Below are 72,089 nucleotides of genomic sequence, written 5' to 3'. Positions count from 1 at the left end.
TAAGGGAAATTGTGCTTGGTGCAGAGAGCTGTATCTGAAAATACTGTGTATATCTATTTTTGTTCTAACTGAACATTCCCCACTGGTGTCAGTGGTGAGGATGGAGTCTCCTTGATTACTGATCCAGAGGAGGGACATCATATATTGATGAGCAGTGGTGTGGTGTGGAATTTAATTGAACTTCTGCAGCCTGTAAGCAGTTGTCATTAAATGGGTGTGTACTCTCAGTAACCACAAGGTAAACATACAGAATTTCATTTTTCACAACAGTTTTATTTATTTTTGTTAGCTTAGTTTAGGCAGGGAAAGCAAGCAAATATGCCAACAAAGGATTATGGCAAGCTGACAGTGAACCAGTTGCAAACCCAAAGGACTGGTGCATACCAATCTGACTAAAGAGGGAATGATTTCAGCCTTAATCGCAGCTGCAGCATGGACCAGCCACCAGGAAGACAACCAGGTGACTGGTATTTTTACCTGGCAACGGGGATGTGCAACCCTCAGCAACAGGACAATTCACCTTTTCCTCAGAGGATTTAAAAACCTGTCTGGAGTTAGAGACTTGAACTAAAGGTCAAAAGTTTGGAATTCAAATTGGCAGAGAGACTGCGGCATTTGGAGGCCAAAGAAAATTTTAAACTACAGTGTTTGGAGGCCAAAGAAAATGAAAGAAGAAAAGGAGAAGCAGTGTCAACACGAGAGGGACATGCAACAGGAAAATGGAGGTAATGGGAAAGGAAATAACCAAATCCCAAAAGCAATAAAGGTCAGTACATTTCTTTCACATTAGAAAGATTGTGATAGTTTTTATAGTTTTATTCATATATTTGAAAGCGTATGTAGACAATATGATGTTGACCAAGGGCTCTGGGTACGGTTACTGACCCCCTTAACTCCATATTAAAGCTGTAACTGCCTTTTCTAAATTGCTTGATGTTGAATTATGACAAGGTTAAACAATGTTTATTGGAATGTTTTAAGTTAACACCTGAAGTTTACAGAAAAAAATTTCATGAGCATAGATGCAGGGCAGATGAAAGTGTATGAAATTAAATTGCTGAGCTAAGCACTTATTTTCATAGGTGGGTGAGTGGGTGTCAGGTCACCACTTTGGAAAAGCTGGCAGACCTTTTGATGAGGGAACAAGCTCTTAGCACTTTGCCAGAGGACATGAGAATCTGGTTGGCAGACCAGGAGTGTAACTCTGGAGATGAGCTGGGGAGAAAAGGGCATCTCTATTTAGCAAGCAAGCACCATTGCACAAGAATGGGATGCCCAGTGCTGCACAAGGATACAAGGGAACCTATGGTGGGCAGCCTAACCCACCCCAACAGAGTCCACTAGTAACAGGGGAAGCCAGTAGTTCAGGTACATGGCCAGGCTCAAGGTTTAAATGTTTTAAATATAACCAAAGAGGCCATGTAGCATTCAAATGTCCACTGAAGCAAGGTGGGGGGGGGGGGACAAAAGATGGCGGAGAGAGCAAGTTGGAATAACAGTATCCCATTGGTACACTGTCTGGAAAAAACAGGAGTACCAAACTATCACCGGAGTTTGTATCCTATATTAGTGGGTGGAAAACAGGCCACTGCTAATAGCAACACAGCCTCTAACATAACCATTGTGAATCCTGCAGTGGTTAACGAGGAGAAGTACTTGATTGGGCAGAGCTTTAGGAGAGATCCCATTCTAAATACCTTTGGTCAAGGTACATCTTGACTAGGAGTGTGGGAGAGGAAGAAAGCAAGTAGGTGTATTTGAAGATATCCCTGCAGATGTCTTAATAGGGAATGATTTTGATAATGTAGTACCTTGTATGCATGTAGTTACACACAGTCAGGCTTGGAGACAAGCATGTGGGGCTGGTAGCCTGGGGGAGACTCAGACAGACCCCAGACCTACAACCAGGGCTGGTGAGGTGGCTATTTCAGGGAGGGAGCTACCCTGTTAGCAGTGAGCCTGAAGGTGAGCCACAGCTGCTGGTAGGTACTGGTGTTCCCTGGGACAGGGTGATTACAATGGCAGTGGTAGTACCCAGGCTGACAGTGGGGCACTGCTGTTAGAGGATATCAGACTCCCTGTGGAAGGGGAGCTGGGAAGGGTCACAAAAGTAGAGTTGAGACAGGCACAGCTCTCAGACACTGTGCTAAGAGGCTTGAGAGAGGTAGCTAAGGAGGCACCTGATTCTTAAGGAAAAGGGGAGTCTGTATACTGGAACAAAGGGTTACTGTAGAGAGTGGACCCCTGAGGGAGGGCTAGAGGGTGAGGTAATACAGTAGTTGGTAGTGCCCAGAGTCTACTGTCTGGTACTTCTAGCCATAGCCCATGACATTCCTTTTGCAGGTCATGTGGGCATAAAGCATACCAAGAGGCATATTATGCAATACTTTTATTAGCCTGGAATTATAAGGGATGTAACAGGGCACTGCAGGATCTGTGAGCAGTGCCAGAAAGTAGGCAATACAGGAGACAAGGTCAAAGCTCCTTTGATGCTTTTGCTTGTGACTGAGGAGTCATTTCAAAGGGTACCTATGGATATTGTGGGACCTCTGAATACCCCAAGTTCCACAGGGAAGAAAATATATCCTAGTGGTAGTAGAATATGCTACTAGATACCCTGAGGTAGTGGCTCTGTCCTCCATCTAGGCGGAGAAGGTGGCAAATGCTTCATTAGAAATTTTTAGCAGGACAGGTTTCACAAGAGAAATACTGACTGAAGGAGGTGCCAATTTCATGTCAAACCTGCTGGCTTGTCTGTGGGAGTGCTGAGGAGTGAAGCACTTAAAGACCACCCCCTACCATCCCCAGAGAAATGGTCTTGTGAAGAGGTTAAACTCTACACTAAAGACCATGCTAAGGGCATTTGCAGACCAGTTTAAGAGACAGTGGGACAAATATTTTCCCCATCTGCTGTTTGCATACCGAGATGTACCCCAAGAATCCACAGGTTTTTCACCCTTTGGGTTACTGTATGGGCACAAGGTGAGGGGTCCTTGGATTTGATTCATGATGAGTGGGAGAGAATATGAATCCCACAAGGAGTCTGTTGTAGAATATGTCCTAAACCTCAGAACAAGGCACAGGCTTGACTCAGGAGAAACTGGCAGGAGCCCAACAGCAGTTCAAGGTCTGGTAGGACAGGAATGCTGGAGCCCGAGAGTATGCTGTAGGATAGCAGGTTTTGGTCCTCATTCCGTCAGACATAAACTGCAGGCAGCTTGTGAAGGATCCTTCATAACAGTGAGGAAGGTCAGTAGTGTTAACTACATGGTAGAACTGCTAGGCAGGATAGAAGGGCACAAACTATCATGTTAACATGATGGAGCCTTACCATTATAGGGAGGTCCTTGTGCTAAGTATTTGCAGTGGGTGGCAAGAGGAGTCTGAGGGAGGATTTGGTGGCTGATGATCTCAGTGAGGCTTACACTGACACCTCAGTGGAAGGGGTAGCAATGTCCCAGCGGCCATCCCCTACCCAGGTTTGAGAAATCTGTGCATTGTCACACAAGTCTAGGGACATGTTCACTGGAAAACCTGGATACACCCACCTAGTGCAGTACTGTAGTGAGGTCAGAAATGCCAATGCAGATGGGATCTCAAGACAGGGTATGGGTTAATGTATTCTCAGACAGGCTCATTTCTCTCAAACGTTTTTCCAGGGTCAGTTGAGAAACTAGCTGGAGTCTTCAAAGAGGGGGAGAGATGTGATAATGTGAGGTAGTGCCAGCTATAGCGGAGAGAGTAGGTCAGTGCATGTGTAACATATGCCGGCATAGCTAGCTAGAGTTTTGTAAAGAATTTTATGTCATTTGTATACCAAACTGATTTGTACAGATGTTTGTGTTAAAAATGCATCAACGGTGGATCCTGCTGGACAGAAAATAAATATATATGTATGTCGGGCTGTATTGTGATACCTGCTGAAATGTATATGTTAGCAGAGGATGCTGGAAGGGAAGGGGCTAAACTCAGCCCAGCTTACCTTAAAAAAAATAATTTGAAATTAAATAACTTGGTTTAGGCCATAAAGATATTATCTCACCGGCCTGACTGCAGTCAGAAACTAAATGTCTGGTCTGGAATCATGCTCTTATTGTCCTTAGTGGTAAACTAATTGCAACCCTGGGGAGAGAGAGAATTGCTGGTTAGTCTCTACAAATAAATGAAAGTATTAGAATTGTTTTACAGTCATCAGTTGCCTTAGTAAAGCTCTGGGTGTATATAGTGACATCTGTGCTAGATTATGGTTCAGCTTTTAGTCAAGGTGGCAGAGTGGAAACCATAGAATCAGGTGACCAGATGTGATGTCATTCTATAGCCGGCACTGAAATTATTTTAGATATTAGTGAAAGATGTGATAGTGACACTTGGCACTCTGTTATTGGAACTGACAACAAAGATACTCATCTACATCATCTTGCCTTGCTTTAGTAAGTAACCAGGAAATTGTAATTCTTCAGTCAGTTAGGAAAAAAGTGAGATTAACTAAAAGTAATGAACATCTTTATAGGTTGCCTTTCTTTCAAAATAATGTTCTAAGGTATTTTAGATTTATTGATGACCTAATTTTCATTTGTCATGGGGATTGGGAGACATCAGATAATTTCATTGATGAATTAAATAATAACAGATTTGGTATAAAATTTAGTGACATACAAAAGGGAAATCAGGTTAATTTCTTGGATATTTCGCTTAGGGGCAATAATGGCTTTCCCATATATACTAGTATTCATAGAAAATTTGATGAAATAAGCTGGAAAATGTGGGGAGATAGTTGCCATCCCCCCCATACGTTGTCAGCCATCCCCTATGGGGAATTTTTGAGAATAAAAAGACTCAATTCTGATATTAATATGGCTTTTAGGGAGGCCTATAAAGTGGCTGAGATATTTAAAAATAGAGGGTATAACCCAGATGATGTAGAAAATAGCTTGCATAGAGCCTTTAAACAGAGTAAGGGCACTACTAGACAAAATAACTATCAAAGGAGCAATAAATATGGGACTGAACAGGAGAGAATGTTTTTTGTTACAAAGTACACTAACTTCTCTATGATTGGTAATAAAATCATTATGGAATATTGGAATTTTATTAAAAAGATATAACATCACTGAAAAATATAAAATTAATGACATCATATAGAAAGGGAAAAATATACAGGACTTTCTGATACACAGCATTTATAAAAAGCCTTGTACTAATGAATTAAATGTTGTGAAGAATTTGGGAACATTCCCTTGTGGAAAATGTGCTATATGTAAACATGTTGTAAATGAAGTGAATAAAATAAATGGCAAAATTTTTGTTACAAAAGGCAAATATACATGTATGAGCAAAGGTGTTGTGTATGTCATATTCTGTGATTGTAACAAATATTATATTGGAGAAACAAAAGAATGCTAGCAGATAGGATAAAAGAACATATTAGAGATGTTAAAATAATAAAATTACTAGTCCTATTGCTGAACATTTTAACTCAGTGCACCATGGAAATATTGAGAATATAAAAGTGTCTGTTCTGGAACATGTTCCATTATATTATAATGATGTTGATAGGCAAAAAATATGTTAAGACAAAAGGAATGCATTTTGATTATGAAATTTGGGACTTTGCATCCACATGGAATGAACAGAGAATGTAACTGGCAATGTCTTGTTTAAGACTATGACTTTAAATATATTTAAGCTATGTGATTTGATAGTTTAATTATGTAATTGATTGATTACTTGGTTTTTGTATATATTGCAAGTGTTTTATGAGTTTTACTGTTTTACTCTGTAAAGGCTGTTGGCCGAGGCTAGAGAAGGAACTGTTCAACTAAATAAATTTTATTGGAAGGTAGAGCTGGGACTCACTGATAGTCTTTGTTGTTTATATATATACATCTTGTTTGCTGTTGTTTGAATATGACAAGTGAGTCCATGTGCTCCTTTCCTAGAATATTTAGAGAGACTGGTATGGAGATGTTTAATCGAATGGAGAAAATAGCAACCGCTCCAGTAATTTGCCTAATGACACTGGTACATCAATGATAAAGAATGCAGTACCAGAAGCTACAGGAGACTCAGGCTTTGGTATTATAAAGAAATGGGAAAATTCCAGGAAGAGAACTACTACCAATCATTTTGCTATGGTAGGCAAAAGAACATTATTTCAGATAATCCAGATGTACAGGACTTGTGTTCTAAACTTGAAAGATTGATTTTTAAAGAAACATCTACTTTCTATAATATTGGCAGTCTTGAAAGATATATTGAACTGGATATAACACCTAGAGGGTTAAGGTCTATTAAGAATCCATCAACACCATTTGACCTTACTAATGAAGTAGAAGTTAAATTTCATGAACGATGGATAGCAGCTGCACATCGGTGCAGTTTAGAATGGGTGTCAATTTTAATTGAAAGAGACAATATGAAAAAGACAAACTTGTAGTTGAAACTAAACAAGTTTGTGAACAACTGGTAAATATTACATCAAATTCTACATTAGAGAATTTCCTCTCAGGCATTAACACCAAATTAAATAGTTATGAAAAGATCTGGTAGAAAGAAAAAAATCTAAATTAACTAGAGACATTAGAGACTATGACCACAAGAGGGCGTTTGTATTCCCTAGCTTTCAAAGAAACAGGAGAAAGAGTGTCTCTTTTCAAAAAGGAAATCCTGCTTCAGAAAAATATGCCAGTAAGAACTTCCTGTCTGGTGAAAGTGGAGGGTCTTCATGGGAAGAAGATGACAGAGAAACTTTTCCTAGACTGCCAGTTGCAGCAAACCCAGAAGCATTTCATAAAACCTACTCAGAATCGAATGGACATTATACCAATACCAGGAAAAGGGGCTGGAACAATCCAGAACGCCAGAGAGACTCGGGCGATGGACAACATAAGAAAGGTAGATGGACATAACTTACATAGTAATTATGTTGTTAACTTGTCCAGTTATAAACTAGACAAGATAGAAATGTCTGTTTTAGAGAAGGGTTTAAAATTTGTACCCACATGCTTACCTAAAAGTATGAGGTTAAAACTGAATTGTTCCAACTATGCCGAAAAATGCATTTAAAGGAACACTTCTTTAGATTAAATAAAGCAACTGAGTTAGATACTAACTGTGATGTTTTACTTTCATTAGATAGTGAAACAGAAAGTGAAGAAAGTTTTTATTCATGTGCATCGGTAGTGAAGATGAAAACAATGCTTATGACTTATTAAATACACATATGCTTAAAGATAATAACTATTTTTTACCTCCATGTAAAAATTCTAATATAGTACGTTTTGAATCTCTACTGAATACAATGTTAGAAAAGGAAATAGAGGGCTTTATGAATAAAAAGCATACTTATAATCTAACAAAATTGGAATGGGAAAAGTTGCAACAACTGAGTAAAACTGTAATATAGTCTTTAAACAAGCAGACAAAGGGGAAAATTAGTTATATTAAATTCTCATGATTATTATAGTATGTGTATGCAACATCTAGATAACAACAATGTATATTGTAAAACTAACATTAATCAGCTATGTCAAGCAGAAAAGGATTTTGAAAAATTATTACAGAAAGGTGTGAGATTACACTATCTAAGTCAAATGGATATAAATAGAAAAATAAATGTAAAGAACAGAAAAATTGCAAAATTCTTTTGCTTACCTAAAATTCATAAAGATCTGAACCGACCACCTGGTCGGCCTATTGTGTCAGCTTTTGGATATTTTACTTATAATCTTTGCATCATGTTACATGAAATATTGATAAAGAAAGTTCTGTTGTTACCTTCTTATATACAAGATTCATATGATTTTCTAAGGAAAATAAAAGATATATATTGGGGTGAAAATATGTATTTTATTACGGTGGATGTAGAGAGTCTCTACACTAATATTTCCCATATTTTGGGCTTGGAAGCTATAAAATTCTTTTTGAATGATAGTCCTAAAACATATTATGTCCTGGAACTGGTGGAATTCTGCTTGAAAAATAATTTTTTGAATTTAATGGCACTGTTTATAGACAAGTTACAGGTACTGCTATGGGGGCAGCGTTTGCACCAGCCTATGCTAACCTGTTTATGGGGCTATTTGAAAATGAACATCTTTATAGGTTGCCTTTCTTTCAAAATAATGTTCTAAGGTATTTTAGATTTATTGATGACCTAATTTTCATTTGTCATGGGGATTGGGAGACATCAGATAATTTCATTGATGAATTAAATAATAACAGATTTGGTATAAAATTTAGTGACATACAAAAGGAAATCAGGTTAATTTCTTGGATATTTCGCTTAGGGGCAATAATGGCTTTCCCATATATACTAGTATTCATAGAAAATTTGATGAAATAAGCTGGAAAATGTGGGGAGATAGTTGCCATCCCCCATACGTTGTCAGCCATCCCTATGGGGAATTTTTGAGAATAAAAAGACTCAATTCTGATATTAATATGGCTTTTAGGGAGGCCTATAAAGTGGCTGAGATATTTAAAATAGAGGGTATAACCCAGATGATGTAGAAAATAGCTTGCATAGAGCCTTTAAACAGAGTAAGGGCACTACTAGACAAAATAACTATCAAAGGAGCAATAAATATGGGACTGAACAGGAGAGAATGTTTTTGTTACAAAGTACACTAACTTCTCTATGATTGGTAATAAAATCATTATGGAATATTGGAATTTTATTAAAAAGATATAACATCACTGAAAAATATAAAATTAATGACATCATATAGAAAGGGGAAAAATATACAGGACTTTCTGATACACAGCATTTATAAAAAGCCTTGTACTAATGAATTAAATGTTGTGAAGAATTTGGGAACATTCCCTTGTGGAAAATGTGCTATATGTAAACATGTTGTAAATGAAGTGAATAAAATAAATGGCAAAATTTTTGTTACAAAAGGCAAATATACATGTATGAGCAAAGGTGTTGTGTATGTCATATTCTGTGATTGTAACAAATATTATATTGGAGAAACAAAAGAATGCTAGCAGATAGGATAAAAAGAACATATTAGAGATGTTAAAAATAATAAAATTACTAGTCCTATTGCTGAACATTTTAACTCAGTGCACCATGGAAATATTGAGAATATAAAAGTGTCTGTTCTGGAACATGTTCCATTATATTATAATGATGTTGATAGGCAAAAAATATGTTAAGACAAAAGGAATGCATTTTGATTATGAAATTTGGGACTTTGCATCCACATGGAATGAACAGAGAATGTAACTGGCAATGTCTTGTTTAAGACTATGACTTTAAATATATTTAAGCTATGTGATTTGATAGTTTAATTATGTAATTGATTGATTACTTGGTTTTTTTGTATATATTGCAAGTGTTTTATGAGTTTTACTGTTTTACTCTGTAAAGGCTGTTGGCCGAGGCGCTAGAGAAGGAACTGTTCAACGAAATAAATTTTATTGGAAGGTAGAGCTGGGACTCACTGATAGTCTTTGTTGTTTATATATATACATCTTGTTTGCTGTTGTTTGAATATAACTAAAAGTATTGTTTTTCTGTACCTGTCTGAGTCTTTCCATCTGTGTTTTTATATTTCCTGTGAACTGAAACTCTGGTGTTAATTGTAAATAAATATTCAGTATTTTCATGTTTTCTATTCAATATTCATTATTAAATATATCTATACAGTTCACTGCTGTTGGAAACAGTTTAACTTTTGAAAGAATTGCACTTATTTGGTGACACTGTGGGCTTCATGCTCCTGAAAGTCTTGATGCTTGGCTTGCAAACATTACCATTTGAATAGAATTAATTTTACTAAGAGTAATTGGGTGCCCTGGTAACAGCCTTAAAGTAGCTGGTCGGTGGCAGTAAATCTACCTTACAGTATGGGGAGAGGGGGTATAGCTGGTAAATCTGTGCCAGCCTTTCGCATGTGTGTGTGTCAGCTACTTGGAAAAGAGAGACAGAGCACTGGTTTCTGCAGAGAGAAAGGTGAATTCTTATTTAGGGCATGGAGGAGGAACTCCAGCCCCAGGACTGTGTGCTCTTAAGGGAAATTGTGCTTGATGCAGAGGGCTGCATCTGAAAATACTGTGTGTATCCATTTTTGTTCTATATGAACATTCCCTACCAGTGCCAGTGGTGATGACTGAGACTCCTTAATTACTGGTCCAGGGGAGGGACGTCACATTTAGATGCAGAGATTTTGTTCAGGGTTTACTCACATGAAAGTGCACCATTCAAGAGTGTTTAGTTTGATCAGCACATTGCAGGACACTGCTTTCTTTGTATACAGTTTTATTTTATGGTTGTGGTACAAGTTGGGTGGGGAGACTTACAAAACAGTAACTATGCACACTATGTCAGGAGGTGGAGATCTGCATGCATGTGTTTCTAAGCAATGTTATGGGTGGTGGTTACCTAAAAACTATGACATGTTATCGTGCTTGAAGACTCAGAAAAAGGTGAGTATAGAGAGGATACTTCTTAGCATATTATACAGGTTCATAGATGTTTACTAGGCTAACAACCACAAGGGCCTTTCTCAGCCAAGCCATACATCCCAAATCTGTGACAAGTTCTGGTAACCTTGATAAGTGTAAACAGGGACTTAGGTGGTAAAACATTTACAAGCAAGGGCCTGAGAGATGAACAATTTAAAGGCTGCCTGTGTCCATTAGAGACATAGATGCCAAACCAGGGATGACTTTTCTGTTCCCCTTCCAACTGTCCAAGTTACACTTGAATTGGATTAGGGAGTAACTATGCTTTGCATGGATTGGTGGGGGGGGCTGTTCCAGAGAAGGGGTAGTCTCTGGAATACATACCTGGCTCTCCAGCAGGTCCTATTTATATCACAGGTAAGGTTTAAGTCTTTAGAATGGGTAATTATAGTGCTGCTTGTTTTGCAGACATGCAGGAGGTCCATCAGAGTGGTGTCTGACAATGATTTGTATGCCAGGTATAAATTTCCCCTCAATAGCCTGTAGGAGACAAAATACAGGGATTGGGCTTTGAGGTGGTCTGCACAGGATATGTTACTTGTGCACTATATTCTTTTAGTGAGGAACCTCTGTGGATGTTCCATTTGTTGGATATGCCTGGTTATGTACATACCAAAGGGGGCACTGCACTCAATGATAGATCTGATGAATGTCGAATACAGTGCAACAATGACTTCCTTGGACCCAGATGTCATAACTTTGTTTATATGTTACACAGCATAGAATGATTTTCACACTACTGTAGACACATGATGGTCAAAGGCCAGATTACTGTGCATGTATGTCCCCAAATCTATGACTACTGTATCAACTCTTAGGGATGGGATGTGTTGTCAGTATGAGTGGCCAAGGGTGAATGACTTCCTGAAGGTTAATATGCATTTCTTGGCATTTAGTGACTCAATGAAAGCTCCTAATTTGCAATCATCTGCCAGAGGCCACTGACATTGGCTTTGACTTCAGAGAAGTAAATGGCAAAAAGGAGAGGTTCCAGGACCAATCCCCGAGGGACTCCATGTGTGACTGGCCTCTTTGTAGAGGTAAGCTCTTCAATTCTAACTTTCTGGGTCCTGTTGGTGAGCCAGCCAGCTAGTTACCCATTGGGAGACATAGGGGTTCACACCTAACCTCTAAGTTAGTCAACAATACCCGAGAGGGTTAATGTGTCAAATGCCTTGGCTAGGTCAAGGTAGGCAGTGTGAATCATTTTGCCCTCATCCATTGATTTTGTGACATTCTCAGAGAAGTTCACCAGGATGAGTAGAAGTGATCTGCCCTTGATGAAATCAAACAGGGTTGGGTCCAATACCTGAAGGTTTCCTATATCATTATTTATCATTTCCATGATGATTATTTCAATGGCTTTGCATACCAGACTTTTGAGATTTGTGGGTCTGTAGAGGACTCTCCTTTATGCAGAGGGATGACTGTTGCTGTTCTCCATTCATGAGGCATGAAGCCTGTTTTTAGGCCACAGTTAAATACCAATTCCTGAGAAAGTGATAGGCCATGTTTCATGCTATTTAGAAGGCATCCTGGGATATTGTCTGGGCCCACTGATGCAGTGGCCTCAGAGAAAGCATTAAGGACCTGCTCCCTAGTGATATCAAGGGGAGTTATATTTGATATTTCCTAAAGGAAGGTTGAATGAGGGAGAGAGGGGTAAAAGTTGGAGCTGAATTTCTTGGCCAGTAGGTTTGCTACATCTTCTAGGTCAGTATAGGTGAATCCATTTACAATAAGCTCTGCACACAATTGTGCATTTCCTTCGAGGTTGCAGACATAGTTAAAGAATGGCCTGTGGTTGTCCTTGGCCTGGGAGGCCAAATTTACCTCAAATGTGGCTTTGGTAGACGTTATTTGTCCTTGAGTTGTTTGTTTAGTCTGATAAGACTGCTTTTTTCCTGCTGGGTGCTGCACCCTTTAAATTTTGCCATGATGTTGTTTCTTCTGTTATACAGCCTACTGATGTTGTGATTCCACCAGAGTGTCTTGTTGAAGTTAGTTCTGTACTTCTTCCTTGTGGGAACAGTTACCTCTATGTAGCTATAATGTGCCTGTATTGGGTTTCTATGCAGCTCTGTGTAGGCAGCAGTGTTCTTAGGGTTTATGGGTGCTTGAAAATTTTGCCAGGCTATCAATAGTATGAAGTTACCCTTAGAGTAGTTCCTGAATATTTCAGGGTTAGCTGGGGTTCCAGGTTTTATTTTTACACTTCAAAGGAGACCATTTTGTGGTCTGACCTTACCAGAGAAAACATTACACTAGGGGGTGTGCAGCACTCTTCCATATTTGTGAGGACCAGATCCAGTATGGTTGCACCTCTAGTTGGTGTATTGACAATCTGGTCCAGGGAATTTGTGTTTACAAAATCCAGGAATCTCTGTGCCTGTACATTTTGTATCGTATAGTATTCCCAGTTAAAAGTGGGGTCATTAAAGTCACCCATGAATATGACATTGGGTTGGATGGTGAGTGTTTTCAATAAGTTTAAATGCAAGGTACGTGTTTTTTGGGTCATAGAGGGGCTTACCTATCACTTGCAAGGAAGTGGTACTGGATTTTGCCTATGTTATGTCACTGTATCATCTCAGCTGGAATGTTGATGGCCTGTAAGGGAAAAAGAAAGCTAAACACTTCCTCATATAAATACATAAATATAATGTGCATGTGGGGATGTTGCAACAAACATTTAAATCAGTGTGAGCACAATAATAAGGATGAGTGATAGGGAAGGATATTATATAGGATTTGAAAGATAGGAAGAGAGGGGTATTTTTAATTATTAAGAAAATTTAAGTGTTAACATTCACGAAGACACAGTAGATAAACTAGTTAGATATGTGACAGTTAAGGGGCCCTGGCAAGGTAGTATCACATTGACATCAATATACCTTGTGTCAAAATAAAAATAAAGATATAAAACAGATAACTTTTCACAAAGAGCTGTAATTAGTAGCTGGTGACCGAAACATGTCAAAAGCAAGATGTGCAGAGTCAGCCTAGGAGGTATAAAATTCCAGTAGAAGGGATACATCTTAAAAACTATCTAAACATTTTGCCCTATGTTACTTAATGGAAACAGATAATGGAAATACTGCATAAACATACTTCTCAGGTAAACACTGGAACAGTGTTATACATATAACATGCCAGATCATTCAGCATTGCAAATTTCAATGTAGAAATAATTAAGCCCCTTTGAAGGGAATCATTGGCATTTACCTACACACTTTCTCTAAAAAAGGCACTGCTTAATGGACAAGACAAGTAACAGAAAAGTTATGCAGAAAACAGGCCTCAATTACAACAAATTTACCACTAAACTGGGATGTATGTAAATTTCAAATTAAGTATCATATTATAGAGAGGGTAACTGAAATATCGGAAGGCTGTCAGAAAAAAAAAATGTTTGAGCTGATTAGGGAACTACACACACAAAGAATCAGGGATCAGGCAGATCAATGGGATGAACAAATAAAGCTAGACAGAATAACCCTTACTGAACATTTAAGCTATATTATCCAAGCTAGAGCATCAGCAGAAAGGCAGATGATCTTTGACTTCTGCCTCTGATCCACAAAATTACTGGCAGAAAGGCAGAGACTGCAAAAGATGGAAAGGCAAATGACTAAAATTAGAAACCCATAAGGTGACAACTGGAGATAAAGTCAAACTTGACTGCTGCAATATTATCTGTATATTATAAAATGCTGTACATGGGGGTATATTAGAAACAAAAATGGGTGAAAGTATACAAGGATACCTAGAGGGGCTAAATTTACTGTAATAAAACAGGGAAGAGGGGACCACCTCTTTGCTGAAATTCAAGAACAGGAAATTAAGGTTGCTACAGCTTGTCAAAAAATTGGCAATATCCCTGGGATGAATGGCATCCTGACAGAGATATGGCAGATAGCAAGGAAAAGATGACTGAGTTGTGCAAAATATGTTTAATGACATACTGAAAAAGGGGTAAGTCTCCTCTTTCCTAGCAGAAGGCGATTCTGGTAATTATAAACAGGAAGGTAAACGACCTTATGGACCCCAGCTCTTGTAGATCAATTTCTGTTTTAATTAACTCATGATTAGATTACAGGGTATTTGCAGCAATATTAGTACACAGATTAGCAGACATTCTAAAAAGAACACTACATTGGGACCAATGTGGGTTCACAAGAAATTGGCAAACATTTGACTATACAAGCAGAACATTAACGCTATGCACCAGTGTTGCAGTCCTTACCAAACCTTTGACGTTGTCGAGCTTAGATGCTGAAAAAGCATTTAATAGAGCAAGCTGAAATTTTTGTAGTTGGTACTTGTGGCATCTGGAGTCACATGTGGGTGGTTAAATGTACTCAGGAAGATATATGAAGGTTCAAGCTAGAATAAAATTGATGGGAAGATTAATCCAATCTATCTGATTAGAAAGACTAGGAAAGAACTCCCCCTCTTCATGTTACTCTACTTTATACTTGGATCCTTTGGCCAGACATATTTAGCAGTCAGATATTAGTAGCTCTCAATTAGGCTATGCACAAAAAAAGAAGTTATGTACTCACCATAACGTTCCATGTTTGTTGTCCAGAATCTCGCCTTCATTCTTACTGGTTGGGTTAGGAGCCGATCATCGGCTACGACTCGGCCGCAAACCAATGCTCAATAACTTCAACTGCCTTGAGGCTACCTCCTATCCCAAAATGCCTAGCGGCTGTTCCCCAGATCTCGTTTGAGAACTAATCACTAAAGTAAGGTGATAGGCAAGAAGGGAATCTGACCATATCTTGCCAATCTATAATCTCCTCTAGATCCTCCAGGAAGTGGGATGGATGGGTGGGATGCAAGAACGAAGGTGAGATCATGGACAACAAACATGGAACGTTATGGTGAGTACATAACTTCTTGATGTTATGTTGTCCCATCTCACCTTCATTCTTGCTGGGTGGGACAGTGTCCCCCAGCACCTTCTTTCTTGGGTGGGCTCAATGGAATAAGCTCTTCAAAACAGTGGAACAAAGGATGCCCTGTTCCGGGAGGCCACATCAAGTTTGTAATGAGTGATAAAGGTGTGAGGATTGACCCATGTGGCAACAGCACAAATTGAATCCAATGGAAGACTAGATTGAAAGGCAATGGAAGTTGACATTGCTCTAGTCGACTGTCCTTTAATTTTTCCTGACAGTTCTTTACTGTGAGAGCTATAGACATAGGTGATGGTCTCAATAAGCCATTTAGACAAAGTAACTTTTGAAACTGCCATGCCTCTTTTGTTCTCAGAATAGGAAACAAATAATTGATCTGATTTTCTTAATTCTTTGGTCATATGCAAATAAAAGCGCAACTGTCTATGCATATCCAATTCGTGGAGCTTGTATTCTGCCTTGTTACCATAATTAGGAAAAAATACAGGTAATTCAATAGATTGGTTCAAATTAGCTTCAGAACAGATGTTTGTTAAAAAGGAAGGATTTGTTCTGAGGGGAAACTCTGTCTCTGAAAAATCAAATATGGAGGGCGAATAGACAGAACTTGCAATTCGGAGACCCTCCTAGCAGAAGTAATGGCGGTTAAAAAGATCGTTTTCCAAGATAAAAATTTTAGTGAACAAGAGGATGCTGGTTCGAAGGGTGGAAGAATCAAGGATGATGATACTAAATTTAGGTCCCATGGTGGAGGAGGTACTCATGTGGCCTTAATAGAAATGTACTCCTAAGGAAGGCTTTGCATAATCTGTGGGACATTACATTAGATCTGATGTGTTCCACATGATAAATTTCATATGGCGGCTAATTGTACTCATATTGTAGCTGCTGCTGCCCCTTGATTGAAGATTTCCATTAGAAATTCCAAAATTGCAGGTATAGGGGCTGTAAAAGGATCTATGTGCCTTTTGTCCGCCCAACAAGAGAACCTCTTCCATTTGCTTGCATACAATTTCCTAGTCATCTTCTTGTGCGAGGAAAACAAAATGTGCCGTACTGCAGGGGATAATTCAGGAAGCTTGGCTATGATTGGAAGTGGAGTAATCAAGCTGTCAGCTTGAGGCTCTGAAGAGTGGGGTGGAGCATTCCTGACTGATGCATCAGAAGATCCAGCATTGGGTCTAGGATCCACGGCTCCTCTTGAAGGTGGGGCCAAAGAAAAGGGAACCATATCAGATGAGGCCAGTATGGAGCAATGAAAATTATCCTGCAACTCAACAATCTGGCTTTCTGAATAACCTTTGAAATTAATGGAAATGGGGGGAAGGCATAATAAGTCCCGGGGGCCAATCGTGAACGAGTGCATCCCTCGGTGACTCTCTCAGAGGGGAAATGAGGGCAAAATAGTTGCTGCATTTGGCACTGAAAGGCATGGCAAAGAGGTCGTAGCAAGGTTGGTCCGATTTGTGAAAGATTTGATCCACAACTTCCTGATTGAGGGACCACTCGTGAGGCATGAGAATTACTCTTCTAGTCTGTCTGCTATTATGTTGGATTTCCCCAGGATGTGCGTTGCTGTCAAAGCGATGAGAAGAAATTGCCCATTGCCAAACTCTCTGGGCCTCTCGGCATAGGGGATAGGATCTGGTTCCCCCATTTGTTGATGTACCATACCACCAACATAGTCTGTTTGAATCACAATAGTCCCTATGGGAAGAGAGCTCTGAAATGCTCGCAACGCCAGAAGCACCGCCCGCATCTATAGGACATTGATGTGCAAGTGGTACTCGTGATCTTTCCAAACCTCTTGGACAGTCTGTCCCAGATAATGCCCCCCCCCTATCTGGGACATGTCTGTGATCACTGTAGCGACAGGCTGGGGAAGAACAAATGGTCTGTCTATCGTTACTTGAGTGGACTGAAGCCACCATAGTAAATCCCTCTTGCAAGCATCCATAATCAGAATCTTGCGTGACATGGGTTAACTCCTGCATGGACCATTGGGCGAAGAGTAGCCACTGTAAAATCCGCATGTGTAGACATGTCATGCTGCCACTGAACCTAAGACCTTGAGGAAAAATTTTGCTTGTACCTTTCTCTTCTTGAGTAGGATAGACACTTGACCACATAGAGTTTGTATTCTCTCGAGGCAATTTTGCTACCATGTCATATGTGTTTAATTCTGCCCCTATAAAGGTAATACACTCTTATGGCAACAAGGCAGATTCTTCTATGTTTATGGTAATTCCCAGGTCTGAGCAGAGATAGATGGTGGCGTCCCTCGCTCTGATTAGTAGATGCTTGGTAATGGATGTCAGCAGCCAGTCATCTAAGTATGGAAACACCTGGAATCCTTGACGCTTCAGGTGAGCCGCGACTACTACTGCAATGCATTTGGTAAACACTCTGAGGGCTGTAGTGAGACCAAAGGGCAGAGCTCTGAACTGATAATGACTGGCTCCCGGCGGAAGTGTAGGTATCTTCTGGATCACCTGTCCATCTTTATATGGTAGTACGCATCCTGAACATCTAAGGAGCACATCCAATTGTCTTGTCCCAGAACAGGGAGTATAGACTGCTGTGTTACCATCTGGAACTTCACTTTCTTTACTGACTTGTTGAGTCTGCTGAGATCCAATACTGGTCTCCAGTCCCTTCTCTTTTTTGGAACTAAAAAAACCTTGAGGAAATTCCAGATCTGATTTGGTCTGTGGGGACTTCTTGGATGACACTTTTTTTCTAGCAACCTTTGAATTTCTACGGTTGCTTGATCCCTTTGACCAGGTGGAATGTCTGGGATAGACTTTGGTGGATGGGGTGGACAGTGGAAAGGAATGTTGTATCCCCTGGATATAATGGACTGTACCCATTTGTCTTGAGTCAATTGTAGCCAGGCTTCTGGGTACAGTGATCGCATTCCCCGACTGCCTCCAGAGGCGGACAGGTGGGCCCTCCTTTCAGGAGTGCTAGAAGGGCCAACCAGAGAATGCATCTCTGTCACCCTGGTTCTGCGGACCCCCTCTGCTGCGTGGATGGCGTATTCCATTATTTCCCCCTCTGCCCCCTGGGGGAAACATCACCATGAGCATCTGACAAGGCTCCTTTGGGCTTTTGGAACCACATTTTTCCACTCTTCTGACCTTTGGGATAAGGTCTGGTAGTGGTGGAGAAACACACTTCTACAGCAGATAGAGTCTTACCATCTTGTTCGCTCCTGGTGAGAGTCTCCTTTACTTTTGGCCCGAACAATGACGAGGCATTGAATGGGGCGTCAGTAAAGAAAGACTTGAAGGGTTCAGTAAAGTCACAAAGGTGCATCCAGGAATGTCTCCTAAGAACCTATCCTGTGCCTGTTGCCCTGCTTGCTCCATCGGCCGCATAGGAGATGAGGCGCATGGAGCAGTTCGTAATAGAGGTTAAGGTCGCAAGCTGAGAACTTATCTTGTCTGACATGCCCTGAGCTGTAGCACCTTGTAGGGTATCTCCTAGCTCTTTAGGAGATCCCTCTGGAGTCAAGTAAAATGTGATAAGTAATTCAGCGACTGTAGGGTAAAGGCTGATGAAGAAAACATACACCTTCCAGTATCTGTCCATCGTTTGAGACTCCTTGTTTGGTGGGTGGACAGATGCAGAAGTTTCAGCTAACTCCTCCTTAGTGGCAGCCGCCACCATCGTATCTACTGGAACTCCCTTTGTCAAATACTGTCCATCTTCCGGGGCCGTAATGAATTTGTTGGGCCTCCTTGGAACAGGCTCCACTGATTCTGGAAAGCCCCACAACTTCTGACTTACCACAGCTAGGAGCTGATCAAAGGGTGGACACCCAAGAGGTGGATGGGTGAGAGCCAAATGCCTTCAGGTATACTGATTCATCCTCAGAAGAGGACAGGGTTTTCCAACCACCGCTCTGTTTAAGGATCTCTAGGATGTCTGAGAAGGAGACATCCTCAGATGGTGACTGAGGGGACCCTTCTGAGCCCTCTAAATTGGTATCAGAAGTGACAGACTCAGGGGAGTCTGTGCGTTTCCTCTTACACTGTCTCTTTCGAGGGACCTCCTTGGGGGGATGTTCCGGGGAGGTGTCGAAGAGGGGGTTCCTGTGGCACTGACTCTAATGTGGGGGTGATGGAGGGATGGCATAGAAGTAGACGCTGGCCCTTTAGGGGGAAGAGTGGCTGGAGCCGAAGTTGGAGCAGACTCAGTGGAAAGCACATTCTTCATCACCTCGAAGGCACCGCTATTTGGGCTGAGAGAGACTCCGGTCCCGAGGAACTGGGAGATCTCCCCGGGACCAAGGAGAATGGCTCTGAGGCTGATGTGGGCACCGGACTCACCTGTGCCAAAGCACCGAGAAGGAGAGTTGGCTTCTACAAGGGTCCGACTCGACCCCCCCCCCCCGGAGCCAGTCAGGGAGTGTCAGCTCCCAGATCCCTTGATTGAAGACAGCATCGACGAGATTGCAGCAAACATCAGAACCGAGATATTGGGGATGATTACTGGCTCCAACGGTTCCAGCACAACGACTTCCTGACACACTGGCTCCAAACTCGTCCGAGTCGGAGGAGGAATGGGTGGTATCTGAGATTCAACGGTCAGCTCCACATTCAGATAGGCTGGGCTTGAAAGAATTTTAGCCAAGGTCGAAGTCCACAGCAACCTCTTCACCACCTGCTCCATGTCGTCATCTGATAAACTTCTGGAGGACCGAGAGGAGTGGGTAGATGACTTGTGACTACCTGTCATGCACTGTAGCAATGGAAACTGTGGCACCGAGAGTACTGGCTCCAATATTGGTGACCGACTCCTTTACTGGCTCCACGATGGTGCAAGGATTCAGATGGAACCAAGGGGGAGATCAGGTTTGTCGGAAATGACAATTTTCAGTTCTGAAGATACTTGTTTATCATGGCTGCTTGACAGCTCAGAAGCTAGAGCTGACGAAGCTGACTTTTTTGGTTTGTCATATTTGAAGGTCTGATTACCTTCTACCGTTAAATCAAAGGGCCCTTTCAGTAAACCTCTTAGAATAAGTTTATTCTTTCTTTCCTGCATGACCCTCACACTGAAACCATGACATATGGAGCAGGAGTCGTGCAGATGGACTGCCCCTAAACAGTAAACACAACTCGTGTGTCTGCCGGTTAAAGACATTTTCTGGGTGTATGGATCGCACTTTTTAAACCCAGACTGTTTTGTTTCCTTAGTGGACAATATGTTAGGCTAAACAACTCTTGAAGTAAATAATGTAATAACACAGTCAGTCACAAAAGCAAAGAGAAATGTTCTCTTTTTTTTAATGAGGAGGGGAAACTAGGTTGGAAGAGAAGTCTCTAATTTAAACAACAGTCTCCTCCAACCCGAGGAGATGCCTCTAACTTCAACGGTGACTCCAAGGGATAGAAAGGAAGCCCTCTAAGAAAAAATGGGCTGAAAGCGAAAATGAGACTCTAATTTAAGCGGATCCTTTAAAGGGGAAAGGCCTGAAAGAGAGGAGGGGAAAAAATGGTCAAAACAACATACCAATTAGGGAAAGATACTACACAAGCAATAACACACAAAGAGGAATATATTAACAACCCCTGCTAATAGTTTTTGTATCAAAAGGCAGATCAGAGAGGATAATAAGATTATAAAAAGTAATAATTAGCCTCAGACAGCAAAGACAATCCCGATGCTTCAAGCGGCAAACAAGATCTGGGGAACAGTCACTAAGCATCTTGGGATAGGAGGTAGCCTCGAGCCTGTTTTAGTTCTCGAGCTTTGCTATGCGGCTGAGTCGGAGCCAAGGATCGGCTCTGAACCCAACCAATTTAAAAAGCAAAAAAGCATATATTCAACTAAGAAATCTCCTCTTGTAAGGTTATATACACTACTAATATGAGTCACAGTTCACAACCACTTCAAAAGTACAAATACATTTATTTCTTAAAAAAATAAATAAAAACGAACAAAGGTTTAAATACACATTTCATACAGGTTAAGTGCTTTCACCTGCTAACTACAGACTTCATCAGAACACTTCTCCCTTACCAATTCCATCTTATATAATTCAATTTAAAATTTTTACACCAATGGGAATGTACTCTCAATCATCACTTCTCTGCATAATGCAAGACCTTATGAATATTCATTAACACCAGCAGTTCCCCGATAGCTGCCTACACCACACTTTTAAATCAGGTTTAACATCTTATTCCCTGCATTACTAAGTGATATAATTTCATGACCTCACCATAAATATGGAATTTCTATACTTCTACAATATAGCTTCTTTTCCACACAAATTATTTTTTTACTTTATATATAAACTTATCACTGTGAAATGTACCCTACAATGAAGTTACATACATTTCTTATGTACTATTTATTCATGCAACATAATACCCATTGACCCTATTTCTCCACTACCCATATACAGGTGTATGTGTTTGAAAATGCACTAATAAACATTATTTCACACCCTAGCATTTAGTATGGGCTTTGTTGGTATATGGTCATTCAGTCCCGGTGCTTTGGCTGCATTTAGCGTTAATTGCCATTTTACTTCCATTTCTCCCAGTTTTACCTTAATATTGCCACCCCTATTGTTAATTTTGGCCTGTTCCAATATCCCAAACTTGAAGGAATGGCTCTCGTCATATGCCTGTATGTACCCACTTAAAGCATTGCTACAATCTTTTTTTTCTGATACAATATGTATGGTCATATATCCTGTTCCTCAACTGTCTGTCTTTCCCATATGAAAACTCGGGCAGGTCACACACACAGCTAAATATATGACATGCTGGGAAAAAAATTGCCCTTCCTAAATTTTATGTTGGTATGATTTACATCCCCTAGTTCAATAGTTTTTTCTTCTATAATTTCTTTACAAAGCTGACACTGACCACATCTCCTAATATAGTCATCCTTTGTATCATGAATAAACCCTATACTTCCGCTTTCAAATCTACTCTAAGTTATACCCTATCTTATACACATAACATGGTGCAGTAGCCACCTTACTGTATACCATTTCATCACTTTTCAAGATATTCCAATTGTGTTGGATAATTCTCTTTACATCCTCTGCATATGGGCTATACTCTGCTATACATGCTCTATTATATTTAATATTTGTGTCCTTCCCTACAACGCACTCTACCTTCTCCAAACCTGTACCTATGAGGGGATTGTATTTTCCCCATTCTTTTAATACATATGCAGTTACATCATTTATTATATTTCTAGGATACCCCCTTTCCTCAAATAAATTGACAATGCATTTTAGCTCCTTTTCCAACTCAATAAATTCTGATGTCATTCTGGAAGCTCTAATACACTGACCCTTCAAAATGTTCCTCTTTTGACTTACAGGGTGCCAACTTGTACATTCTAAATATGAATTACTAAATATGTTCTTTCTATATAGCCTAATTTAAATTTGCCAACCCCACTAGATATGTAAGTATCTAAATAAGCTATTCCACTTTTACTACTACTATACGTATAGGGAGAAGTGTTCTGATGAAGTCTGCAGTTAGCAAATGAAAGCGCTTAACCTGTATGAAATGTGTATTTAAACCTTTGTGGTTCATTTTTATTTTTTTAAAAAAATAAATGTATTTGTACTTTTGAAGTGGTCGTGAACTGTGGCTCCTATTATTAGCATATATAACCTTACAGGAGGAGATTTCCGAACCCAACCAGCAAGAATTAAGGCAAGATAGGACAACATAACATCATAAATTTACTCACAGATGACTGGAATTAATAGAGTATTTGACATGATTCAGGAATTTGGGGGCTTATCAGGATATATAAATATAATTAAAATAAAGACAACTGTAATGAATTATGCGCCTACAAGGGAACTGTTACAGGATTACCTCTACCTTTGGGGGCACAACAGAGTTAAATACTTAGGGGTCTGGTTGAGGGATGATTTGAGCAGGCTGCTAAAGAAAAGTGGGATGAACTTGTGCAAAAAATATGCATATATTAGGAAATCGAAAAAGTTATACATGGAAGATGACAATAAAAGGCAGACTGTTAAAATGTCTAGTGCAACTAATTCTATATTTGGGGCAAGCATATTACTACAAACTTGAAGACCACATCTGGACCAAGATAACAAGGGAATTAAGCAAGCTTCTTTTAGGAAAACAAAAAACAGAAGATGCAATGGGTGGAAACTTATATTCGCCAAAGAACAAGGGGATTTCGAATACAGAAGACTACTACATTGCTACAAGGCTTAGATTATTCCACTTCAAAATGTAAATTATGAGTAGAAATGGAAAGAGATAGTCTTGGAATATGACAAAGATGTGAAAAGGTCACCAAATAGGGATGTCTGGGACATACTAGAAAGCAGGGGAATGGAAATTCCTATAAAAGACATAAGGCATTGGAAGAAGTGGACACCAGACAGTAATGCGAAGATATATATATATATATATACTGCAGTTCAGAATTAGGGGCATATGATTTTGGGATCAGATCATACTTGGATATGATATAATGATATGGGACCAGGTTAAACATACTTTTCACTGTGATGAATAAATGCGTACAAACGTTTGATATCAGCTGTAACTAACAACAACCTGTCAGAAAATTCCATCTTGGAAAGGAATGCCAAAAAATGCCACAAGTCATTTACTATCAGGATGCAAACCCAAAATATTCTTAAGTTTATGACCAACAAAAAAAGCATGTGGTTCAGTGATGAAACTATGCTGAAGAAACTGTGGGCCACAGCCATGAATCATTCAAGTCAGTGTGGATCTTGGGTATTCCAAATTGTGAGGGTAAAACCTGGTTACATACATGCAAAAACCGACGCAGATCTTGTATAATTTGTTGGAACAATAAGTCTAAGAGTTAAATTAATATTGCCAAAAGCAATGCCTATTTCATTCATGGATACACTGGAGTAAATATTTATGTCATTCAGCATGCTGAACACTTTTGTTAAGTGATCTTATGACTTAACAATCACCCTTGCCTGATTTCATCAGTCTGATGTTTCTGTTCTTAGATATGTCATAAAAGCCCAAGAAAAGTCCACACATTTAGCTAAAGAAAAATTCTGAAATATGTCCTTACATTTGTACTACTACAAAATTTTCTAATGTCTGCTTCACACAATGCCTCATATATGCTGATGTTAGGATGCAAAAGTGAATGCAGCTAGACTTTTTGAATATAGTTTATCTGTTGTGCTCAACTATCTGGTTGTTAAAAAGTTAACTGAAGATTCAACTTACATGCATAAATCTTGAGGTCAATAAGAGTAGAAGTAAGATCTGCCTTGGTGGATGGAATAAAAGAAAAAAATCTCTCAAATATTCCAGTATATTTTTTTCACCAAATATTACTGTAGTTGAAAATATTAAACTCAGTATCAAGAATCACTGTCATCTTTGGGTGCATCACTGGAACTGTACTGATTGACCATAGTGTGCTCCCCCACTTCTACTGTTGAAAATGTGGGGTCACTGTTCACTGCAGGGTGGGTGCAGAGTTAATTTGACTGACTGACAGGGCATTGGGACTGCCTTAAAGGGTGGATTCTCTAAATATTTTTTGTGCTCACCGAATGGAATTAAGAGCTTCCAAACCAATGTGAGAATTACCAGTATTTTTCTTTTTTAACTGGTACCCAAAGGGGTGATTTTTAGTCAAATTACGATATGCACAATTGTCTTCATAGTGAAGTTTGTCTCAATTTTTTTTAGACTTCCTTTCAAAGATACTTTTGCATGTATTGTCAACATTAGAAAACAATAACGTTTACTGCATTTGGTGCAACTCAAATGCCAAGTCTTTAACAGACTCATTCAGTTTTTTTTTTATTTCTTCTGCTAAACTGTAACTTCCTAGTATTGCACCCAAGAAGACAAATGAGTTCAAAGCCAGTCCTATCAAAAAAAAAAAAAAAACAATGAATTCTCTGTATAGTTGGGAAGACACTTCAAAGCCATTCAGAAATTTCTAAATTCTGAATCCTTCTGACACACTCTTGTTGGCTATATTTTCCCTCAAAAAAGAATCATTATGCAATAGAGAGTGGCACTGGGTAAATCTGGATTAAAAAGTCTTAAGTTATTAAGCAGCAGTTTTATTGATACTGTTGCTACCATCAGTATCAATTTGTGGAACAAAATTCAACCAAGTGTTAAAATCCTTACATTTGCTGACAATTTTGGAAACACTTGAGTGGGCAGGGCTGTAGCCTGTACCCCTGTGATATCAAAACATTATCTCACAACCAGTAAGACTTCTGCTAGACCATTATTACTGTTGTAAGACTCACTACTGGTAACCTCTGTGTACCAGCTAAACTAACTTACAAGTAAACTGAGGTCTCCTGATAGTGAAGTTCTTCTAGGAATAGAAAACATACCTTGGGAAGACAACCAACCAACAAAGTAGCAAAAGATCCACAGCCAGGGTACTGAAGGACAAAAAAAACTCTAATAACCAAAGGAGTTTCACCACTTATCTTAACAAAAAGACATATTTTACTACAAAATAGTTGAGGACTTTCATCCTACAACACCTAATGGACTTTATCAAAACTGCTAAACCCATTTTCAAACTGGCTTTAACATTAAGAATCAATCATGTGATCAGCATTAGCTAATGAAAATCAGCAAATAAAACTGGCGTGCACAAAAGTTTAAAGTGACAAAACACAAATGATACAGTATATGTACCATTGTATATGCATATATCTACATCTATACCTAATCTATATACATCTCTCTCTCTCTCTCTATATATATATATATATATATATATATATATATGGGTCCCTATGAGTTGATCGACAACTCAAAACAGCGACAGTGACTTCACCGACAAGTCACATCGCCGACATTGCAAAACACGGAGGTTTACCGAGTAACGGATGCAAATTCGCTACTCATGCCTAACATGGTTTGTTAAGTGTGGCAGTGTCATGCAACCATGGTAGGCATGAGTACCGGATTTGCATCCGTTACTCGGTAAACCTCCGTGTCTTGCGATATGACTTGTCGGTGAAGTCACTGTCGCTGTTTTGAGTTGTCGATCAACTCATAGGGACCCATATATATATATATATATATATATATATATATATATATATATATATAGCTACATATTAGCATTCCAATACACTTAGCGTCAACACTGGCAGTACAGAAAAATTGTCACTGATTCATAGAAACTTTGTGGTACTGAGTCTAATTTGCCACAACAGTTCTTTTTGAAGTTTGCATTTCTAGGGACGTCCCCTTTAAGAGAGATTCATCTTGCTAATAGCTAAAAAAAAAACACAAACTTCTTATAACTTGGACAAATAAGTGAATGCTTAAATAGTGCACGGTTAACATTCCCCTTGTTAATATCTGAAACTTGCTCATAAATCCTTTAAGGGAATGCTCCATTGTCCTTACTTAATATGCACCACAGGAAAGACATCGTGCAAGGTATACTGCTGACCTGGTATTGCCACTGCATCTACCAGGCCAAGGGATTGTCCTCTAATAGTTTTTAAGCAAGACACTGGTGTGTGATAAACATGCCTACATTGACTGCACATCCCACATTATGACATTTTTCCATTGCGAGTGACAAAAATATCTAATGAGCTCTCTATTATGGTCTTGATATTATATGCATTCTAAAAACTTTTGGTTCAACACCTACATTTTACATTAGATTGAAGAGAATAGCTTTTTCCCAGTTGGATTTTACAATTTTACATACACTTTTTGTTTCTTCTGGAAAAGATGTGATGAAATAGAGGACCTACTTCCAAGACTGCAACATTTCTTCATAGTGAACCCTAAGCCTTTCAAAAAAAGATTTGTGAATCAGACCTACCACTAATAACTGCAGCGTCTATCTCATCAATAATTTGAGCTTTGTATAGTCTGTTGATGGGCCTGTTTATAAGAACAGACACTTCTAAAAATGCATCACCTGTAATGAGCCAGGCACAACCTTATGCTACATGTCATGGCCTGCCTACCACACACAAATGCATCAGTAAGGACCTGGGATTAGGCTAGTGAAAATCCCTCAACAGCTGCAGTATGATGGTGCGTTGCTTAGCCAGTCCTCTGCAGTGCAGTACTCTCCCAAGTAGGAGATCCTCCAAGTGCGGGTTACAACATGGAACCTGCAAAAGCATGGCAGCTGCAGAGTAGGGATCATGAGGTGCAACCATGGCAGTGCTTAAAGTCAGCACCAGTGGGATAAAACAAAATGGGATAAAATGATGCAGCACTTATGTCTAAAAGTAAAGAAAACACTTGTATACTTTTGGTGACAGGCTAGGCCTAGACATGGAAGAAGGGGAGGGGGGCTCACAGAGATCCGGAACAGTGGTGATGGTTTTGCCTTCCGTTAAAAAGTTCATCCATCAGTTCCGGTGAAGATTGCTGAACTAAATCCTTGCCTTAGAATGGGGTATTCAGGATAGATGGCCCAAGCTCCTTCTTGATGGGGACAATCTACACTAGGCTATCCTGTATGAGCATATAAAAGAGCCTACTATCTAGACATATCAGCAGAAGCAAAACTACAGCAGGTCACATTGTAACTCACTGTCAATAGTGAAGATAAAGTCCTAAACATCTCATCCTTGAGCTTAGATTTGGAAAAGGTAGGAAAATGAATGAAATTACTATAATGCTGGTTCCTTTCATTCTAGTTCATTTGATATAACTGATGGATTCCAAGCTGCTTATTGAATCAGATCTGGTAATACTGGTGCTCCAAGCCTTGAGCTCCTTTAAAATCTTTCCCTTCTTTAACCCCCCCCCCCCGGGTACTGACTAACTCTCGCATCATGTTCGCTGACTAACAGAGGTCATGATTCATGCCTCCTGTGAGTAACGTAGGAAAGATGGGCAGAGGAGCTTCCAGACAGTCTGCTAGGTCTCTAGGTCCTCTGTAAAAAGTCACTTTGGAAAGGGGGGTTGTAGGGATGGATGTTTTATCAGACATATTATCACAAAATAATCTAAGTTATGGCAAGTGCATAACTTTTACATGCTGCTCATCCTGTCTGATCAGACTGAAAGGTCAAAATCTCAAGATATCTGCTGCCTGGGTAGTATCATGACAAGATGGCTTTTAGGATTTCTGCTACAAAAAGACAGACATTATATCCATCCTATGAAGAAAGTGTGCAACACAGACCATAATGCTGCAACACAAACTTCATCCACAGTGGAAAGTACAGTTGTGTACACTTACCATAAATGTGGATGTTCAAGTGTATTCACTGTTGCAGTCATCGCATATGGGTTATTTGCCTGCAGGTAGCCCTCAGCCAGCCTGAATACCAGAGTCTTCGGATTTCTGCATTGAATGCTGTCGCTTCTTCCATGACATCAGGTCGTCAGGGGATATAAAACATGCAGCCGATGCCATTACATCAGTTTTTCTTGCCTCAGATGTCAGGTGCCCCCCACAATAGGAAGCAATTATATGGTATGGTACACCCCCATCAAAAAGCAAATACACAAGAAAAAGAAATATACCAAACAAGAAGGAAAGGTAGAGCCAAGAGAAGTCAGGGGGCTGGAGGGAGGGTAACCAGAACTGCAACATTTATGGTAAGTGTACACAACTGCACTATGTTCTTCGTGTTTCACTGTTGCAGTCATCACATTTGGGTTGACTCCCAAAGCTAAGGAAAGGAGGAGGTAGTTAAAGAGCATTAGGGCCAGCTATTAAGCCCTGCAAGACTGCTGTGGCAAATCCAGCTCTGGATTTAGAAAATATAGGCAGGTGGTAATGCTTGGTGAAGGTATGTACAGAGCTCCAAGTAGCAGCTTCCAGGATGTCGCTGGTAGGGGACTCCTCTGAGAAATGCCGTAGAGGTAGAGATGCAGCCCTGGTGGAATGTGATCTTATCCCCCGTGGGTTAGGTTTTCCATGGTGCTTGTAGCAGAAATTAATGCAATAGGCTATCCATTTGGAAATGGTTTGCTTTGAAATGGCCTTCCCCTCTGCCCCTGCAGCAAAGGCAACTAGCAGGTGTTCAGCTTTTCTGAGAGGCTTAGTCCTGTCCAAAAATAATCTAAGTTGTCTGTGCATGTCCAGAGAGTACAGTATTAGTTCCCCTTTGTTTTGTGGATTAGGGAAAAAAGTAGGCAAATGAATGGACTGATTTAGGGCCACAGTAGACACCACCTTGGGCATAAAGGAAGGATTAGTCCTGAGGGAAACCCTGTCCGCATAAAAAATAGTGAAGGGTTCCACTGCCATGAGGGCCTGTAATTCAGACACTCTTCTTGCTGAAGTGATGGCTAGGAGAAAGGCTGTTTTCCAAGAAAGGAATTTCAACTCTGGTGTTGCAGCTGGCTCAAAGAGGGGAAAAGAGCGAGTTTTCCAATACAAAGTTAACGTCCCAGGCTGGAGTGGGAGCTCTCCTGGGGGGGTTCTTAAGTTTTTGGCTCCTCTAAGGAATTGTTTTAGCAAGGTGTGAGAGAAGAGGGTTGGGCTCAGCATTATAATGTGCTGAAATGGCAGAGGCATGAATTTTAATTGATGAGAAAGATAGGCCCTTGTGCAGCATTTCTGTTAAGTACTCTAGAATATGAGGTAAGCTGGGCGCTGTTGTGCCCCTCACCTGAGTCTGGCTCCAGGAACAGTATCTTTTCCACCTTTCAGCATAGTATTTTCTAGTACTAGGCCTCCTTGCCTCCAGAATGACATCCAGCACCTGCTTACTGAGGGATGCTAAAGGAGAGCTCAAGGAATTAGCCAGGCTGCAAGGTTCAGGGTTTGTAGCTGAGGGTGCAGAATCTGGCCCGCCTGCTGGGACACCAGGGAAGGAGTCTGAGGCAGGTGCCATGGTTGTAGAGGTGTCATACTGCGCAAGAGGGGGTACCAGTGCTGGCGTGGCCAGTCTGTTGCAATCAGTATTGTCCTTGGCTTGTCCTGTTTGATCTTTAGTAGAAACTTTGAGAGGAGAGGCAAAGGGGGAAAGGCATAAACTGAGGAGGCTTTCCCAGGTAAAGGACAGGGCATCCACTTTCCAAGCTTGACTGTGGGGAGTTCTTGTGCAGTATTTGTTCAATTGGTAGTTCTGAGGGGAGGCAAACAGGTCTACCTCTGGAGTCCCCCATTTGTTCCTCAAGAGGTTGAATATTTTGGGTTCTAGTTTCCATTTATGTGGGTCCATGAGATTTCTGCTTAAGTCATCTGCCAGTGAATTTAGTTTGCCTGTCAGGAATTGTGCTTGTAGGTGTACTTGGTAGCTCAAGGCTGTATTCCACAGAGCCATGGCTAGTCTGCATTGAGGGTAGGAGTGGGTTCCCCCCTGCTTGTTTATGTACCACATAACTGTGGTGTTGTCTTTCTTTACCAATAGTTGTCCTGGAAGAGTATGGTCTTTGAAGGCTGTCAAAGCATTCTGTACAGCTAACATTTCTTTTTGACTGATATGCAGGTGCATCTGTCTCGGGTTCCATTTGCCCTGAATGCACTGCCGTGCCATGTGAGCCCCCCATGCATAGTCTGATACGTCTGTTATTAGGGTTTGGGTGGCAGGGGGTAGAGTGAAAGGGAGTCCCTTGTGGTAGCAGGCCTCTGCCCACCAAAGAAACTCTGTCCTTAGACAAGGAATGATAGGAATCATTGCTTCCAGGTCCTGAGAATGTTGATACCATAGGTTTTTTAGATACCACTGGAGTTTCTTCATATGCAGTCTTGCATATGGAATTAGCAGAATGCAAGAGGCCATGAACCCCAGAGCTTGCAGTATTTTCCTTGCAGATAGCTGGGTTTTTGTGGCCAATAGTTTGAAGTAGGTTGTCAAACTTATTTCTCTGGAGTGAGGAATGCCATCTGGGAAGTTGTATTCAAGCTTGCTCCCAGGAATACAATCTGTTGGCAGGATACTAGGTGAGATTTCATTTCGTTGATGGTGTACTACAGTGAGGTTAGAAGTTTATTTACGAATGCCAGGTGTTGTAATAGCAAGTCCTGGCTTTCTGGCTGAATCAGGCAATCGTCCACGTATATGTACATTTGAATATTTCTCTGCAAAATGCAATGGCTAGAGCTAGACACTTTGTGAATACTGTGGATGCAGTAGCTATGCCAAAGGAAAGTGTAGAGAACTGGAAGTGCATGGAGCCCACCCTGAAACGTAGGTACCATCTCTGCAGGATTCTCTTATTGGGATGTGCAGATAAGCTTCCTTTAAGTCTAGGGTTGCCAGTCAGGCATCCTTGGCCAGCATGAGAAAAAGCTGTTGAGTTAGCATTTTGAATTTTGGAACCACCAGAAAGGTGTTGAGAATAGAGAGGTCCAGGATGGGATGCCAGTTATTGTCTTTTCTGGGAACCAGAAAAAGTTTTGAATAAAAACCTTGTCCCCCCTTTGTTCTGCTGGGACAGGTTGAATAGCTTTGATACTGAGAAGAGAGAGAACCTGCTGTTTGGCCTCTGCCCATTGATTTGGGGGGAGGTCTGGCCAACCACTTGGGGTTGGTAGTGTGTGGAAGTGGAATCTGTATCCTTGGGAAACTATGTTTAAAACCCATTTGTCCTGGGTAACGAGTTCCCAGTTTCTTGCATGCAGGGTGAGCTTTCCTCCTAAGGGAGCAAGTAGTTGAGCAGGGCTTGGAAGGGTTAAGGTTAAGTCATTGTGCCATTTTTCTGTAGGGGGTGGCTTACTACTCACTGCTTAGATCTGTGTGTAGCCTGAGACTGAAGTCTTGGTGGTCTGCTGTTCCTGGGTTTGGACTGAGAAGGCCTGGAAGGTACTGGAAAGTTCCAGTTCTTTGAAGGCCAATGCCTACTGAATCTGGGAGGCTGTACTTGTAGGAAATCTTTAGTTTGCATAGATTTAGCTTTTTCCTCCATCCTTTTGAGGATGACTTCTGCTTTGTTGCCAAAAAGGCGGTCTTAGTTTAAGGGAGCATCCAGTAATTTAGCTTTAACATGATCTGGCAAGTTTTGTTCCTTAAGCCAGGCATGCCTTCTAAGTACAGACCCAGTGACAGCAGTCCTGCAAGATGCTTCTAAAGAGTCAAAACCACACTGCAAAGTATGTTTACCAACTTGTTCTGCAGAATGCATTAAATCTTGCAAGTCTTTGTGTTCAGCACAGTCAGGAATCAAAATAATTTTCTGTTTAAGTAGTCCCATAAAATGCTGCTGATACTTTAACATATGAAACTGGCAATTTAAAGCCCTAATGGCCAAAGTAGCAGAAGTGTATACCTTCTTACCCCATCTGTCGAAGGCTCTAGAATCTCCATCAGAAAGGGTAGAATTTTTGGCAGCAGTAGCCTTAATGTCTTTTGGTCCTCGGAAAATGGTCACTGGATCCGTAGTAGGATTCTTGAAGAGGAACTTGTGAGAGTCAGGTACTCTGTAGTACCCATCAGGTTTTCTGGGAGCTGGAGGTAAAGTGTCTGGGGTAAGGCTAGATTCCAAGAAAGCATCATCTACAATGTCCAGAACAGGAGGTATAGCTAAAGGCCTGTGTTGAGGCAGGAGTAAGAATTCCCTAAGTCTCTTTTTGAACTCAGAATAGTCCTGGCTTTCCCAGCGGAAATGCTCCCTAAGGGTATGCAAGGATTCACCAAAAGAAAACTCTTCTGGAGGAGATGCAGAGGGAATGGAATCCTCTGCATCAGAATCCTCATAAGTAGATAAGGGCAAATCCTGGTAATCAGAAGGAGCAGAGATACCATATTCCTGATCAGAAGCATCAGAAAGAAAATCAGTTCTAGGTCTCTTAGAGGGGAAAGACTGGCTTCCCCTAATTAAGGTAATAAGGTCTTCAGCCATTCTAAGCATTTGTTTTTGAGGCATATGGGCCTGAGTCTGCAATTTGGTCATTGGTTTTCTAGGCGTAGTGCGAGGTTTTGGCCTAAGGAATTCGGTACTTCTAGATGGAAGCAATGGCGTCGGTTTAATATAAAAGTCTGTAGGCCTGAATACACCCTCAGAAGCCGGTGCCTGCAAAGCGGCTCTGGACCAATCCAAGGTGGAGACATCCACAGATTCCATAGTCGAAAAAGCATCTCGCAGCAGAATGGGTCTCAGTAGGGGCCTGTGAATCTGTAGTAGCAGGTATCAGGGGCTGTGAAAGCGCCTAAGTACCGGCAGACTGGCGACTAGCTTAACGGAAGCGTCGTTGGCAGTTTTGGACCTATGCGGTCTGTCTCTATCTTTATCCTTACGTTTTTTTCGGAAGATCGGTAGCCGAATGGCTTAATGAAGCCATTTCTGAGTATGGAGATCGAGAACAAAAGTATTTGGCTACAAAAATAGCCCGACGACAAATAGTTTGGGTGTTGAACAAGGCAAAAAACCGACAGCAAGGGACGTCGTGGTCTGGGCCTAAACAAAGGATACAGTAAGAATGAAAATCTCTATGAGGTATTTGCTTTCCACAGGCAAGACAATTGTTAACTTTTCCTGACATCAGATAAAGCAAGAAAAAAGGATCCCCAACGGGGTACTTATCTTTACTGAAGACTTCGGGTCTGAAACGTGAAAATGAAAATTTCAGGAGGCAGCCGACCGACACTTGTGAACTGCTTCTGCTTTGGGCACCGCATGGCAAGAAAGACTGATGTAATGGCATCGGCTGCATGTTTTATACGCCTGATAACCTGACATCATGGAAGAAGCAACAGCATCTGACGCAGACATCCGAAGACTCAAGCCGGCTGTGGGCTACCTGCAGGCAGATAACCCAAATGTGATGACTGCAACAGTGAAACATGAAGAACATCAGTGGAATTTCTATTTAAAAAAAGGCAGAAGTAGCAAATGGTCCTGTAGAATGAGCTTTGGGTTTGACACAAGAGATTTGTTCACTGAAGTAAAGATTATGGAAAATCAACCAGATAACCATATGGATAAGGATACCTTAGTCACTTTTACCCCAGTCTTACTGCAGCAAAGGAGATAAACAATCTACTACCTTTCCTGAGCATTTTTGTCCTATGAAGAAAGAATATCAATTATCTACAGATGTCCAGGATGTGAAGAATGCACTCTCCACATTTAGTACAGTTAAGAAAGAAAATGGGCTGGTTCAAATTAATCTTTAAATAGTAACAGAAAAACTGTCTCAGGTAAGGCTGAAGATTCCAGGATAAAATGATGGTTTATTGTAACAGCAACTAACATGAGCACTTTTGCTCAATAGCTTCTTCAGGTGTATAAAACAACTCAAAAGTGATACCCCTATATAACAAGTAATGAATCACAAGATAAATACACCCCAATCACAAACCATGGATTATTAAACAACAGTTACTTCATCAAAGACTAAAACTTGTCATAAAGTGATAAAACATAATTATGCTAAAAAATGCTTGAGTGATTATCATGGTCACTAATAAAAGCAATAAAACAAAACAAAAATAATACAACTGGTGTGCTGAATCCACCTCAATATATTTATAAAAATGTTTGGAGACCTATTTTGAATACAGTGGGTCATGTCCTATGGGATACAGAACAATTTTTGAATGATTTATATAATTTTACAGGAGTTAATACATATAGTGCTTTTCTCTTGATTACAATGGACGTAGTTTCTCTATTTACCATAATACCCAAGGAGGAAGGTATCAGTTATACCAAGCAGTTCTTAAACTATCATTCTGATTACTCCATTGAGAAAATAGAGTTATTGAGTAGATTATAAGACATAGTGTTGGAACACAATGTATTTATGTTTGGTAATAACATTTACAGACAAGGCAATGGCATAGCTATGGGCACTTGTGCCAATAGCTATGCCAATGCTGTCCTTGTAGCTTGGGAGAAAGAGTATGTGTTGGCAGGTCCATATCAGCAGTATGTATTGTTTTACAGCAGATTCGTGGATGACCTCTTTATTGTGTGGGGTGGTACTTTAAATCAATTTGAAGAATTTGAAGCATATCTGAATTCCAGCACAGGATTTCTTAAGTTCACATCGACTATTTCAAGATGTGAAAAAAATTTTTTAGATGCAACTGTTAAAGTAGATAAAATAATATTTATACTACTCTTTTTAGAAAAAGTTGTCGTGAACCATTTATTGAAAAAGGAAAGTATGTACCCTCCCCACGTTTTTAAGAATGCTGTGAGTAACCAGTTATTTAGTGCTTCCATATTTAATGTGAGAAATGAAGATTTTTGTAAACAGATGGAGATTGCCAAGCTAGAGTTAAAGGACAGGGGTTACAGTGAAAATATGATTACTAGGAATGCTTTAGATGTTATTGAACTGAGGGACACTGTAGTTAAACCGTATTTTTTAGATGGTCGTAGTCAGAGATTAGTACCTAAGAACAGCTATGACAAACTGAAGGTATCACTTAGTTATATCAATAATGTGTCTGACTATATTGAAATTATACGTAGACATTGGGATATCTTGTTATGGATAAAGATATCACTCAATTGATAGAATCTAAACCTAGATTTCTTTTTGGGAATAAGAAATCTCTAAAAAGATTATGTCATCCTAGAGCAACTTTAACTGTACAGGATGAGAGGGGGACTAAACTCTGTGGTAGGTGTTCATTTTGTACATATATAGATAGTAGCTGAGAATTTTTTCATCCAGATCAACTTAAGAATTATACATTTAAAGTAAGTGCTACTTGTGAAAGTGAACATATAGTATGCTTAGCACATTGTCAGGAGTGTAGGAAGTTCTTCACAGGAAAGACAAATAGGGCTTTTAAGGAGACGATCCGAAAACATGTTTATCATATAAACAAGAGAAGCAGAACTAATACGTTAGCTAAGCATGTCATCAATACTAGCTCCGCACAGGTCTTCAAATTTCTTGCCATAGGTACAATTTTTGCACACTCGAGAGGAGGAGATGTACATAATTGTACTGAAGAATTAGAAGCTAAGTGGATTGTTAGGCTCCGAGGAGATGCAAGGCATGGGTTGAATGAACATGTCCCTTTAAGACCTAAATTGAAATCTAGACCTCTCCATAGATGATTTGCATTATTTTTGTTTTGTTTTATTGCTTTAGTGTCCATGATAATCACATAAGCATTGTTTAGCATATTATGTTTTATCACTTTATAACAAGTTTATTAGAGTCTTTGATGAACTAACTGTTGTTTAATGATCTGTGGTTTGTGATTGGCGGGTATTTATCATGTGATTCATTACTTGTTATATAAGGGTATCAGTTTTGAGTTGTTTAATACACCTGATTAAGCTATTTTGCGAAAGCACTTGTGTTAGTTGCTGTTACAATAAACCATCATTTTATTCTGGAATCTTCAGCCTTACCTGAGTCAGTTTTTCTGTTACTATTTGGAATTTATTATTTTTGGGACACAGGTACCGGCTATTTGGTTATTGTTTTTATTCAGATTAATCTCTGATACAATTTAGGGGAGAGAGAGAGATTAGTACAGAGGGAGAAAAGTTATGTAGTTCTGAAACTCTTAGTAGATAAAAACAAAAACTGAGTTTTACAGGAGAGAAATTTCAGCTATGCTGAGCATGTGCCCCAAATAGGGTTTACGTCAAGGCTTCTAATATAAAACTGAAGTCCCAAGGTGGAACCAGGTCTTTACTAGGAGGTCATAAAAGAAACATTCCTTTCAGAAAGGCCTACACAATTTGCAGGAAGCAACAGAAAGAAACTCAGTACTATTATGGAAATTGGATCTAAAAAACAGCTGAACCTTGTTTGCAGTGCAAAATTAAACTTTACTGAACAAGACTGAAAGAACTTGAAGGATTTCACAAACTGATGCTGAGAAGGGATCAATGTCCTGTTCATTATCCATAAAAAGAAACATTTCCATTTGCTCTTGTATATTGTGAGTAGATTCTTTCTGAGATGCAGAAAGAATGTGAACTACACTCTCACCCAAGGAAGGGTCTTTAATCATCACGGGAACTGGAGAAACTAATTTTAGATTCAGTAAGTCTAGGTGAGAATGAATGAAGAGGTGCGGTATTAGAGCTGGATGGGGATCTAGAAGCCACTGGTGGTTTAAGTGAGGCCTGAGAAAGGAAAACCAAATTTGTCATGGCCAACATGGAGCAATGAGAATTACAGTGTTTTTTCATGCTATGGCTTTCTGCAAAATCCTGGAAATTAAAGTAAGGGGAAAGCATAAGAAATCTAGTGGGCCACTGACTACAGCAGCTCTTATGGACTGTCCCTGAGGGGGATCAGTACAATGCACTTGGTGGTGGATGGGGATGCAAAAACTCCAGCAAGGTAGTCCCAGCAGAGGAAACTTTGATGTGCTATCTCTGAATTAACAGACCACTGAGATATTTAAATACTCCTGTTGTGCCTATTCACAAGATCTTTCTTTGGAATGGGTGCTGTGATGAGAAAATGATGTGAAGCAATCTCCCAATGCCAAGCCGTCACTGCCTCTCAGCAAAGTAAGATGGTATCTGGTTCCTCCTTGCTTGTTCAAGTATGATATCACTGACATATCTGTTTGAATAGAAATCACTCCTGGAGGTAGAAGGTCCTGAAATTCCTGCAATGCCAGGAGGACTGCTCTCATTTCCAGAACATTTACATGAAGACTGGCATCTGTATGATTCCATGTCCCTTGGTCAGTACTCCACTTGAAATGCCCCCACCCCAGGGAGGAGGTGCACATAGTGATCATTGTCCCTGAGTGAGGAGGAACAGCCACCTGCTAAGATTGTGGGAGAGGTAAGCAAAGACATCAAATGAGCCTTGCACAACTGAATGATTATGGGAGTCACAGGGAGATCTAGAAACAGAGACCACTGGACTCGAACAGCTACTAAAGAATTCACAGATAGAAGCATGTGTAGAGAGCATAACTATAGTTGAGACCATCAATCAGGGTTCCTGGAGTACTAGGGAGTGCTAATGGAGACAACTGATTTAGAGGACCTTGGGCTGAGGCTTTGAGTGCCTTGATTCTCTCTGGAGGCAGGCTTACTGTGCAATTATTAGTGCCCAGATGGCATCCAAAAAATAAAATGAACTACTTTGGGTTAAGACGGTTTTTTTTCATAGTTTACAGAGATACCCTAGGTTAGGTTAGGCAGAGCTGTAACAAGTAGTCTCTGGCTTCAAGCAGAAATACTTTAGTCATAGCAGTGAGGAGCCTGTCATCCAAACACAGGAGCACAAGGGTCCCTCTTAGTCTTAGGTGGGCTGCAACTACTGGATTATACTGGATGAATACCTGGGTGGCTGGTATAAGACAAAGGGCTGGTCTCTGAACTTGACCCTTGGATTGCTCCTAACTGGAAGTGCAGAATTCTCCTGGATGTCTTTGCTATCTTGATATGGAGGTAGGCATTTTGAAGATCTGATGAACACAACCAGTAATGTGCTTTCAGCAAAGCAAAATTGACTGTACAGTCACCATTCTGAAGGGGTTCTTTTGTGAAGATTTAGGCCACTGAATTCTACTATTAGCCCAAGTTCCTGGTTCTTCTTTGGTACTAAAAATAATCTTAGACTCCTGTCCATCTTACAGGTTCATAGGCATGTACTAGGGTAACGACCACAAGTGACTTTTTATGCTTAGCCATGCATCCCAAATCTCTGACAAGTTCTTGTACCCTTGATAAGTGTAAGCAGAGGCCTGGGAGATTAACCATTTACAGTCTGTGTCCATTAGAGACAAAAGTGCCACATCAGGGGTGAATTTCCTGTTCCTCATCCAACTTGTCCAAGTTACACTTGAACAGGGTTAAGAAGGAACTCTGCTTCATGTGATGATCTCTTGTTTGGTTGGATGTACTGGATAGCTCCTCTTCTTAAGAGGAGAATTCCTCTTTTGGCTGCTTTTTGTTGTTGAGGTGGAGCATCTGGAAATGGCTGGGTTTAGGGGTGGTGAATGGGAAAAGTGTACAATAGCTTTTGGATATTCTCTTTCTCACCCAAGAGTCCTGTGTGATTGGCCATCCATGGAGATGAGTGGAGAGATAAGTTGCCCTGACTGCCTCCAGAAGTGGACAATCAAGCAGGCCTTTGAGGATGCTGGTACTGTTTGCATGCAAACGCCCACTGAATCCTGGATTCTGTACACCACCTTGACTTCTCTGTTGGTGTTCATTAAGAGGGCCACTTCTACCAAGACCACCCAAGTGAGGTGCAGCCAAATAGCTGACACTTGGGTTTTCTAAACCATAATGATTTGGTCCCCTTTTGATTCCTGTTGTGAGATCTTACAAGGTCTCAATTTTGACATCTGTAGTAGACAGTGTCTTTCCATCCTTTTCACACCTCAGCAATTTTTCCTTCACTGTTTCACTGAAGGACTAAATAAGGGTGTACTATCATAAGGGGCATTTATGAAACATGCCTTAAAGTTATCTGCAAAGTCAGAGCCTAGCATGACTTCTCATCATGACACCTATACCCACCACATGAGCGACTCCATCAGCAGCAGAGCCACAAGGAAAGGTTTGTAATATGCAGCACTGTGCCCACTGTCATCTCTATTTTCTAGATTCTAGCACAGGCAGTTATCTGAAAAAGTCTAAAGCTTGCTCCACTAAGGCTTGTATTCACAGTCATTTAAGCAAATGCATTTAGGTTTTATAATGCATGTGCGAACGAGTGCAGCTGAGCTGCGAGTCATAGAGACCATTTATGCCAATGCATACTGACCTCAAATGTGCTTTTGTAAATGTAGACATAATGAGATGGAATTGAGGAGTGATGTAAATCTTCATATGATGATGAAGAATGATTTGCACCATTTGTGATTCAAAGTCAAGTTTTCCTGCTTTTCTGCACTGGTCACAGATGCACTATATAAAAGAAAGCATTGCTACCTCTTATCCAAGTTTTAAATGGTGAAAATGCTATCAATTGCGGCGAGCGTTGCTATTTCTGGGTCTGACTTGCTTATCTTGGTTGGGTCAAAACCACTTATGCCCAAGCTTGCCCTCCAAGAACATGAAAAAATAAGCAAAGGATTACTCATAACTTTTGATAATCAGGAAATACTAGGTTCAAAGTGGACAGGGACATTACAGTTGTCTTAGTGGGTATGTTTGTAATGGAAGAATGCATGGACTTCCTATTCCTGTGGACACCAAAGTATGTATCTCTCTCACTATACTTGCTCCAGTGGCCTTTCAGAGACAGACTGGGGACATGTTGGGGACCTCACAGGCTTCTGCAGTAGTTCCTGGATGTACTCTTAGTATGTGTGGATCAGTTCATCTATTTTGCGGTATCACTTCAGGGCCAAGCCAGGACTGTGTCCGCATTTTATGGGTTGGCATGTCTCCCTCGGGTACATGGTGAGATAGATTTTACCCATGTTGCAATCAGGGCTCATCCTGGTCCACAGAGGGAGCAGTACCACAATAGGAAGGGCTGCCATTCTTTCAACTGCCAGGTAGTGTGCAATGGATGGGGTTGCATCACCAATGTCTCTGTCCAGAATCCTGGCAGTGCACGTGATTCCCATTTCTGGCATGCTAGCTCATTCTACCTGCTCTTCCTGCATGATAGGATGCCCAACAGTCATCTTGTTGGCAAGTGTAAAAATAAAATATATATAGATATACATTTTTGTATGGTATTTAAGTAGCTATTCATGTTAAACTGCATTGCTGTATAATAATGTTTTTTCTTCCTGTTTTATCCCCCTTCTGGATAATGCTGAATATCCACTGCAGCCCATGGCTCATGACTCCAATGAAAAATCAAAGTTGAGATGCAGGGGAGACATATAACACAAAACTGGCCCAGACAAATACTGCAGTGAAAGGGTCTTTGGCTTCCTTAAGAGCCATTTCAGGTGCCTGGATGAGTCAGGCTGCTCTTCAGTATGACCCAGTTGCTGTAAGTTGCATTCTGCATAATATGATCATACACCAGTCTGGTGGTGAAGTGACTCATGCTGTCACTGCAGCTCCCAGTTCACATCCCACTATGGCTACTGATGACCAGCTGCAAGCAGCAGTAAGGGACTCCACGCAGCAGATTTGTGCATGGCATGCTGCTGCACAGGTAAGGAGGTATCATTTTGTCCAGAACTATAGACCATGACATTCATGTTAGTGTTTCCATTCTTGCGATGCAAGCAGTGATATCTGTGGGTTATGCTGCGTGCTGCATGGTCTGCTGTCACTGTTCATTTGATATTCTCTTTCAACTGAAAATATTTCATCTGTTTGAATAATACTCAGTGCTGTCGACATGCCTGAGTGCTCACTGATTCCTGTTCAGTGGTGCTGAAAGGCATCAAATAGGAAATAATTTAACATTTTGCATGCTGTAATGAATAAAGTCTCCTTTAATGATTACTTAAGTATGGAACAGTAAGCAATACCAACAGCAGCAAAATACTTCATAAGGTAACACATTGTAAATATATAGAATGCTTTCATTTATATATGCCATGTCTCCTTACTTTATTCACTTGTACTGCAGAGACTAATTTTATAGTGTCATACAAAATAAATTCTGACTTCAGAAACTTTCATCATTTGTGCAATGGGGAGGGTGTAGTAACAGCATTGTAAGTTTACATGGCAGAATGCTTATTTTAAGGTGTCATTTCATTAGGATATATTTTGCCTGAAAATGTTTGTTCATTACTACTCTGATCTTTTAGGTGACGGTCACCTGAAGGAATAAGCCGTATAGCATTTTTTGGCAAATATTCACTCATGGTGTACCTACTAGTTTTACAGGAATTAAATTAATATATATGCAACCTCCTCACACCAGCCCCCCTCCCCTATTTTAACTAAACAGAAAGCAGAGTCAATGAATCTAATTTACAATAGTTCAAGATCAAATGAGTCATATACATTTTTTATTGAGAGGCCAAGTGATGGTGCAACTGATTTGAAGGAGGGGCTACTATGAGAACTGTAAGGTGAGTTGGTCTGATGTCATGACCTATTTGATGCAGGGGATCCTGATGTCACTGACCTGACACTGCTGCATGACTGTGATCATGACCTCGAACACGAGGTTCTGCTGGGTATAGATGACCACTGACATGGCCTGTGTGAAATGTGTTGTGAATGTTCACTGTGACTACTGACAATACTGTCTTGAGAAGCAATGGTAATATCATGTGCTCTCCCCCAACATGTCCAGACAGTATCCTGTCCCCTGCCTCTTGCAAGATCAACTCCAGATTTACTCTGGTATTTCCTAAATAGTGTATGAATGTAGGTGGCCACTGATGCTTGATGTGCCACCATACTACACATTATACTACACATCAGTGTGAACATGGGATTATCCCTGCTCTCCACCACTTTGAAGTAATGCTGGAAATCATTACACACACACTGGAGGACTCTGACCATTGCCAGCTGACTCTCTGTGGCAGTGCTCTGAAACCTAACAATGTCATAGCACATTTCTTGTTGTGCCACCAGTGCTTTACACGTTTCCTGAAGTAGTTGGAAAAAAAGTCCTACACCTGGCTCCCCTTTGTAAACGTTTCACTGTGGACCCTGTGGCACATGGAAAAAGAATGATATCTGGTGGGAGCTGAGCGACCACCTATCAACCTGACAGGTACAACTCACTCAGGTCAGCAGTGCTTTCACATGTATGAAGACTTGCAGAAGCATAGGGTTGACAAGCTGGCTACAGTGAGAAGGCCAGAGTTTTAAAGTAAGTAAAACATTTGGTTTCTTAACTGACGTGTGTGTGTGTGTGTGTGTGTGTGTGTGTATATATATATATATATATATATATATATATATATATATATATATATATATTATATATATTTATTAAAACAAAAAACAAGACTTCAATGGCATGGCAACTGGTCAAGAAAGAAGTGGCAACGCACAAACAGATGGTTTTAAGTGCTTTCATTCTGTACACGTCCTGGAACTTCGTCAGAAAACAAAAAGTTTAACAGTGCAGAGTTAAAAAAGCTAGATGAAGGTAATAAAAAATGAAACAAACAGCATCTCCAGTCCCACAAAAGGAAACCCCATACATATTCAACTATGGGAGGGGTTATTCCAAACTAATCAGCAATAAAATAGCTCATTAATTAACTTAGAACAAGATAACACAAAAAGACGAGCTGGCTGTTAACACTGACCTTCTAGAATTCACCTTCCAAGTAGGATCGGATTCTATTAATTTCATGGATGTACAGTTACTTAAAGATAGAGCGAATAGTAGGTATAAGACTATTATATATCAGAAACCCACCTACTCAAATGCATTTTTACATTTCACAAGCAGTCACCCAGAAAAGGGCAGGTGGTAAGGGCGGCTAGAATTATCTCCTCTGACAGTGATTATCTAATAGAATGTTGTTGTTGTGTCTTTCAGCTTTTCCCAGTTAGGGGTCACCACAGCAGAACTCCGGTCCGCTAATGATTAGCAGTTGATTTTTACACGCTGAGTTGCCAGCCCTAACGCACAACCTTCAACGAAGGTACGCCCATTCACGCATGTCTCCCCGCAGAAGACGCTCTAGCTGAGAGTCAAACCGGTCAGCGTCTTACTGTGAGGTGACAACGCTACCGCAGCACCTCTAATAGAATGTGAATTATTAAAAAACATGTTTTTAAAGATGCTATCCAGAATGCTTTCTTGAACATATTTTTCAAGGAATTAATGCTAAGAGGACCTCTGGGCATTTTAGACCTACAGTACAGAAAGGATATGGGGAAATACAGTATCCAGTCATTGTAGAATCTAGTCAGAGGGCTGTACATATGAATAACTTAGGTAACAGTTTCCTGATTACCTATTCTATGGCTGCTAGAAGTATTGAGGATATTGTAGTCAAGAACTGGGCTATAATCTTGGAGGATAGTCTGAACAAAACACTAGAGATAGCCCCATGTTTTACTTATAGGAGCGGGCCTATCCTGAAAAGTCTTTTAGAGAGACAGAGGGATGAATGCAAAGGAATTAATGGCATGAGAAAATGCGTATGTTGCCAGCAATGTAAATTTATAAAAACAGGTAATACGTTTTCCATTAGAGATGGAACCTATGTGGTAAAAGGGAAATTTAACTGTGATTCCAAAGGGGTAGTTTATGTGGCACTATGTGAACAATGTAAATCATACTATATTGGTAAAACTGAAAGGAGACTCAGAGGATCTATGAACACCAATATAACATACACAGGAAAACAACTATAAATGCTTTGGCTAAGCACATTTTGGATAATCCTACAGATAGGTTATTCTTCACAGTTTTGCAGCAAGTCAAATATAGTAAGAGGGGAGGCCCATGGGAACTTAAATTAGAAGAATGTGAACTCATGTGGCAAATTCACGCTTCCGCTCATATACCACCAGGCTTGAATGAATATGCCTCAATTAAATGCATATTAAAACTCAAGGCACTCTCTAGGTGAAAATGTAGTTGTGAACATTTCTGGTTTTGCATATGTCATGATAAAATTTGACCAGATATATTGTATCTTCACTTATAAGCTGATGTTTTTTCACATACTTTATTTACACTGGGTTATTTAAAGGGTTGCATGTTTATCGGAAATTCTTTATGTTCCTCAGTTCAATTTTCAACAATGAGTTTAAGATGTATCCACAGTATATATTGTATGTATATATTTTGTTTTTTTTATATATACAGTTGTAAAGCAACATGACAATAATTACGTGAAAAACTAAGGTTTTTAAACTTTTATAGGATTGTTAGGTAAGAAAAATTTTTATATTTTGGTACAAGTATACATTTATATTTAATTAATGAGATAATTGTCTTAATCGGTTTTAATTAATTAACAGATGTGCATTATATAATGAGTACTTGTGTTGTGTTGAGTTGTCTGAAGAAGTTGAGGCATTTGATTTGACGAAAGTGCTTACAATAAAAGGTATGGAGTGTTAACAGCCAGCTCGCCTTTTTTGTTATTTTCCTAGTTTGTTGAAGTTTTAAGTTTTAACTTCTAACAAGATCTAAAGTTAAGGCAACATATTGTAAATAAAAAATCAAAAGCAAAGTGAAAATCTGAATGGAAAGCAACACAGCAAAAAGTCCTGGAAATATGCATGACACAGTCGGTAATATAAAAATTATGAAAAAGAAAGGGTACCTCCTAATGCTAAAGTACAGCTATCAGTAACAAGCAAAAACAAAATTCAAAATGAAATGCTGTACAACAATGGCCAATTAAGTTTTCTTGGAGAACAGGCAGTGTGGTTAAATGATATAAAACTTAAAAGTGCAACATATATAGCAAAAAACTTGCATACATTTCCAGTACTTAAATTAAATGCACTTACAAGATATTCACGCTGTGAATGCAGTTATACCATAGTGAAATGATGACTCAAGTGGAACACCCCCAGCTGAGAGGAAAGAGGATTGGTGCGTTTAAACAGCTGATTGACAGTGTGATGATTGAACGATTGTCTCAACAGTAAAGGAAGCAAGCACTATAAAAAGAACTTCCAGTCCCAGTCTCTACGATCTGAAGAAGATACCAAAAGCGCTTATCGTTTGGAATACATAGGGACTGTTTTATTCTACATCAAGACTTTAACCTGACATGAAGATTTTAACTTTTCCTACAATAAAAGGATTTTAACTGCCATTAAAACTAGCAGCTTTCATTTGATCTGTTAGACTGGTTAAGCTCTTATCACAGTTCATCACAGTCACATAGCAGCTACTACATCTTCAGTGTGGATACTTTGTATATCAGACCAAAAAGATTGGATACTTTGAAGCCACCATAAGACTAGATACTTTGGAGCCATCATTTCGCTATGGTATAACTGCATTCACAGCGTGAATATCTTGTAAGTGCATTTAATTTAAGTACTGGAAATGTATGCAAGTTTTTTTATATATATGTTGCACTTTTAAGTTTTATATCATTTAACCACACCACCTATTCTCCAAGAGAACTTTACTTCATTGGCCACTGCTGTACAGCGTTTCATTCTGAATTTTGTAATATAAAAATTAGTACTGTAAAAGTTAATCTTGCCATCGCAAGACGCATTTTAAATTCAAACTGTAGAATTATTCTTCGGTGATTATACTACTTTACTGGAAGTACAAAAACTGAAATGGCAGCTTAAGATGGGAGCACTCAGTGCTCCCGGATTGAATGACAGTTTGAATTTAAAATGCGTCTTGTGATGGCAAGATTAACTTTTACACTACTGATTTATATATTACCACTGATGTGTTCATGCATATCTCCATGACTTTTTGCTGTGTTGCTTTCCATTCAGATTTTCAGTTTGCTTTTGATTTTTTATTTACAATATGCTGCCTTAGCTTTAGATCTTGTTCTAAGTTAATTAGTGAGCTATTTAATCGCTGTTTAGTTTGGAATAACCCCTCCCATGGTTGAATATGTATGGGGCTTCTTTTTGTGGGACTGGAGATGCTGTTTGTTTCGTTTTTTATTACCTTTATCTAGCTTTAACTCTGCACTGTGATAAACTTTTTGTTTTATGATAAAGTTCCAGGATGTGTACAGAAGGAAAGCACTTAAAACCATCTGTTTTGTGTGTTGCCTCTTTTTTCTTGACCAGTTGCCATTGAAGTCTTTTTTGTTTTAATTGATAATTTTCTTCAGTCTGTTTTCTCAATTTTTAAATATATATATATATATATATATATATATATATATTTAAACTGGTGTCTACAAGATGGGGAAACAGTCCCAATGTATCAGTCAAGGCTGCACTCAAAATGTATGTTTTTGCCCTACCTTATTAAAGGGTGAGGCTGCAATACACACATTAAATGACCATATGCAAAATGGTCTTAATTCCAGGAAGGGCATGGCCAAGGTCTATCCCCTGTTTCTTTGGCATTTGACATTGCTCTGGAAACAACATGGTTATGTGCAGGTTTTCCATGCTGATCACCACTCTGGGCACTTCTAACTACCATCACCCTAAGTAGCAAGACAGGCCTGGATTTTCTAAGTGCCTATGGTTAGTAAAAGTGAGCTGTTGGCACTTGCAGTACTCTTTCACAGTGTAGTAGAGACAATATTGGTGTAGTTCTTGTTACATTAAGTGGTAGCCATAACAAAACACTGAAGGCTTAATGCCTTCGGCATCAAAGGCAGGAACTTTTTATGACAAGTCAAGATCAAGATCTAAACGTGTGAATGTGAGAAATATGGCAGTTCAAATGCCTAGGTGTGCTCTGCTAGGACAGTGCATTACAACACCATGAGAAATGATATAGGGCAAGCATACTCCAAGTGCAACAGCTTTAGAGAAGAAAAACATAAAGAAGGATGAACCTAATCACTGTCCTGTTAAGTAGGATCCCAAATATTGGGTCTAATTTATAAAGCAAACCTAATTTTTATTTATTTATTTTTTTGATATGCTGGAGATATGGGAAATATTTCAGTCTCAGCTGAACTCTGGGAGAGAAAAGCCTCACCAAAATAAAAGACATATCACTTGGCTAAAGCAGAAGTCAAAACTGATAAAAGGCAAAATATGATCCAAATCTAAGTGATTACAAAAATGGTATATTGTCTGAAAATAGTTTCTAGACTACAATCCTTTTAAAAGTTATTTTATTCTTAGATAATGACTTCCTTTAAGGCTTACCTTATTCCAACTAAAAAGAAGTTATTGTACTCACCATAACATTCCATCTGTGTTGTCCATTTTCATTCTTCCTCAACAGTTGGGTTCAGATCAGACCTTCAGATCTGACTTGGCCGTTATTTTAGCTCGTGCCACTAGGAAACTCTGAAGCTCCTCCTTTACCCATAACGTACCATCCCCCAATATACATCAGATCTTGCTTGCTGCTTTACCTACTCAAACATTACATGCATTATCCTGGTAGAAGAAACCAAATCTGGAGTTCAACATAAGGGACTGTGATCTCCTTCTAAGCTGTTGCTCTTCCTGAAATCATTGGATGAAAAAGGTAGGGGGGTTCATGGTAGGGGAGTTGAAGAATGAAAATGGACAACACAGATAGAACATTATGGTGAGTGCATAACGTTTTACCTGATGTCAATTTTCATTCATTCCTCAACAGTTGGGACAGAGTCTCCAGCTACCTAAAATCCCCGGGAGACCCTAAGGAAGGATATTCCTGAGCACAGTTGAGCCAAAGGCTGCTCTTCCCCTTGAGACCAGATCTAATTTTTAATCAGTAGTAAAAGTATGAGGATTATCCCAAATTGCAGCCATACATATATCATCCATGGAAACCCTAGATAAAAATACTGAAGATGTTGCCATGGACCTGGTTGAATAGGCCTTAAAGGGTTTTGGTAAGTACAGACAAATGATATACAATCTGTAAGCCATCTAGCCGGAGTTACTTTTGCAACTGTCTTACACAATTTAGAATCCGCAAAGGAAACAAACAGTTGATGTGTTTTTTCCTGATGTCCTTTGTTCTATGTAAACAGAAACTTAATTGTCTATGAACATCCAATAAGTATAACATATATTCATCTCTGTTTGCAAATTTTGGAAAGAAAACTGGCAGATTAATAGACTGGTTGATGTTGGATTCTGACACCACCTTAGGAAGGAAAGAAGGATTGGTCCATAATACCACCCTATCCCCATGATAAATCAGGTTGGGAGGATTAGAAGATAATGCTTGGAGGTCTGATATCCTCCAGTGGTGATCCCTACTAAGAATATAGTTTTTCAGATCAAAAACTTTAGATCCCATTTTGCTGCTGGTTCAAAAGGGGAATGAATTAAAGTCTGCAGTACCAAATTTAAGTCACAAGGAGGAATTGGGTCTTTATAAGGAGGCATCAAAAGAAGAATACCTTTCAAAAAGGCATTACAAAGTTTTGATGAAGCCAGAGTGGAGTTTTCAATTCCTACCTGAAAATTAGAGATGGCCACTAGTTGAACTCTAATAGCCAACTCCTTCACTAAAAAGTGTAGCCAGAAATTCAAGGACCCTATATACCAGAGTTGAAAAGGGGTCAATTTGCTTTATGTCCAAAAAACAAATCTTTTCCATTTACTTCTGTAACGTTTTCTTGTGGAGGCTTTGAGAGAGGACAAAAGTATATGACTGGAAAGACAGCATTTCTTGCCTAGCTATTAACAAAAGTGGAGAAACCAGGCTGTCAGTTTCAGGTTTGAGATATCTGGATGAATAATGTCTGTTGGGTGAGACAGGAGGTCTGGAATCATATTCAGAATCCACATTAGATGAGGCCAAAGAAAGGGGAACCAAATCTGCTGAGGCCAGTAAGGTGCAATGAGGATGACTTTGCTCTTCAACCAGAAAACGTTCTGCAAAAATTTGGGGATCAAGGGAATTGGTTGATATACAAGAGGTGACTTGGGGCCAATCATGTAATAAAGCATCTCTTGGTTGATTCCCCCAGCGGGGGGGGGGGATTAGAGCAAAGATAATTCTGCACTTGTTTAGGGGAGATGCAAACAGGTCACAGCAAGGCTGGCCCCACTGGTGAAAATCATTTCTGCTACTTCGATGTTGAGACACCACTCATGAGGTAGTAGAATGGGCCTGCTCAATTTGTCTACTATCATGTTGGACTTCTCCAGAATGTGCGTTGCTCTCAGAAATAAGATGGATTAGATCTCCCATTGCCAGACTCGTAGAGCTTCTAAATACAAGGGGTAAGACCTGGTTGCTCCTTGTTTGCTGAAGTACCAGACCACTGACATTTTCTTTCTGAATCACAAATGTCCCGAAAAGGGGAAGAGTCTTGGGAGGCCTGCAATGCTAAGTGCACTGCTCTCATTCCAGGACATTGATATGTTAGCCTTTTTAGGGGACCACATTCCTTGGACTGTTTTCCCCAGGAAGTGCCCTCCACCCAATTTTGGAAGCATCAGTGGTCACTATGACCTTGGGCTGAGGGAGAATGAAGAGATGGCCTTGCAGTACCTGATCTGACCAAATCCACTACCAAAGGTATCTTTTGCATGCTTGGGTAAGTATCAGGTGGGCATGTGCTGATAAAGAATAGACCATTGTGTTGCTAACATCCACTGAAGAATTCTCATATGAAATCTTGCTAGAGGACCTAAACTATCACCGCAGGCATTGATCCCAAGGCTTGTAGGGTCAATCAGGCTGAGACTGTGGAATTGTGAATTATCATTCTGATCTCAAACCTGGTGGTCAGTACTCGAGACAGGAAGCAAAGCAGTCACCGATACTCTTTTGAAAATCTTTTCTATGAACTCCAATGTCTGTAACTATTCTATTTGCTGTAATTTATGGCAATTCCCAGATGGGAGCAAGTCTGGAGTACTTGGGTCTCATGCTGTTGTCAGTAGATGCCTGGTCAGGGTGGTAATGAGCCAGTAAGGAAAAACCTAGAATCTCTGCAGTCTTAAGTGAGCTGTTACTACTGCCATGCATTTCATGAACACCCTGGGGGCTATGGTGAGGCCAAACAGCAATGCTCTGAACGAGTAATGACCAACTCCCAGCCTGAAGCTTAGGTACCTTCTGGATTGCCTCCATTTTTATGTGATAATATGCGTCCTGAAGGTCTATCCAGCACATCCAGTTGCCCTTGCACAAAAAGGGGAAGAATGGACTGAAGCATGACCATCCAAAACTTGGTGTGCTGAACTGATTTGTTCAGTCTCCAGTCCCCTGTTTTCTTTAGCAATAAAATGAATCTTGAGTAAGTTCCAGATTCTATCTGGTCTGGTAGGACGTCTTGGATGAATTTTTTCTAGCAGTTTTTGAATTTCTAGTGCTGGTACTTTCCTCTAACTGGGTGGAACATCGAGAAATATGCAAACAGGTAGTGGTGGTAGGGAAAATGGAATTATATAACCTCTGGAAATAATACTCTGCACCAGTGTATCTTTTGTAAGGTCTAGCCAGGCTCCCTGGTGCAGGGATAAATATCCCCCTATTGCCTCTAGAGGAGGCCAATCAGGCCTCCTTTCAGGAGAGCTGGTAGGGTCTGTCAAACAAGGAATCTTTAGACCCTTGGTTTTGCGAGCCTCCTCTGCCACATGGATGGCATCTCCCATTCGAGTTCCTCCCTCTGCCTCTGAGGAACTATCTTCACATGGATCTTGGAAAGGACCCTGGGACTTCCTGAACCACATTTATTGACCTCCTTGCTGATTCCCTGAAAAGGTCCTTTGAGGGACTGGAAAACATACTCCCACTGCAGAGATGGTCTTTCCATCTTGCTCACACCTGTAGTGTACCCCCTTTATCTTTGAGGCAAACAAAGAGCTTCCATCAAAAGGAGCATGGATGAATGAAGACTTGAAGGGCTCTGCAAGGTCACACAAGTGCATCCAGGGATGGCTCCTAATGGAAATTCCTGAACCCGCAGCCCTTGAGGTACTTCAGCTACATGCAAGGTAAGCCTCATGGAGGAGTTAGAAATTAACTGTAGGGTAGTCAATTGCAAGGCCACAGGAGCCTGAGTCTCAGCAGTACTGCTCCCAGAAAGGGATTTTGAAAATTCCCCTTATCAGATCCCTTTGTAGTCTTGCAAAGTATGCTAAGTAGTTCAGCGATCTGAGGCAAAGGTCGCTGAAACATGCACATGCTTCCCAAATCAGTCCAATGCCCATGACTCCCTGTTAGGGGGATAGACAGTAGAACTCTGCTCCATGAATTCTTTCTTGGTTGCCGCCGCTACGACCATGACATCTACAGGTACTCCCTTGCACCAAAACTCATGTCCTGTAGGTGGTGCCAGAATCTGATCATCTTTTGGGGATCAGCTCAACTGTGTCTGGTTTCTTTGTGCCTGCCTAGAGACCAAGTCAATGAGCTTGCTGGAAGGTGGAATCATCCAGGAGGTGGACAGTCCAGACCCAAAAGCCTCCAGGAATACCAATTCCTCCTGGGAAGGAATATTTTTAGACTGACCACCCTTTTGCTTTTCAAGGATGTCTCCCACTGAGACGTCTTCAGTTAGTGATCTTGGGGACTCTTCCCTTCATTGAAATAAGTATCTTAGGTGACAGACTCCTGATGGGAGTCTGTCTCCTCTTGCACTTCCTCTTATAGGGACTTCTTTTGTGGGATGCTCCGGAGAAGCATAGGAAGAAATAGTACCATCCTGCTGGGGAGCATGGAGACTTTGGGCTGGCTGTCCCTCTGGAGTGGAATGACAAGGCTGAAGAAGTAGAGACATATGGGATAAACAAGGCAGATCTGACGGGAGAGGAACCATCCATCCTGCAGAAGTGGACCCAACACCTTGAACTCAGAATACCCCCAGGGTAAAGGAAGTTGACAGAGCCAAGAAGCCAAGCTTCTGACCCATCAGCTCCCCCTGCCCCAAAGACAATCCACCCGAGGCAGAGGCCTGAGCAGAGCTTTCCAGTGCCAAAGCTCCAAGGGGCAGAGATGGCTCAGACAGCTTCAGAGTCTACTCTGATGTCTCAGATCCGACAGGGATGCCTCAGCTCCAAGAATAGTCTTGATACAAAATTGGAGCCGGTGCACTCGGAGAATGTCTCAGAATCTAAGATACTAAGATCTTTGGATCCAATGGTCCCAGGAGACTTGGATCCAAGGCCTCCAAATGATAGGTCAGATTTGAGGAGATGAGATTGGTGGAGTAGTGCAAACCAAGGCTTACTGACTTGAAAGGGTAGGAGTCAGGAGAACTTGTATCTGTATCTGTGCCAAGAGAAACTTCCTGATCATCCTGCCCACATTAGCCTCAATCAGACTTCTGGAAGAATGGTACAATGCCACTGATGGAGATCTGGAGTGCCAGTGGGATTCTAGGAATGTGGAAGTTACTCGAGAGGGTTTCAGGTCAATGGAAGGAGAATATCACGTCTTTGGTAAAGGCTTCAGATCCGAGAGGCTAGGATTCTAAGATGATAATTGTGACTCAGACACCAGCTGGGTAGGAGCAGTCCTCAGATCCAACTTTCTGTGTGTTTTCCTTGGTGGCTCTTTAGTAGGATCTGACAAAGGATTAGAGGATCTGGAAATACCCAAAGGCTTGACAGAAGGCTCTTTAACTTCAGTTTGGTGAGTTGAGTCCCAAAAATAACATCTAAAAAAGGAGGAGGTAGTAGCCCCTTCAAAATAAGCTTATTTTCCTATCCTTGATGGCCTGGGGATTGAAAGCCTTAGAAATGGAACAGTCAGCATTCAAATGCTCTGGGCCCAAACAATGCATGCATAAGGTGTATGTGTCAGAAAGTGGTAACTTGTGGCCACATTTCTGGCACTTTGTAAAACCAGATGGACCCTTTTCAGACAGTCAACTCTGAATACAAAGTTTTTTTTAAATAGTTAAGGAAAAAGAAAGGAAGAATGAAGAAATAGAAAAATACCAACAATGGTATTAAAGAATACATAGTAGTGTAGAGAGAACAAACTTACCAACTATGGTAAGACTACACAAAAAAAGTGTAGGGAAGGTGGCTACTAAAGATATCAAGAAATATCAGGTATGGAAAAAGCCAAAAATGATTTATCTTCTCTACACACCCACAAGCTCGAGAGCTCAAAGTGACCATGTCCAAACACAAAAGCAGCAAATGAGATCTGAGGTATGTTAGGGGATGGTGCACTATGGGTAAGGGAGGAGGATGAGAGTTTCCTAGTGACCATGAGTTAAAGTAACAGGCAAGTTGGACCCAAACCCAACTGCTAAGGAATGAATGAAAATGGACATCATCAGATAAAAAAAAAAAAAAGTTTCCTTTAATTCTAAATGAATCCACTCATATTCAGTCTTGAACAATAATAAAGTGGATATCCTCTACATATTGTGTGCTATGCTAAGTTCCTTTGCAAACAAAAAGATTAAATCATTAAACAGTGTAATGACAATTGCTTTTGCAGCATAGAATACTGGAATCTGGACTGCAAACAGCATAAATGATTTTATTTTAATAACTGCTTTAGCAAAATTTCATGTAACCATTCAATGGAATACAGTCCAAGGAATATCTCCTTCAAGAACATACCTGTAGATATAGAAATGGAACTAACAAATTTACACAAAATGGCAAAACACTGATAAGAAAAACAATGCCCAAACAAAATTGAAAAAAAGAAGTACCACAGCACATGCTTCCAGACATACCTTGGAATGTGCAAAGAAAAAAAAAAGTTTTTTCCTCTAGAACTTCCACACCCCCACTAATCATATATACCAGTTCACATACTGCATGATACTGAGGAAAGGGCAAATTCCCCAACTAAGTAATAAGAGCGATCTTGTACCACTATTGACCAAACTGGGCAGGCTAGAAAGATGATGAAGCCACATTCGAACTATATATATATATATATATATATATATATATATATATATATATATATATATATATATATATATATATATATATATGTATATAAATAAAATCTATATCTATCTGTATATATATATATATATATATATATATATCTGTATATATATATATATATATATATATATATATATATATATCTGTATATATATATATATATATATATATATATAATATGGTATGGGGACTTTGCCTATGGTAATTTGGACATGGAGAAGCTGAAGCACTACTATGCTGTTTGACCAGCCTTGAGGTGTGTTTGTTTCTGATATAAGTTCAGACAACTCCACTTTCTATCTCTTCCTGTGCAGTAATTGGCCTAAATGTGTGAAAGGCATTACAGCACTGCAAAGCCAAGTTGATCTCAGGTGGCTTTGAACCATGGCTCAGTAACTGCATAAATGTTTACATTCTCTAGGGTGAGAAGAACTTACAGGAGTTCCTTGTTTGGACTTCTGGCATTAAGCAGGAATACCTTTAGATTTTCTTGGGTTGATTTTACTATGTCAGATGGTTTGTCAGGTTAGCAATGCCTCAAAAAGTTACTATGGGGCTGGACAAGATTTTAGCCAGTATTTGAAAGCCTACAGTGGACAGGCACAGACCATTCTTAGCAAACATGCATTGGTTTGGATATTAGTTGGGATATTTTGCAGGCACCGTAATCTTTATGGGCATCAACTGGGTTTAAAGACCCTGTGTTTCTGAAGTATAACACTATCCACTTGTGCTGTGCTGATGAGGTCAATAAAAAAGGCTGAAATATGCATGTCCACAGCTAGTGCAATTTTGCTTTACTTGCTTGAATGTAACCATAAAGACTTAAAAAGTTGTGGACAATCAGAAGCCATGTAGCTGAAACACTTGATGTCCTTCAGGGGTCATTTGCATATATCCCATGGGACTCCACAATAGGAGGTTTAAGGTATCACAGTGAAAATTCTAGCTTGGCTGTTTTTTCTTGCAGGTTTTACTGATTGGTTTGTCTGTGTGTCCTATTCACCTTTTGGTTTGTAAGTTAGTTAGGATATTTTGCAGGTACCTTAATCTTTATGGGCACTATCTAGGTATAAAGACCCTGTGTTTCTGAATTATAGCCAAAATATAAATTTATGTTCTGATGAGGTCAATAAAAAAGGCCAAAACATGCATGTCCACAGAATTTAGGTTTGGCTTAATTTGCCTGAAATTAATAAGAAAGACATAAGTAAAAAAAGTCATGGGAATTCAGAAACCATATAGTTGAAACACTGTCCTTAAGGGGCCATACCTCTCAAGTGTACCTCATTATGAGGAACATACCTCATTTGGGGTCTTAAAAAGTTCATGTTCCTCGAAGTTCCTCAAAGTTCCACACTGAAAGAGTCTGTCGCACATTCAGTGTTAGGAATTTTTTTTAAGTGAAATCCTTGGTAAATAGAAATGAATCATATTAATTAAAGGATCTTCTTTATAAGTAAAGCCAGCATATTTTAACCATCCTATGACCTTCATGGTTGAAGTTGTTAGTAAGCCATTAGTTTGTGTTCCACATTTTGCCCATTTGTTCCACATTATGAAGGCGAGTGTTCCTCATTTTGGCGATGGAAGGTTGAGAGCTATGTTAAGGGGTCATGTCATCTGCCTGTATCCCATGGGTCTCCACAACAGGATGTTTAAGGTATCAGACAGTGAAAACTTGAGCTTAGCTGGGTTTTTCCTGGAGTTTTTGCTATAGTTAAATAATGACTCCAAGCGTCCCAATAAGTCATACTTTAGACTGCTCAGGAGGCACCCTAGGATGTTACTGGGGCTCACTGAGGCTGTGTTTTTGGCTTTGAGTGCAACCACTACATGCTCCTTATAGTTAGAGGGGTTATGTTTGATGCTATTTTTGGGGGGAGACTGAGGGATAAAGCTGGAAATGAATTTGTCCACTAACAGGTTTTGCTACATTGCAAGGCTCAGTGAATGTGGCACCAATAACCACCAATTCAGCACATTGGTGTGTGCAACCATCGAGGTTTGGGGCTTAATGGTTATCTTTCACCTGGGAGGCTATCTTAACCTTAAAGTCATCTTTTCTTGACCTAATTAGACCTCCTAGTTGCCTATTTATTTTGATGAGATAGTTTTTATCTTTATGGGAATTACCCTTCTTGATCTTTGCCATCTTTTTTCTCTGTCGTATATCCTGTTTAGTTTGGAATGCCAGCAGGGTGGTTTGTTTCTGGGGCTAGTCCTGGGATTACTTCTGGTAGGTACAGCACCCTCTACATGTAGCCACTGACATGGTTGTACAGAATTTCTGAATGCAATTCAGCATAGGCTGTAGTGATCTCTGGGTTTGGAGGGGTATTGAATTTTGACAATCCATCACTTGATAAAAGGTAATTTGCCTTGGAATAGTTCATAACTGTTACTAGTTCTAATGGGATTATGTAGTTGATTTTGATTTCAAAGGAGACAGCTTTATGGTCAGACCTTATCAGGGAGGACAAAACATTGGGAAGGGTGTAGGACTGTACCATATCTGTGAGCACGAGATCCAGTATGTTGGAGCCTCTAGTGGGAGTATTCACTATTTGGTCAAGGGTGTTTGAACTTACAAAGTCCAGGAATCTCTGTGCCTGTAGATTTGAGGCAGTGTAGGATTTCCAGTTTAGAGAGGGGTAATTAAAGTCTGCCATAAGTAGGATGTTAGCTTGGATAGAAAGTGTCTCCAGTAGGTCCAAGTATGCATTGTGAGCTTCTTAGGACATGGAAGGTGACCTAGAGCTGGCTGGGATAAGGTATGGAATTTTGTCTATGGTAGTCTGCACATGGTGGAACTCCAGCATATCATCTTGTTTGACTATCCTAGAGGTATGCTTGTCACTGATGTACACCGAGTCACCTCCACCTTTAGCCCTTGTCTGTGCAACTACTGGTCTAAAAGTGTGGAAGGCACTGAAACCTTGCATTGCTGGGGTATTCTCTTCCCTTTTATACCATGTCTCAGTAACTGCACAGATGTCAATATTGGAGTGTGAGGGGAGCTTGAAGGGAGTGTAGCATTTTATTTAAGCTCCTGACACTGACCAGTAACACCTTGAGGTTCAGCTGAGTTGATTTTGCTGTCAGAAGGCTTGTCAGTCTGGCATTGCTAAGAAAGGCAATATGGGGTGGATAAAGTTTTAGCTAGTATTTGAAAGCCTAGAGGGGAAAAGTGCAGACCAGCCTTGGCAAGGCAACATGGCCAGCTAACCATGTCCTCCCAAGCTGAAAATACTGGATCCTCTTAGAATGACACCAGAAAAGCAGTTGTTGAAATTAATCATTTTTTGCTCACGCTGTGGCATTATCTTCAGTGATGGTAATATGCACTCAATGCTAGGTTCATACTAGCCTGACACACGTAGTCTGAAAGCTCCGTGGGAGATACCTCACAGGTCATTTACACCTACATGGACTATGATGAAATCATACTGGTAACTGTGATGTAATGACTTGTGTGTGTGCATCACTTGGCAGTTCTGGCTCCAGAAAAGCAAATAACACTTCTTTGTTCAGCATGGTTAGAGGGACATCAGTATATCTTACAATGGAGTCCCCTATGACGAGAGTCCTGGGAAGTGTGTTTGTTTGCCTTAGGGGTTTAGTGTTTGTGGCTCCACTGAGAGTGACAGTATGTGTGGTGTTTTTTTCTAAGTGCCTTTTGGCCTTCTGAGGCATAGCTTTGACAACTGGCGGTCTCTGTGATCTTTGTTGTTTAGGAAGATTGCTTATAAGGGCCACAGCATACGTTAGTCTACCTGGCTGTTGTGTGTGAAGTTTTGACAACTTGATGTGCACTTGTATGCGACAGTTTTGTCTCCAGTGTTTTGTGTAAGTACACCTCTCGCATATTGTGTCTACTTCTTTAAGGGTTAAGTGGTTGTCAGTAAACAAGAAACGATTGCTATATTATCTCAAGATACCCATATCCACCAAGCTGGCTACAGAGAAATTAGGAAATTGCATATCCATACTGTCTAGTCCTTCAATTGGTGAGGTACAAGGGGTGGTGTATTGGGGTTAGAAAGCTATTAAGGGTGCTTTACTAGTAAAGATTATGCTAAAGTGTACCAAATTCTACTAACTTTAATGTTTGCACAATAATGAATTTTACTAAATCTGTATGTTTATTCTTTCTTTTGTATCAACTATGCCTATCTTGTACTTCCAGCTGCTGCTATAGCTTATGTCATGCTTAGGTGATTACAGAATCATTACTATTAATTAGGTACAGTGTACTGTCTGCTTTTGTGCTTTGGAATGTAACTATCCCCCTCAGGAGCTATTTTTCCCATCAGTACAGGAAGGTGCATGTGAAAAACACTGTCTTATTGTTGTACTGTTTTTTTTTTGCTAGTATTTTGTTGCATACGTATGGTTATCTAATGCTGTTTGACCTTGTTTATTAGCTCAAACTGCTCTGTCCTTCCTATTTGTCACTGGCAGTTTTTCTTATTAGCATACCCGTTTCTCCTCCTTGAGCAACTATATTTTTAACCTACTCTCTTCTACAAGTATCTTGCTTAATCCCAAGCTCATTTTGTGCTCCTATTTATCCAATATTATTCTGACCAGTGGTTTTTACTTTTTCTTTTTTTTTTACAGCTTGGTCATACATCCGTATTAAAATGGGATGCCCTTCTTTTCTTGCTGCTCTATCCCAACTTCTTTGGACTGCATTTCTGTGGATTCCCATGAAACCCTCCCTAAAGTCAACAAGGACGACCTTTCCCAAGCTCAAAGTGTAGGTGCTAGCCCACAGTTCTCAGTTACTCTTTACTGTATTTTTGTATTGTTTGTGGCTTGCACACTCACATGGTCCTTGCCCTACTCCCGTTCGTTTTTTCCCCATTCATGTTTAGGCATTAAAGATTATTTGAAGTTGTTCCCCTTTTTGTCACGAGATGGCAGTACATTACAAATTATATTAACTTGTACCTAAACCAAATGAAATGAACAAACTAAAAGAAATACAGAAATACATTTACAAAGTTTTTTTCTCCAGTTTCCACAGCTGCCTTAACCCAGTTAGGTACATTGCATTACTAAGCAACTGCCCGCCATTAAACTTGATTTTTCTGCTCGAACAGGCTTAAACGTACCCAAGAACAGCAATTCAAGTGCTGTTCTTGTTTTTTTTTGGCACCCTTGCCTCTTTCAGCTTAGTTAGCCCTGCTCCATTCACCCTTGCTATGCTCGGGCAACACTCCACTTTCCTACCCCCATTCCCACCCATCCCCACTTCAATTACATTTACATCTAACCTTGCCCCACCTACCCGTCCATCCCCCAATCACCTCCTCCTCCTCCACACTCCTCCCAATCAGCCTACCATCCATCAGTCCAACCCTCTGTTCATAGCCCCCATATACTCCACCTCCTCTATCCTTCCACATCACCAAAACCTAAATTACCCCACTTCTTACTTCCACACCTTTCCCTTAGGTCTATCCCCACCATCCATACCTGCCTTTAAACCATAACCCTTTACCGCTACCCATACACCAGCGTAACCCCACCTCTCCTCCTCTAGCAATCAATCCTCACAATTACTCTACTAAACTCACCCATCCCTTATTATACTCTATACCCCCCAGTAATGCCTCTCATATTCAACATCTTTCTCCTTATTTTCACTGTTTACCTCCCTCTCCTTCAAAGACTCCCACCACTTCACCCAACCTTTATACCTCCCAAACCCACATCTACATCTACCCATAATGCCACCCTCTCCACCTACTCCACAATCTGCTCTAGTCTGTATGCCACTGATTTTACAAAAGAAACTGACAATCCTTCTCTCCACAACATATCCTTCCTTGTAACTTGGTCCATAATTATTTTAGAAACCCAAGAAAAGAAGCTCCATCCAACTACTTTTCCTGCTCATCTTAACCTAGTCCAGTTTGGTGACATACACCCAAACCTTGGCCCTTCTCCTTCCCCTTAATACCCCTAACTCCACAAAATCCCTAAATTTCACCATCAATATTCAAAGCATAAGAAATAAAAATCCCTCATCTGCATGCACAGTTAAGTCAACATAAACCAGACTTTACAGCCATAACTGAGACCTGGCTAAAACCGTATATAAAGGATTCTGAATTTCTACCCCAAACTACTCATGCCTTAGAACAGATAGACTTCATAAAAAAGGCAGATGCATTGCCTTATTATATCCAAGCACCTTTACAGTGATTTCATATTCAAAGCCTACTCTCCTCTTTTCCACCACAGGATTACTTGTTACGTTCTTAAAACTCTGAGTGTGAAAACCTTTGCATCATAGTCATATATATTCCCCCAGGCAAAAATATTCCTATTCTTGAAGACATTCTTGCCTGGACAACCAACAATATAAAAAAATGAAACAATCCTAGGTGACATTAACATTAACTGGTTAGATATCTCCAATAACAACCCCTCTTCAGACATTAACCTTCACATCTATACTCAGCTAATTTCTGAAATTACTAAACCTGATAATAACAACAGCAAAGGTTTAATCCTGGATTGGATCATGGTTTCTGACCCAAATAAGATCTCCTCCTCTGGTAAAATCCCAAACAGTACAAGTGACCACTCTCCAGCATTCATAATACGCAAGCCCACCACTATACCAAACATACAATATAGACACACCCGAGATTTATCCCACTTCTCCCCAAATACTTTTAATGACATTTTGCATAATACTAACTGGAGTTCACTAAAATGTCTCCCACTTAATGAAGGTGTGGAATTCTTCAATTCCACATTTCTTAGGATCCTAAATAGTCGTGCCCCTCTCCCATTAAAAAGAGTCAAGACAAAACATGCTAAATGGCTTGCCAAGTCCACAAAGTAAATCATGCCCTCTAGGGACAAAGCCTGGAAAGCCTGGCTGAAAAATAAAACTTCTTCCAACCTCATGCAATATAAAGAACTTCGCAATCAGGCTAAATGATTAGTTCTCAAAAACAAAAAAATAATACTTCCAAACCCCCCAAAATCAACAAACAAAACCCCAAGAAATTTTGGGGAGAACTCCCTACTCCATCCAGGAACCAACTATAATCCATGCCCAAACCCAGAGAAAACACCCTCTGACTTAGTCTCACTCTGCAACTCATTTTATAGACACCATTGCTAAGCTTACTACCACCTTCCTACCAATCAACACAGACCTGCTAAAACCTCCACTAGTACATACCCCCATCTACCCCAATACCTGCTTTCTCACTCTCTCCCATACCTACCTCAACCATACAAAAACTTCTTCATAAACTAAAATGATATACCAATGCCCCAGATAACTTACCTGCAGAATTCTTACAACTATCAGCCTCCTCCATAACATACCCCATCAACATTCTCATCAATAAGTCCATTCAGGAATCATGTATACCTGATATCTGGAAAAAAGCATATGTTCTACTTCATAAAGATGGCAACAACTCTGACATCTCAAACTTCCGACCTATCGTTATTCTTTCCCCATCTCAAAAATACTAGAGAAGTGCATTCACACTCAGCTCCTTAGTCACCTGGTTAAACACAAACTCCTTTCCTCCACTCAACAAGGTTTTAGGCCAGGACATAACACTAATACTGCCCTCATTTCCTTCCTGGACACAGTAAAAAGAGCTCACGATGATGGCTGCTTAGTCTCTGCACTCTTTCTTGATCCATCAAAGGCATTTGACACAGTTTCCCACTCCCTTCTGTTTACTAAACTCTCCAAGCTTGGCATCTCTCCCCCACCCTTCACTGGTTTTCTAACTATCTCAGCAACAGGCAAAAATCTACTATTTGGCAGCACTCCTCCTCTTTCATCATACTAATAGAGGGTCCCCTTCTATTCAGTATATTGATCAATTACTTCCACACTACTCTTACCCACAGTACTGTTATCCAATACGCAGATGATTCTATCATCTGCGCTTCTAAATCTGCCTCTGTACTACAGAAGCTAACCCAAAAAGAATTTAACTGAACTGAAACCTGGATGTCACAGAACCATCTTGCCCTCAACCGCAACAAAACTACACAATATTTTCCCCAAAAAAATCCAACCAGATTGACAAGTCTGAATTCTCTCTCTGTTCTCAAAATAATACCATTACTGAAGTCATTCCAAGTACCAAATTGCTTGGTGTCATCATTGATAACTTAACCTTTGACCTTCATATCTAGAGTAACATTAAAAAAAAAAATTCAAAAGTTAGGAGTCCTTTATAGGCACAACTAACTTAATGTCTCTGCTAAAAAGGCTCTCGTCTTATCATTCCTACTTCCAACAATCTTTATATGGTGCCCTCATCCTCACCAATATTCAGTCCTCCCTGAAAACTAAGACTCATGCTACAACAAAGTTGTCAAATTTGTTACAGATGCTAAATTTTCCATCCACCACTGTTCCTCTCTGCATCATCTAAATTGGCTTGAATACCCCCCTCTCTGCATCATCTAAATTGGCCTGAATTCCCCCACCACCTCACATATCTACAACTAAAACTAATGCCTTTCAGCTTTTCCCAGCAAGGGGTCGCCACAGTGGAACTCTGGTCTGCTAATGATCTACAACTAACTACCACTCAAACTCATCCCTCTCCTCTATTTTAACCATGTACCATCCTAATCGACACCTTAGGTCTGAAAACAAAATGCTAGTGAACATTCATACACCTAAGCTCTCAGCCGGCCAAATGCTATATTCTTTTACTGTCTTCAAGCTATGGAAATATCTCCCTCCTTCACTCAGGACTATCAATAATCCTACTTCCTTTAAAAAATCTCTCAGACTTCATCTTTCCTCACACTGGATATGCACCTGCACCCCAAACAGACAACCCCAAAACCTGACTCCCTCTCAGAATCCTTACTCTTCTCCACTCAATCACTACTCTATCTTCCCCTTCTCTCTACTACACTCCTTCTGCTGTCACTTTAGCCTGCGTTATCCCTACCTCAGGTCTTCTGTCTCATTTGTACCCTTTAAGTTAATTTCTTCTCACTTCTAATAATTTTACTTAAATAGTTACACTTTTTCTATTCCTACATTCACATCATGGTTGTAAACCATTCTTCACGGTTATCAAATTTATTCCACGTTATCAAATTATTCTATGTGGTTATTTTATTTTAATGTACTACTACTGTTTTATATACTGTGTATTGTGTAAAATCTACTTATATGTAATTAAATGTTGAGCTTTTCTCCCAGGACCTCCACTAAAAATGGGCTCATTTCAGGCCCGGTGGACTTTCCCAGTAAACAAATGCAATCAGTCAATCAAATAAATAAATTGCCACTTGACACCCAATTAGCTGCTCTAAGCTTGTTGGAGCACAAGGTATTTGTGATCTATCTTGATGCTTTACAAGGTATAGTTTTATGGACAGTTTTATAGGGAAAATTTGCTTTTTAGGTGTTTGCTACTGTACACAGCACTGCTAACCCATGCAAACAAGCCAACTTTACAGCAGCACAGAAAAAAAAAACAGAAAACTAACTAATGAGCTTCTGGCCAATAAAATGACTGCACTACAAGCTCTTCTGTGTATTTCTCCAAGTCAGACAGATCAAGCAAACTCCTGCCACAAGATGAATAAACCCAGTCTTCCTAATGTAAAAACACAACAGAAGACACCCACAAATGCAATGCTACCACATACCAATTAAACTATCTGGAAATCCCTTGCTGAAGACAATTTCAAGACAGTCTCACAGCAGTAACAGTGAAAGGAAGAGCGTTTTTTTTTTTTTTTTTTTTTTTTTTACAAGAAGTTCAGTGAAATACATACAAAGGCAGTAAACAGTAGCAGCCACACAAAATAACAAGTGCAATTTGGCAATCAAAGGTACTTAACTTTGCTTAGATACCACGGCATACCAGTAATACACTTCTAGAATGCCTGCTAGGACTCCGTTTTGCTAAGTTTTAGGAAAGTAAGCAGGAGACAATATGTAGTAAAGCAGGTTTACTGAACAGCAATAATGGTTTGCTGGGTGGGCAGTCTATCATGAATCTATAGGAAACAATGGGTGAGAAGAGTACATATATAGCTTGTATAACAATTAAAAAGGGGATGGAGAGACTTTGGAAATCAGATTACAATAAGGGGTGGAGGCCGGAGACACAGCCTTATAAAACCACCACAGCAAAGGGGTGGGAAGGTTAGAAAATTTGGGAAAATTTTTCAAGGAACAAGCAAGCTAACTAGCTAGACATCCAATTAAAATCAAGGTAATACTGGAGCGCTTTCAGAAACGTTTGCTTAATGTGTTGGTGTGGGATGGGGAAGACACAAAATGCAATTTTAAGCAGGCAAATGATAAGTAGAATAAAAAAGCACTGGAGCAGAGACAATTCTCTCACTATTTAACTACCAACAGTTTAAGGCACCAGAAACTTACCTGTTAACACTGTTTATGGAAAAAATGCAGTAATAAATTACTAAGGCTGAAATATGTAGTAGCTTAGTACACAGTCCTGCCGCAGCTGTAAAATAAACTGCAAGACTATGGCTCAGCAGGGTTAAAATTATAAACGGATAGCTTTTACAAGTAATTCTACTTGCAGAAATAGAACTGCAGAATAATGCAAAACACAATCTTCCCACAACTGCTAATTAAAATGAACGACTAAGGTCCCAGAATAAACTAAGAAATGCAAACATACAACTTTTTTTGGCTAAAATATGGAACAGAGCAGTAAGCCATGGTGGTGCAGTGGTAGCTTTGTCGCTTCACAGCAAGAGGTTCTGCCATTTGATTCTCATCTGGAGCGCCTTCTGTGTGGAGCCTGCATGTCCTCCCCGTGGTCGAGTGGCATTCGAAAGACATGCGTGAATGGGCGTGCCTTCGTTGAAGGTTGGGCATCGGGCTGGCACTTCTGCACCGTAAAAATCTACTGCCAATCATTAGTGAACCGGAGTTCTGCTGTGGCGACCCCTAACCAGGAAAAGCTGAAAGAAGAACAACATGGAACCGAGCAGAAAAGTACAAAGTAGTATCACCACACAGGTCACTATAAGTGCAACTGAAATATTTACAAAGAAATGAAACAATTATTTCTCTTTCCTTTTTTGACAAAAAGCTAGTTACACATCTCCCCAAGTCTTGGATAAAAGACCAAGTGAATCTGATCTCTCAGTCTCGTAGACTCACTTTCCAGGATCAAATTCCTTAGAACACATGTCAAAGTACAGCTGTGTACACTTACCATAAATGTAGATGTTAAGAGTGTATTCACTGTTGCAGTCATCACACTTGGATTATCTGCCTGCAGGTAGCCCTCAGGCTCAGTCGGCCTGAATACCAGGGACTTAGTATTTCTGCGTCGGTTGCTGTCGCTCCAGGACTGATGTCAGGTCATCAGGGGTATAAAAACAGGCAGCCGATGCCATTACATCAGTTTTTCTTTCCCCAAATGTCAGGAGCCCCCAAATAGAGAACTATGTTATAGTGGAAAAAACACCACCAGTAAAAAGTAAATACCAATAGCCCTTGTAAGGGGTGAGTAATACATTTAGTGAAGTAGAGAAAGAGAGAGAGAGAGATGGGGGCTGGAGTGTGGGAAAACCAGGACTGCAACAGTGAATACACTCGGACATCTACATTTATGGTAAGTGTACACAACTGTACTATGTTCTAGGTGTTTCACTGCTGCAGTCATCACACTTCGGTTGATTCCCAAAGCTGAAGAATGGGTGGAAGCAGTCAAGAAGAGATGGGGCTGGCTAGTATGCCCTGCATGACTGTTGTAGCAAAACCTGCCCTGGATTTGGAAAAGATAGGCAGGTGGTAATGCTTGGTGAAGGTATGACCAGAACTCCAGGTAGCAGCTTCCAGAATGTCCCTGGTAGGGGCTCCCCTGAGGAATACTGTAGAGGTTGCCCTGGTAGAATGTGTTACCCCCTGAGGGGTTGGTTTCCCATGATGTTTGTAACAGAAATGGATACAGTGTGCACTCCATTTGCAAATAGTTTGTTTAGATATGGCCTTGCCCTCTGCTCCAGGTGCAAAGCTGAGTAGTAGCTGGTCAGATTTTCTGAAGAGCTCAGTCCTGTCAAGGTAGAATCTGGGCTGTCTGTGCATGTCTAAAAAGTGCAGGATCCTTTCCTCTTTATTCTGAGGATTGGGAAAGAAGGTTGGCAAATGGATAGCTTGGTTGAGAGCTACACTGGACACCACTTTAGGCATCAAAGTAGGGTTAGTTCTGAGGGAGACCCTGTCAGCATGAAAAATAATGAAGGGTTCCATAGCCATAAGCGCTTGTAGCTCAGACACTATTCTAGCTGAAGTGATGGTCAGAAGCAAGACTGCTTTCCAAGAGAGGAATTTTAACTCTGCTGATGCTGCAGGTTCAAAAGGGGGGAGCGTGAGCTTTTCCAGTACAAAGTTAAGGTCCTAAGCTGGGGTGGGTGCTCTCTTTGGTGGCCTTAAATTGTTGGCTCTTCTCAGGAATTGTTTGATGAGAGGGTGAGAGAAGAGAGGTGGTTAAGTGTTGTAATGAACCGCGATGGCAAAGGCATGGATCTTAACGGAAAAGAAGGAAAGGCCTCTGTGGAGTAGATCTGCTAGGTAATCCAGGATTAGAGGTAAGGAGGGCAGAGCAGTGTCTGCGCCCTTAGATTGCATCCAGGAACAATACACTTTTTCCACTTATCAGCATAGGATTTCCTTGTACTAGGTCTTCTAGTTTCCAGAAAGACGTCCAGTACCTGCTTGCTTAGGCTGGCCACTGGAAGAGAATTCAAGGAATAAGCCAGGCTGCAAGGTTCAAGGTTTGCAGTTGCAGACACAGGATCTGTCCATCCTGAGGAGGGTTGGGATCTGAGGTAGATGTCATGGTGGCACTGGTGACAGGCTGCACAGTAGTGGGTACCAGTGCTGGCATGGACAGTCTGGAGCAATCAGGATTGCCCTTGGTCTGTCCTGTCTTATCTTGAGTAGTAATTTTTGAATGAAGAGGCAGAGGGGGGGGAGGCATAAATTGAGAGGTTTACCCACTGGAAGAATAGGGCATCCACTTTCCATGCTCTGCTGTGTGGTGTGTCCTGGTGCAGAATTTGCTGATCTGGTGATTGTACTGGGAGGCAAAAAGGTCTACCTCTGGTATCCCCCACTTCTGGGGTAACAGGCTGAAAGTGCTGGGATTTAATTGCAACTTGTGTGGATCTAGGACATTTCTGCTTAAGTCGTCTGCCAGTGAATTATTTTTTGCCTGGCAAGAACTGAGCTTGTAGATTAACTTCATTGTCCAAGGCCATATTCCACAGGGCCATGGCTAACCTGCAGAGTGTGTAAGAATGGGTTCCCCCCTGCTTGTTGATGTACAACATAACTGTGGTGTTGTCTGTTTTTATCAGCAGTTGTCCTGTTATTCAACTCAAAAACGAAAAATTCAGGTAGCGGCCGACCGGCACTTGCAAACTGCTTCTGGCTCCTCCTCGGCAAGAAAAGCTGATGTGATGGCGTCGGCTGCCTGCTTTTATACCCCTGACGACCTGATATCATGGAAGAAGTGACAGCATCCGACACAGAAATACAAAGTCTCTGGTATTTGGGCCGACTGAGGGCTACCTGCAGGCAGATAACCCAAGTGTGATGACTGCAACAGTGAAACACGAAGAACATCAGCTAGCATCTTTTTGGTTGATGTGCCGATGAATCTGACTTGGGGTCCAGTGGCCCTGAATGCACTTGTCTCCCAGATGTGCCTCCCCAGGCATAGTCTGATGCGTCTGTGGTTAGGGTCTGGGTGGCGTGGGGTTGTGTAAATGGAAGCCCCTTGTTGTGGTTGCATGCTGCTGCCCACCAAAGAAACTCTGTCCTTAGACAAGGTATGATAGGTATGGTGGTTTCCAGGTCCTGAGAATGCTGGCACCAAAGACTTTTTAAGTACCATTGAAGTTTCCTCATATGCAGTCTGGCATATGGAATTAGTGGAAAGCAAGACGCCATGAACCCTATAGCCTTAAGGATTTTCATTGCAGATAGCTGGTTTATGGTGGCCATTTGAGTGAAGTAGCCTGTTAGTCTTGTTTTTCTGGAGTAAGAAATGCCATCTGGGAGGCTGTGTCCAAGCTTTCTCCCAGGAATACAATCTTTTGACTGGGTACTAGTTTTGATTTCTTTTCATTGATAGTGTACCCTAGGGAGGTTAGACGGCTCTTTACAAATGTCAGGTGCTGCATCAACTTTTCCTGTCTGCCTGAATCAGGCAACCATCCATGTAAGGGTATATTTGAATGTTTCTCTGTCTGCAATAGGCAATGGCTGGAGCCAGGCATTTTGTGAAGACTCTGGGAGCAGTGGATAAGCCAAAGGGAAGTGCAGAGAACTAATAATGCATAGATCCAGCCCTGAAACATAGACATTTCCTGCATGATTCTCTGATAGGTATGCGCAGATAGGCTTCTTTTAGGTCTAGGGTGACTAGCCAGGCCTCTTTAGACAGCATAGGAAGAAGCTGCTGAAGGGTAAGCATTTTGAATTTTGGTACCACCAGGAAGGTGCTTAGAATGGAAAGATCTAGGATTGGGTGCCAAGGGCCCTCTTTTTTGGGTTCAAGGAAAAGTCTGGAATAAAACCCTTGACCTATCTGTTATGCAGGATCATTTGGAATTGCCCTTATGGAGAACAGGGATTGAACTTGGTTTTGTGCCTCTGCCCACTGGTATGGAGGAAGGTCTGGGAACCCTTTTGGGGTTGGCAGTGTGAGGAAGTAAAATGTGTACCCCTGGGATACAATGTTGAGGACCCATCGGTCTTTGGTGATAGAAGTCCATTTTTTTGCATGGTGGGCAAGTTTTCCTCCTAGAGGCCAGAGCAATTGGGCAGAGTTGAGGAGTGGGTTTGACAAGTCCATTGTGAATTCTTTCTGTAAGGGGGTGGCTTAGCACTCCCTGTTTTAGAAGTGGAGGTACTCCATTGCTTAGATCTCTGCATACCCTGAGACTGTAATCTGGGAGGTCTGTTCCACTGGGTCTAGTTTGAGATGGCCTTGAGAGGGATGGAAAGGTCCAATGTTTTGAGGGGCAATGCCTATAGAATCTTGGAGGCTGCACCTGCAAAAAATATTTGACTGTCTGCATAGACTTAGCTTTTTCTTCCATCTTTTTTTGGAACTCTTCTGCTTTGGTGCCAAATAAACTCTTTATTCAAAGGGACGTCTAGTAATTTTGATTTGACATGGTCTGTTCCTTAAGCCAATCATGCCTTCTCAGTACAGAAAGTACAGTTTTGTACCTACCATAAATGTAGATGTTCGAGGATCCACATTGCTGCAGTCCTTACTATTGGGTAGTCCGCTGTCCAGTCGGCCCGAATACCAGAGTATATGGCTGACGTCGGTCAGGGCGCATTAGACTGACGTCAGTACGTCAGGGTACTAATGCGCATGACCGACGTCATATCCTCAGTCTTTTCTTGCCCCAGATGTCAGAAGACCCTAAAAAGACAAGGCCCAAAATACCTGCACCAAAAATATGTACAAAATATACAAAAATATATACAAAAATATCAACATATAACCTCACCTACACAACCACCCCTAAACACAGAGGGGAAGGAGGGAGGGTAAATTGGACTGCAGCAATGTGGATCCTCGAACATCTACATTTATGGTAGGTACAAAACTGTACTATGTTCTTCGCTCCACATTGCTGCAGTCCTTACTATTGGGTAGAATCCCAAAGCAGAGGTAAGGGAGGCTGGCAAATCATAAAGAAGTAGGAGCTGACAACATGCCTTGCAAAACAGCTGTGGCAAAACCAGCCCTAGACTTAGAGTAGATAGGAAGGTGATAATGCTTAGAGAAAGTATGCACTGAACTCCAAGTAGCTGCCTCCAAAATATCCTTAGTTGCCACCCCTTAGAAATGCTGTTGAAGTGGCAGTAGCCCTAGTGGAATGAGGCCTAATCCCAGCTGGAATCTCCTTGCCATGATGGGAATAACAAAATGCAATGCAAAACCCAATCCACCTAGAAATAGTTTGTTTTGACACAGGCTTGCCCTGAACTCAAAGCAAAAGAAACAAACAACTGCTGAGACTGCCTAAAATCCTTAGTCCTGCTTAAATAATAACGCAATTGCCTGTGTACATCTAAAGTGTGCAAAATCTTTTCCCCTTTATTTTGGGGGTCTGCATAAAAGTAGGCAAATGAATAGTTTGGTTTAAAGCCACACTAGAAACCACCTTAGGCATAAAGGAAGGATTAGTACGTAATGATACCCTATCCTTATGGAAAATCAAAAGGGCTCTACTGCCATAAGGGCCTGCAACTCAGACACCCTTCTTGCAGAAGTAATAGCCAACAGAAAAGCAGTCTTCCATGACAAGTATTTCAATTCAGCAGTAGCCGCAGGCTCAAAAGGTTGTAGAGTAAGTTTTTCCAACACAAAATTGAGATCCCAAGCAGGAGTAGGAGCTCTACGGGGGTCTTATATTCTTTGCCCCTCTAAGAAACTGCTTGAACAAAGGATGCAAAACAATGGTGGGTCACAATCATAGTGAGCTGAAATTGCTGCAGCATGAATCTTAATGGAAGAGAAGGACAAACCTTTGTCCAATAACTCAGTAAGGTATTGAAGAGCCACACTCAAATTAGGCTCAGAAATCTCCAAATTCTTTGCTGTACTCCAAAATAAAAATCTCTTCCATTTTTCTGCGTACACTTTCCTTGTACTAGGTCTTCTAGCTTCCATAATCACATTTAAAACTTGTTGAGGAAGTTGAGACCTGCTGTGTTTCAACACAGAATATGCCAGGCTGTTAGATGGAGAGTGAAGCTTGACATTGAGCAGATGACCGTCCTTCTGAGATAACAGATGAGGAATCAAAGGTAAAGGCCATGGAGGCTTCCTTACCAGACTCCTTAGTAGTGGGTACCAGTGTTGCCGAGGCCAATCTGGAGCTGTCAAAATCATCCTTGGCTTGTCTTGTCTGACTTTTAATAGCACCTTTGGAAGAAGAGGCAGAGGTGGAAAGGCATACACATGAAGGTTTTTCCAACTGAAAGACAGAGCATCCACTTTCCAAGCTGTGTGATGAAACCCCTTTGTGCAAAACTTTGGCAGCTGGTGGTTTAGTGGAGAAGCGAACAGATCTATGTCTGGAGTTCCCCATGACACTGTCAATTTCTGAAATACATGAAGATCCAGTTTCCACTCGTGGGGATCCATGATTTGTCTGCTTAACACATCTGCTAAGGAGTTCTGTGCTCCTGGCAGAAACCTTGCCTGAAGAGTGAGTTGCAAGCTTAGCGCAGTCTCCCATAAAATCATTGCTTGCCTGCATAGAGGATAAGAATGTGTTCCCCCTTGCTTGTTGATGTACCACATGACAGTTGTGTTGTCTGTTAGAATCAACACCTGCCCTGGAAGAAGTAACTCCTTGAAAGCCATTAATGCAAACTGGACTGCTAACATCTCCTTCATGTTGATATGTAGATGCTGTAGTCTGGCAGGCCACTTGTCTTGTATCC

This window comes from Protopterus annectens, chromosome 9.part0 (genome assembly GCF_019279795.1).
Source record: "Protopterus annectens isolate FY-2018-M chromosome 9.part0, PAN1.0, whole genome shotgun sequence".
Lineage (NCBI taxonomy): Eukaryota > Metazoa > Chordata > Ceratodontiformes > Protopteridae > Protopterus > Protopterus annectens.
The sequence above is the reverse complement of the archived record's forward strand: the minus strand, read 5'-3'. Positions refer to the sequence as shown.